Source organism: Haliotis rufescens, unplaced genomic scaffold (genome assembly GCF_023055435.1).
Source record: "Haliotis rufescens isolate VD_foot unplaced genomic scaffold, xgHalRufe1.0.p SCAF_13, whole genome shotgun sequence".
NCBI classification, from domain to species: Eukaryota; Metazoa; Mollusca; class Gastropoda; order Lepetellida; family Haliotidae; genus Haliotis; species Haliotis rufescens.
In genome coordinates, this window is record NW_025963813.1 from 20,271,644 (window position 1) to 20,343,732 (window position 72,089).

The following is a 72,089-nucleotide window of genomic DNA, read 5'->3' on the forward strand; positions in this document are numbered from 1 at the left end:
CTGTCCCAGCCCTTCACACCACTCACTACATCAATGTGATTGCGGTACACGCCCTTCACACCACTCACTACATCAAGGTGATTGCTGTCCCAGCCCTTCACACCAATCACAACATCAAGGTGATTGCTGTACACGCCCTACACACCACTCACAACATCAAGGTGATTGCTGTCCCACCAGCCCTTCACACTACTCACAACATCAAGGTGATTGCTGTCCCAGCCCTTCACACCACTCATAACATCAAGGTGATTGCTGTCCCAGCCCTTCACACCACTCACAACATCAAGGTGATTGCTGTACCCGCCCTACACACCACTCACTACATCAAGGTGATTGCTGTCCCAGCCCTTGACACCACTCACAACATCAAGGTGATGGATGTACCCTCCCTACACACCACTCACAACACCAAGGTGATTGCTGTACCCTCCCTACACACCACTCATTACATCAAGGTGATTGCAGTACCCGCCCTACACACCACTCATTACATGAAGGTGATTGTTGTACACGCCCTACACACCACTCACAACATCAAGGTGATTGCTGTCCCAGCCCTTCACACCACTCACAACATCAAGGTGATTCCTGTACACGCCCTACACACCACTCACAACATCAAGGTGATAGCTGTACCCTCCCTACACATCACTCACTACATCAAGATGATTGCTGTCCCAGCCCTTCACACCACTCACAACATCAAGGTGATTGCTGTACCCTCCCTACACACCACACACTACACCAAGGTGATTAATGTACCCTCCCTACACACCACTCACAACATCTAGGTGATTGCTGTCCCAGCCCTTCACACCACTCACAACACCAAGGTGATTGCTGTACCCTCCCTACACAGCACTCACTACATCAAGATGATTGCTCTCCCAGCCCTGCACACCACTCACAACATCAAGGTGATTGCTGTACCCTCCCTACACACCACTCACTACACCAAGGTGATTGCAGTACCCGCCCTACACACCACTCATTACATCAAGGTGATTGTTGTACACGCCCTACACACCACTCACAACATCAAGGTGATTGCTGTCCCAGCCCTACACACCACTCACAACATCAAGGTGATTCCTGTACATTCCCTACACACCACTCACAACATCAAGGTGATAGCTGTACCCTCCCTACACATCACTCACTACATCAAGATGATTGCTGTCCCAGCCCTTCACACCACTCACAACATGAAGGTGATTGCTGTACCCTCCCTACACACCACTCACTACACCAAGGTGATTGCTGTACCCTCCCTACACACCACTCACTACATCTAGGTGATTGCAGTACCCTCCCTACACACCACTCACTACATCAAGGTGATTGCTGTACCCTCCCTACACACCACTCACTACATCTAGGTGATTGCAGTACCCTCCCTACACACCACTCACAACACCAAGGTGATGGATGTACCCTCCCTACACACCACTCACAACACCAAGGTGATTGCTGTACCCTCCCTACACACCACTCACTACTTCAAGGTGATTGCAGTACCCGCCCTACACACCACTCATTACATGAAGGTGATTGTTGTACACGCCCTACACACCACTCACAACATCAAGGTGATTGCTGTCCCAGCCCTTCACACCACTCACAACATCAAGGTGATTCCTGTACACGCCCTACACACCACTCACAACATCAAGGTGATAGCTGTACCCTCCCTACACATCACTCACTACATCAAGATGATTGCTGTCCCAGCCCTTCACACCACTCACAACATCAAGGTGATTGCTGTACCCTCCCTACACACCACTCACTACACCAAGGTGATTAATGTACCCTCCCTACACACCACTCACAACATCTAGGTGATTGCTGTCCCAGCCCTTCACACCACTCACAACACCAAGGTGATTGCTGTACCCTCCCTACACAGCACTCACTACATCAAGATGATTGCTCTCCCAGCCCTGCACACCACTCACAACATCAAGGTGATTGCTGTACCCTCCCTACACACCACTCACTACACCAAGGTGATTGCAGTACCCGCCCTACACACCACTCATTACATCAAGGTGATTGCTGTACCCGCCCTACACACCACTCACTACATCAAGGTGATACCTGTACCCGCCCTACACACCACTCACTACATCAAGGTGATTGCTGTACACGCCCTACACACCACTCACTACATCAAGGTGATTGCTGTACACGCCCTACACACCACTCATTACATCAAGGTGATTGCTGTACACGCCCTACACACCACTCACAACACCAAGGTGATTGCTGCACCCTCCCTACACACCACTCACTACATCAAGGTGATTGCTGTACACGCGCTACACACCACTCACTTCATCAAGGTGATTGCTGTACCCGCCCTGCACACCACTCACTACATCAAGGTGATTGCTGTACCAGCCCTACACACCACTCACAACACCAAGATGATTGCAGTACCCGCCCTACACACCACTCAGTGCATCAAGGTAATTGCTGTACCCTCCCTACACACCACTGACTAAATCAAGGTGATTAATGTACCCTCCCTACACACCACTCACAACATCAAGGTGATTGCTGTACACGCCCTTCACAGCACTCACAACACCAAGGTGATGGCTGTACACGCGCTACACACCACTCACTACATCTAGGTGATTGCAGTACCCTCCCTACACACCACTCACAACATCTAGGTGATTGCTGTACCCTCCCTACACACCACTCACAACATCTAGGTGATTGCAGTACCCTCCCTACACACCACTCACTACATCAAGGTGATTGCTGTACCCTCCCTACACACCACTCACTACATCTAGGTGATTGCAGTACCCTCCCTACACACCACTCACAACATCTAGGTGATTGCTGTACCCTCCCTACACACCACTCACTACATCTAGGTGATTGCTGTACCCTCCCTACACACCACTCACTACATCTAGGTGATTGCTGTACCCGCCCTACACACCACTCACAACACCAAGGTGATTGCTGTACCCTCCCTACACACCACTCACAACACCAAGGTGATTGATGTACCCTCCCTACACACCACTCACAACACCAAGGTGATAGCTGTACCCTCCCTACACATCACTCACTACATCAAGATGATTGCTGTCCCAGCCCTGCACACCACTCACAACATCAAGGTGATTGCTGTACCCTCCCTACACACCACTCACTACATCAAGGTGATTGCAGTACCCGCCCTACACACCACTCATTACATCAAGGTGATTGTTGCACACGCCCTACACACCACTCACTACATCAAGGTGATTGCAGTGCCCGCCCTACACACCACTCACTACATCAAGGTGATTGCTGGACGCGCCCTACACACCACTCATAACATCAAGGTGATTGCTGTAACATCCCCACACCACTCACTACATCAAGGTGATTGCTAGACCCGCCCTACACACCACTCACAACAACAAGGTGATTGCTGTAACATCCCTACACACCACTCACTACATCAAGGTGATTGTTGTACCAGCCCTACACACCACTCACAACATCAAGGTGATTCTTGTACCCGCCCTACACACCACTCACTACACCAAGGTGATTGCACTACCCGCCCTACACACTACTCACTACATCAAGGTGAATGCTGTACCCGCCCTACACACCACTCACTACACCAAGGTGATTCCTGTACCCGCCGAACACACCACTCACTACATCTAGGTGATTGCTGTACACGCCCTACACACCACTCATTACATCAAGGTGATTGCTGTACCCGCCCTACACACCACTCACAACATCAAGGTGATTGCACTACCCGCCCTACACACCACTCAGTGCATCAAGGTAATTGCTGTACCCTCCCTACACACCACTCACTCCATCAAGGTGATTGCTGTACCCGCCCTACACACCACTCACTACAACAAGGTAATTGCTGTACCCTCCCTACACACCACTCACTGCATCAAAAGAATGGTGGACCCGCCCTTCACACCACTCTCTACATCAAGGTGATTGCTGTACCCGCCCTACACACCACTCACTACAACAAGGTAATTGCTGTACCCTCCCTACACACCACTCACTGCATCAAGGTGATTGCTGTACACGCGCTACACACCACTCACTTCATCAAGGTGATTGCTGTACCCGCCCTGCACACAACTCACTACATCAAGATGATTGCACTACCCGCCCTACACACTACTCAGTGCATCAAGGTAATTGCTGTACCCTCCCTACACACCACTCACTCCATCAAGGTGATTAATGTACCCTCCCTACACACCACTCACAACATCAAGGTGATTGCTGTACACGCCCTTCACACCACTCACAACACCAAGGTGATTGCTGTACCAGCGCTACACACCACTCACTACATCTAGGTGATTGCACTACCCTCCCTACACACCACTCACAACATCTAGGTGATTGCTGTACCCTCCCTACACACCACTCACAACATCTAGGTGATTGCAGTACCCTCCCTACACACCACTCACTACATCAAGGTGATTGCTGTACCCTCCCTACACACCACTCACTACATCTAGGTGATTGCAGTACCCTCCCTACACACCACTCACAACATCTAGGTTGATTGCTGTACCCTCCCTACACACGACTCACTACATCTAGGTGATTGCTGTACCCGCCCTACACACCACTCACAACACCAAGGTGATTGCTGTACCCTCCCTACACACCACTCACTACATCAAGGTGATTGCTGTCCCAGCCTTGCACACCACTCACAACATCAAGATGATTGCTGTACCCTCCCTACACACCACTCACTACATCAAGGTGATTGCAGTACCCTCCCTACACACCACTCACTACATCAAGGTGATTGCTGTACCCTCCCTACACACCACTCAATACATCAAGGTGATTGCAGTACCCTCCCTACACACCACTCACTACATCAAGGTGATTGCAGTACCCTCCCTATACACCACTCACTACATCAAGGTGATTGCTGTACCCTCCCTACACACCACTCACTACATCAAGGTAATTGCTGGACGCGCCCTACACACCACTCATAACATCACGGTGATTGCTGTAACATCCCCACACACCACTCACTACATCAAGGTGATTGCTGGACCCGCCCTACACACCACTCACAACAACAAGGTGATTGCTGTAACATCCCTACACACCACTCACTACATGAAGGTGATTGTTGTACCAGCCCTACACACCACTCACAACATCAAGGTGATTGCTTTACCCGCCCTACACACCACTCACTGCATCAAGGTGATTGCTGTACCCGCCCTACATACCACTCAGTACTCGTCGTATAAAGTAATAACATACATAGTTATAGTCTCTTACCAGGGAAATAACTCTCATCTACCCAATACACACTATAGTTGACAACTTGCGGCGACAGGGGATAACTTACACAAATGGTGTGTCATTAATTATATTCATGCAGACATGTTGCTCTTCTTGAGTTGGAATCCCTGTCTAGATTCCATAAAAGAGTAATATACTATACTTCTATATACTGCCTGAAGCTGACATACCACAAGTCAACGCTGGCTTAGTGAAGGTAAACCAAACAAAATCCGAAAATGCCCAAGCAAGTCCACAATATTTTTGCAAGTCTAGATTCCTTCAGTTCTGCAAAATGATAACATTCTCTTGGCTCCTTTTCGTAAACTAGTGAAATGTTGGTCCAATGAAATACCGCCCGTGTCTGTATGATGCAGACATCCTTCACTGTGTCAGACAGGAGATTGTAGGAGCGCTTCACAATACCCGTCTTTCTCAGTGCAGTTGTTCAACGTGAGTCAAAACATCTACTGACCTGTCACCAATTACAGCGAGTGGCTCTGATGGTTTATCAACGAATGGACACTTAAACTGAACTCCCCGCAAACGTCACTGTATAGGGCGTCCTGCACCCACGTTCTTTGTGTTTTCATTATCTCTCCACCAGTGTTGCTGAACTAAACCACATTAGAAGTTCCGTGTTTCTACATGAGCGTACTTATGTACATCACAGTTTATTTTCAAGTCGTGTCCAGGCGATGACACCAGCATTGTTTGTGTTGACAAGGAAGGCATATCGAAGTTCTTGTGAATTGCATTTTTACATAATTTTGAGTACATGATAATACTTTTCAAAAGACCCATAAAAGCGGATACTATCAATGTTATCAGCGGAAGTTGATTATTTGTTTCAAACACTGGGACAAATTTGGGACAACACCAACCAATTCAAACAGCGTAATGGTATCTTTCACATGACAATAGACCTTACTGAACGTCTGCGTGCTGATACCTGTGTGAGATCGAAATGGCCGCACATTTCTTCCTGTTGGGTTATATTTCAATATGACCAGAAACTTTTTGAATATATTGAATACTGTCTGCCCGTTATTATCAAACGATTTGCACTTGTGGGAGGAGAACTGATAGAACCCCAAAAGAAAGTTAATGTATTACAAAGTGAAAGTAAACAAAAACGCATTTTTAATTACATAAACTAATGCTAATACTACTAACACTAAATTAATACTAAACTAATACTTATGCAACTATTACACTACAACTAAAATACTACACTTTTAATACTACTATTAAATCTCCACTGCTAATACTAAGACTAACCACTATTACTATCCACTAAACTACACACTAACCTCTACTCCAATACTACTGATTATATATATATTACATATCTACACATACAAATTCCAGTACAATACAGGATACAGTTCAGGTATCACACATTAATCTGTCCACATAGACACATACAAAGTATTTTGCGTGAAAACAAAATGTAAGGGGGTCCATAATAGCGACATTAGCAGGTTCAGGACAATATGTACTCATTCACCTGTCTTTTCTGCCCAGCCATGGTTAACACAATTGTCCTCCGTGACAAAAGAGTTCACTGACGTAGGTGGTTAACGTCTATTACAGTTCATGTTGAGGAGATATAGTATTCCCCACAACACTTTTATACTCCACGTCGATTGGAGTTTCGCATTTGTCTCCCCCCAGACATATATATATATATATATATATATATATATATATACTGAACCGCAAAAGAAAGAAACGTCACCCAAAGTAACATTGCATGAAAAGTTAACATTTAAATACCTGGGTAATTTTTGTCAAAGTTTCTAAAATGTAACATTACCTTGTCCGGAAAACTGAAATTTGATGATAAAAAACAAAGCAGATGACAATAAAACCGATCGCCCAAACGCTACACGGCAACGGCCATGATAACCGTGCAAAATGAAATGCACATGCGTTCCCCCATTTCTTTCCCTATAAAAATCCAAACAGGTCGGATAACATTCATTCGTTATTGAATTGCTACCACATGCCAAGACTGACAAGAAATCAGCGACACCAAGCCCTTGGACGATTGCAAGCTGAAGAAACCGCCTGGCAAGTAGCCAATGCATTTCAAGTCCACGTGAGGACCATATACAGGCGCCTGATGACCGACCACGTAATGGAAGACCAAGGGTCACCACCCGACGTCAGAATCGTCAGATTGTGCGACAGCATCTTCAAGATCGCTTTGTTATTGCTGCGGAAACTGCTCGACAGACCATGGGGACACACCATCGACACATTTGTGCGGACACCGTACGTCGACGATTGACGAGCAGACACCTCTACTGTCACAGGCCACACCGAGGACCCATTCCGACACCACGTCATCGCCGGGACCGTCTCCAGTGGGCTACACAGCACCAGCATTGGCGCCACCAGCAGTGGTGAAGAATCCTCTTCTCAGACGAGAGCCGTTACTGTATCTCAACATCATATGGCAGAGAGAGCGTCTGGCGACGCCGTGGGGAACGTTATTTGGATGCTTGTGTTGTTGGGAGAGACTCGTGGGGTGGTCCGAGCATCACGGTGTAGGGTGGAATTGGTCTTGCACAGAGGGTCGGCCCTGTGGTCTTGAAGAACATCGGTCCAGGGAGAGACAATGGTGTCACAGCAGCTCGGTACATTGATCAAGTCTTGAGACCACACGCCATACCTCATTTGGCACATCGCCGCAACCACGAGTTTCAGCATGATGACGCCCATGCCCACACTGCGAGAGCAGCAAGAGACTTCCTCCAGTAGAATGGCATCAGAACCATGCAGTGGCCTGTCCTTAGTCCCGATTTAAATCCCACTGAGCACCTGTGGGACGAGATTCAAAGACGGCTGAATGACGTCCGACCAAGGCCGACAACTGCAGCTGAACTGCGTCAGGCGTTCCTCAGAGTGTGGACTCAAGTGCCTATGGCCTGCATCAACCGCCTCATCCATTCCATGTATCGACGTTGTACGGCAGTCATCAATGCACATGGCGGACACACGAGATACTGACTTGTGATGTCATTTTCTCAGAGACACTTTAATTTCAACCTTGATGATCCGTTTTGCCAAGTTTCATCTTTTTAATATGTCTCAAACTATGTTTACAGTGTTTGGACAAATAAGGTTTCTCATATATCTATCCATGGTGACGTTTCTTTTGCGGTTCAGTATACTATGTATATGTATATTATATATACAATACATTAATAGTAGTTTGTTTGTTTGTTGGTAAACGGTGCACCCAGCAATATCACAGCTATATGAAGGCGGTCTGTAAATAATCGAGTCTGGACTAGATAATATAAGTATTGTAATAGTACCAGTTGTGCTTTAGACGACGCATTAGGAATCCAGAAGGTATCCAAATGTATGGAAGTATTAGTGCCACGGTCTTATATTTTTATCATCTACGTATATAATATTTTCATCTACGTAGATGATAGTTAAATCTACGTAGATGCACTGTCTCCGTGTGTGATATTATAACCGTGCGTCTCGTTACTCAGACAGATATTGCCTTGTGAAGTTGCGACATTAGGTGGATACTAGTTTATACAAGCATTTATATTTTAAATAAATATGATTACTTAACTACTTTTAATTTAATTCAGTGTTTTGGCAATGTTGGTTGTTTATTTTCATTTGGCCTTTTTTGCATTTGACAACACACTGAGATCATTTCAAATTTTCAAACTATCACCGCTAAAATATAACCACAAACTGAGAATTGTAAGTTCAGTGTTTCATAGGTTGGACGAGTGTTGGTTTGATGATTTTTTTTATAGTTTTATACTCTTTTTATAGAGTGATTCTCACCTTTTCATATTCACATTTTTATGGAAGCTTATTAGAAGTATCATCTTGAAACTATAACCTACGAAGATGATACTACTCACGACTCACTTCTACATAGAAGATACTTTCATACTTTCATCTACGTACATACTATAATAATCTACGTTGAAAAAAGTATAATATACTTTCCAATGAGGTAACACTATTTTCTCAACACTGGTTCCGGGTCAGTGATGTATAACCGCTGGTTTAATTAATAATGACCGATGTGTTTGACGTTCTACCTTGTCATGACTTCATTGAGGTACCACCTGAACACTGCACGAAGTAAATCGTCATTTTAATTTGTTACTGGAGAATGTCGATGGTCGATACCTATTTGTGGCTAAAACTTTGAATAATGACCTAAAGTTGTTCATTTGTCTGTATACTGAACAACAAAAGTTCCTGTGACATTGAATAAGATTTAATGCAAAGTTATGTTTTTTACCAAACTGAAACAATTTCGGTTTGCAACAGATAAAAGACTCCTGTTAGTGTTCAAATGGTTTAATTTGCCATACTGACTTCAGAAAATGCGTGATTTCATAAAACACATTAACATGCCTAAATGTCAATTTACAAATCAATAGCGCGTGTGTCCACCTCTGGTTGCGATGCAAGCAACACATCTTCGTCTCATGGAATGGACCAGGCGTCGCACAAAGTCCTGTGGGATATCTGTCCATATCTGCTGGAGCATGTTTCGAAGTTCCTGGGGTGTCTGTGGAACACGTGGTTGACGTCGAAGGCGCCGATCCATCTCATCCCACATGTGCTCGATTGGTGAGAGATCAGAGGAGCGAGCCGGGCAGGGGATGACATTCACGTTGTTTCGTTGAAGAGAATCCTGAACACGTCGAGCAATATGAGTGAGTGAGTGAGTTAAAGCTCAACGTCACATCGGCAATATTTCAGCCATATCGTGACGATCGAGCAACATGAGGGCAAGCGTTCTCATGTTGAAAGGTAATGTCTGGGCCATGACGACGCAAAAACAACAGGGCCGTTGATCTCGTCGCGGTAGCGCTGTCCATTGAGATTTCCCTCTACCACTATCACATGGGTTCTCTGTCTTGCTGTAATCCCACCCCATACCATAACGCTGCCGACCCCGAATCGATCTTCATCCATGACACAATGATTGACGTAACGTTCACCTCGACGTCGGAACACTCGAATCCGTCCATCGCTGTGGCTGAGGTGAAAACGAGACTCGTCAGTGAATAGAACTTGTCCCCACTGCATGACCTTTCAGCGTAGACGCTGTCTGCACCACTGCAGACGTGCTTGACGGTGGTTTCCTCTCAAAATGGGACGTCTGACGAGTCTTCTGGCGACAATCCCTGCACATCTGAGGCGACGACGTACGGTTTGTGAAGATATTCGTCGAAGGCAAGGGATGCTTCTTGCAGTCACTGTTGCTGGCTGGAATCGATTTCGTAGGTGTGTTGCTCGAATCCAGTTGTCCTGTCGACTATTGATTATGTGTGGCCTGCCACTCCGAGGATGGTCTCTGACTGCATTCGTCTGTTGCCAACGTTGCCATAAACACCAAATGGTGTTTCTGTGGACGTTAAATTGTCTTGCAACATCACGTTGACTCGATCCTGCTTCGTCCCTGCCAATGCCTCGGAGACACTCATTTTCGGACAGGAGTGGCATTTCGTAATGTTGAATAATTGCGTCATTTTGTTGTTTTTGTGAGTGGTTGTTGTCAGCTCGATGCTAAACAATGCACATGGAATCCCGTTAACCCACATGTTTTTATACCCATTCTTGGGTAGTGAAATGCATGGGGCTTGCATAAAAGTCAGCTTTTGCATGGAATGCATGCTTTTCTGTAGCAGTTGCTTTTTTGTGACTTGATTCCATACGTGTCTACAATATTGAAAACCAAACTTTACTTGTTTGAAAAATACACTAAAATATTGGTGTCACAGGAACTTTTGTTGTTGAGTATAGTTTAGAATATAGTATAGAACATTTTGTGCTCCACTCTCTTTAATACGGTTGTGACGAACTCAAAGGGACCACTAATTTTTGTTCGTAATAACCGTAGTTCGTTATAAGGTGAGAGGGGTATCTATGTAGATGATACTTTCACCTACGTAGATGGTACTTTCTGTGGCATTAATAGGCTTCCAAATCAAAGGATACCGCACTGGGACTTAGTGCCAAAACGTCAACAAAACTTATTCCACTAGTGGCAACACTTAAAATTACTCCCCCGTTGCGTTTATTGAAGCCAGTACAATGACATACAATATAAATAATTTGTGGAGTCATTCTGAACAGAAATGATCACCTTTTTATGAAATTTGTTAAATCTACAAATATAGTTACTGGGGACTGAAAGGCATTTGAGCATACATACGTCCATGTTATCTCTCACTTAGGTCACTCGCACTTTATGTAACAGTGTTATAACGAAACATTCCTTGGGGTGTGAACCTTCCTACGTACGGACCTCGCTCTGTGAAGGTTAGCAGTGTAATGAGCTCACCCGTTGGAGTCAGTTTTTACATAAAGGCTGAATATGTTACGTCTATTATCTGAAATGAAAGAAGTATTGTTATTGCTATTTAACATAATCTGGCCAAAGTATTGTAGACTTGCTTGGGCATTTTACGAAACGTTTGTTGCAGGTTCTGGATAAGAGACTTGTAGAAGTCTTATTGAAACGAGTGTTTCACAAGTGTATTTCACGAGCGGATCGTGCACACAATTAGTCCGACTACTATGCGAATACTCCTCCCCTAGATACATAGTCCGCTGAACTATGATTGAGCACATTCTGTTTTTAGAGAAAGATAAGAAACGTCACCGGTACTGATAGGTTATCAGCAGAGAGCGGTACCATTCAGGTGTGTGTCGTACAAGTATCTCGGGAATGACACAGTGTATTCTATATCTTCTCCTCTTACTATGTTATGCAGAGGCTGCTCCTCTTATTTCAAGCCCCTGGGGTAAGATTCAAGGAGTCACCCAAACCTCACCGACCGGTAAGACGTACAACGCCTATTATGCCATACCATATGCTCTCCCTCCAACTGGAAAACTTCGGTTCCGACCGCCGAGTCCACATCCAGGTGTTACAGAAGTCTGGCAGGCCACACAGTATGGCCCGGTTTGTAGTCAGCAAGGTTTTGGCCTCGGCATTTTGACTATTCCTTCGAGCGAGGACTGTCTGACGTTAGGCGTCCATGTACCAACACCCGGAGGTTCTGGAAAGTCTGTTATGGTTTGGATCCATGGTGGATCGTTTAAGACAGGCGGTGCTCCACTGTATGAACCGTGGAAGCTGGTGACAGAGGAGGACGTCATCGTTGTGGTTGTCCAGTACAGACTGGGTGTGTTTGGATTCCTCTCCACAGGCAACGCTGAAGCTCCGGGTAACTTTGGGTTACTGGACCAGGTTCTGGCATTGGAATGGGTTCAGAAAAATATTGGATCATTTGGAGGAGATCCTGACAGTGTCACCATTGTCGGGGAATCTGCGGGGTCAGCTAGCGTGTCTCTCCATACCCTGTCTCCTGTGTCCAAGGGACTGTTCAAAAGAGCTATAATGCAGAGTGGAGCTGCCACAGCATATTGGGCGAATGACAAAAAATATAGAGAGAAGCTTGACCAAATTTCCTCAGCCGTGAATTGTTCTGGGATGGCGACAGACAAGCAGACCGTTGCCTGTCTAAGAGGCCTACCTGCTGGTGTTCTTCTCAAAGCGACGGATCCCATGGACTCGGGGCCTGTTGTTGATGGAAATTTCATGCGAGGAGATCCTGCTACCTTGATCCAGAACGTAACGTACCTCACAGATCTTGGGTTTTATGACATGGACGCATTGGTTGGTGTCAATAACAACGAGGGCGGGCTACTGCTTGAGAACGCTAGATCTTCTGATGCTCGTGATAACACGTCCACTGCTGAAACACTGAATTCCACATACGTCTATGACAAAACACTCATTCCCAACATCTTAAAGTCAACTTATGGACAGTATGACGCCATTTTGGCTGCCGTCATATCATACGAGTACACGTCACCGCGAACAGAGAACCAGAAAACCCTCGATATCAATGATGTTCTCCACACTTACGGTGATGTCTCATTCGTCGCCCCTGCAGTCGCGTATGCCCGGCGACACTCCGACAACAGAAAACATGGCGGGAGGGGCAAAACCTATTTCTACTATTTCAATCATTACCCATCATTCTCTGCAGGAAGTGGCACACAGGGAATGTACCATGCATTCGACCTTCCATATATGTTTGGCCTCAGTTCAACATCAGTATCCCTCTTCGGACTTTTCGGACCCATCACAAAGGATGAACAGACCCTGTCAAACACATTTGTAAACTTCCTGACGGCGTTTGCTAAAACCGGGTAGGTACATGAAGAATTACACACAGTTATGCACTAGTTACACATTGATTGATCCTTTAATTATTTGTTCACATTTATTTCCTAAAATATATTTCAAACTGATAATATACAAACTCTCTTCCCGTTTCACACGCAGTGACAATTTAGTAGCCAGTCAATACTGACAAGGGCTAAACATTTTACATCGATTTCTGAAATAGGGAGTCCAGCAAGATGTTTCGGAATGACTTTTTCGTGGAGTTAAGTGTTGACAGAAATGTGTCAGGAATACTGAACTCCTCTGTTTAGGAATCCCTAGAGTATTTAAATATAGGACGGACATGGCGAACAAAATATTTGCGAAGCTTGAGGTTAATATTTCAGACAAAACCCACACAAGGCATGTAAGCCATGATGTGATTCTGCAGAAGGGACATCACTCACAGCTGTCATCAATAATATCTTATCACTGGTATTTTAGACATGTTTGTATTACCGGGTTCTTTCAGAAAATGTCAAGCTTTCTCAATATTCGGCAAAAGATAATGGTATCAATCGAAAATGTAATTCATTGACTCCGGTAATAAATTCGGCGATAAATAATCAACTTAACAAGAATCTTACCAGTGATATATTATGACAGCGGATATATCCTGGTATACAGGGGGTGGTTTGGTTGTAGAAATCCCAGTTCAGCCGTGCAGCTTCCCCTGGGTGGTACATGGAAACAGTTTGACGTCCAGGATGAAGCCTACATCTCCTTCACCACCAACATGACCCTGGAGCATCACCTGCAGGCTAAACGTGTCTCCTTCTGGCTCCATCTGATGCCGGAGCTCTTCCAGCTCGAGCGGGCTAAACTCACGGCTCCAGGCATCGGACACCAAGGCACAGACATGCTGGTGGGGTGACTGTAACCATTCAATAATGAAACCGCTGAATGACTTCATGCCGTGTAGGTTTGTTAATGATCAATTTATATCCAAATCAGCATCTTGTAGTTCACGAGGAACTGTATTAAAATTATAACGAAGGGCACGGTGTTTGGTCCATCTTGTGTGTGGTCATACATAGTAATAACATGCATAGTTAATACCTCTTAAAAGGTATGATTGTTAACACAAGGGACTTCTCTCATCTACCCAATACACACTATAGTCGACAACTTGTGACGACAGGGGATAACTTACACAAATGATGTCATTAATTATATTCATGCAGACATGTTGCTCTTCGTGAGTTGGAATCCCTGTCTAGATTCCATAAAAGAGTAATATACTATACTTCTATATACTGCCTGAAGCTGACATACCACAAGTCAACGCTGGGTTAGTGGAGGTCTCTCATTTATAAATACATTCCGACGATATCCCCGCTGAGCATTAGACATGTTTCGGTTTCCTAAACTATCAGCAGAATTTACATAATGTCTTTTTGGTATGTTATCCTTACCGTTGATTGCCAAGAACGTCCATGTTAATTGAACTACCCTATACTGAAAAAAAAAACAATAAAAAATCTCGAAAGTTTAAACGGCTTCAAACGAAGAGCAATGTCACCTTTCAGTTAGAATCAAATCGGAATTATGACGGTTATCCAGTCAAAGCGAATAAAACGAGGTCAGCCTTGACGCCACCTTTCTGACCTACCGATTGTGTATATCAACACCTGTCTTCACTCAGTGGGTAAGACAACAGCACAGACACATGCCCGCTCACAGTGACAAAGAGGTTATGGATATGTAAACATTATCTAACTCTCTCTAAAACTCTGATCCAGTATTAGTTCATCAAATAAGCCAAACAAGATCCCAAAATCAGAAATTCCGAAAATACCCAAGCAAGTCCACAATATTCGTGCAAGTCCAGATTTCATCAGTTCTGGAAAAGATGGGATTCTTTGGGCTCCTTTTAGTAAACTATTGAAATGTTAATCTTACGAAATACCGCCCGTGTCTGTATGATGCAGACATCCTTCACAGTGTCATACGGGAGATTGTAGGAGCGCTTCACAATACCCGTCTTTCTCAGTGCAGTTGTTCAACATGAGTTAAACCGTCTACTGGCCTGTCACTGAGCGAGTGGCTGTGATGTTAAACAACGTGTGTACACTTAAATTGACCCCCCTTAAATGTCAGTGTTTTGGGTGTCCTAGCTATACCCATGTACGTCTTCGCTTGCTCATGATCTTTCAACCCATGTTGCGAAACGAAACTGATAGAAGTTGCGTGTGACTGTCAGAAGACATATCAGAGGAACTAAAGCTGTATCCATTCCTGTGTCCACAGACATTCTGCACCTGTATAAGATATGATAAAATAAATGCGAGTGTACATATACATACACCCACTAGGGGTACAGAAGCAAATTAAACACATTATACATTATAACAGTCAGAAATATATGATACAGTAGTCAAAATTAGTAAAGCAATGTCAGAGTGTGTAGTAATGACACTGTGCTGGAACCCACAAAGTTAGGGATCTTACCGCATTTCAAACATACTGTGTTTTGAATGGGCTATGAGGGATGAACAAGATGGGCTTAGTGGGGATTCTAAAACAGTGATTCCTTTTGGAGTTATGAGCTGGAAATGATAACTTAAGCTTAAAGTAGTGTTGAGAGAGCAGTTAGGCAGAAGTGGTGTTCATCTCCAGCCTCTCCTGGGTGGCACAGTTTCCGCTTGCTGGGCACTGAGAGGCCATATGATCCAAGCCTACCCATGGTTCTTGTTTCTGACTGAACTAACATCAGATATTATTTCATAAATGTGCTACTATTTGTTCCCACAATTCTCAGCAAGTGTGTTTTGTCGTGTGCTGTAGATTGCGATGTACCATTATAGTAGATGTCAATATATGTGTTGTGCAATAATTCATTTATCTTGAGTTTTAACATGCCATTCTTGTCAGACTGAAAATGAATAATCGTTGTCATTTTATGCTGACACGAACGTTTTGAGTTGGTCCCCTGAAACGACACTTCCTCCGTCATAGCAGCATATACATGTTTGCTATTATCAAATTGTTTCATCAGGATATAATATTTTAAACATTGTGGTGAAGATATTTATCGAAAGGGGGAAATAGTCCTTGTTCACTCAAAGTTGCTTGTTCATCTTGACACTTTATGACGAGTCTTTGTAATCTTCATAAGGGTATTATTACATAGCAACTTGTTCCGTATGCCTGTATTAGTGGAGATCTGCTCTCCCCGTACTTCACATTCATATGTGGCAGGTGGCATCACATAGGCCCTGTACATTAATAGTAAAGACTCTGCTTGTAATTAAGTATCTGTTGTCAAGCTATTTCGGCCAGTCAACAAACCATGCCTGACGTCTCCTCTCACGTTAGCTTGTTTGAGGGATCCATTCCGGTGAAGTGATACCCCTAAAATGTGTAAGACTAAAACAAGTCAATACAACAATTTAGGTTTGCTGAGGTTAATATTCAACTTCCTGTCATCACCGAAGATTAAAGGATTGTCAACACTAGTTTATTGACATTTTGTAGAATGTGATAACAATACAAGATCACCAGCATATAGTAGGTAGGCAACATCTTTACCATTTAATTGAAGATTTGAAAAGGCACAGAAGGATAGATAATCTTTGAGGTGATTCATATAAAGATGTGTGGGACTACACACACATTGCTATCCTCTTGTGTATGATGGGATGGATTCAATCACACCCTTCTTTTTTTGACAGAATAGCTAATTTCAGAGTGCATACTAAGACATTGAAGATATTTCCATTTAAACCATAATTAATTGATTTATGTCTAAACCATCTTTTCAATTTGAGCCAATAGCTTTGGAAAAGTCCACAAGAAGGGATTAAATTTCTTCGTAGTTTCTTTGCGTCGACATCAGTGTATTGAGATTGAAGGGTTCATTCGTAGGACGGTGACAAGTGATCTTTTTCTAATCCCTCACTGCGACTTCTTGCGAATTTTTCTGAAAATCATGCAAAATTATTTACTATTTCCTTTCCCGGATTAAACAAATAAGTGCATTTAATTGTCAATACATATGCTTTTCTTTACGCTCTCAGTGGTCGGGTATTTCGATGTGCGTTGTTTCTGTTGTTGGATTATAAGCATACAATCAAACTGAGGGGTAGTCCACATTGAACGAACAATTTCAAGGGAACTTGCAAAGACATCACTGTCAGATATAAATCGTATTTCGATCATTCAAACGCCTCATTTTAAAACGCAGAACATATTCCGAGTTGATTTGGTTTTTTTCAGTTAATTCGTGTTCGGCAATTACACCAGCATTGTTTGTGTTGACAAAGGAGAGCGTAAAGTTTGAAAAAGGAGCACGTTAACATCTTTTGCACATGCTAATATCATTCAAAAGATTAATAATAGTGGATATTAAAAAATATTAAGAGTTTTTAGTGAATCCGAAACAGAATTATTCAGAGACTTAAAGTGATCTTCCCATTCACCTACTGGAATATCTTGTATATCTGTCACACCGGTGCTGGCTGCTGTACTTCACAACACAAATTCTACATGTTAGAAGAAAACTTTAAGATAATGGAATTCTTTGATCACGAGTAACACGATACGTTTATATACAGAACAAAACTACATTGAAATAGGGCAATTCCGCAACACTGTCATATTGCATTGCAGGGTAATTATGAACACATGGGAAAACACATTTGTGGGCCGCCGGGGGGGCAGACAGACTAGCAACAGACAACCACGTGGGGAAGGTGGAATCAGACATATGTTCCAGATTCCAGAAATGTCTGACATATCGCACGTATGCTGTGCTTTGCTTGTAAATACGAAACAGCAATGTTGCATCGCCGCGTAAGTAATGTAAAGCACTGAAACAGTATAAGTATCTGAGATCATCAGTTCGAATATTATGTCTGCCTTGTGCCACTTTATAAGAGAACATTAGTAGAGTAGGGGACCAACAACGCATTTCCCCCGTACTTTATGTCACAGGAACAGGTTTTAATCGGTTTGGACTACTGCTCACTCTGTGTAACGTGTTTCAAATTCATGTGTGGTATAATAACGGTCTTTTTGCAAGATGGCATCGTGTCTTTAGACTCTCTGAAATGATAATCCTTACAAAAAAAACAGCTGCTAAATGTTGTCAGTGAAATGTGAAAACAAGGAGCTCAGAGACTCTCTTCATTTTCAGAAGACTGCAGTGAGGGGAGGGGTGGGCGGGTTGGGAGAGAGAGAGAAGAGAGTAGCCAGCAACCTAAATGCCTTCAATCGTCTTCATTCCTCAAAACAGATATTATAAGATATTGTATGCAACTTCTAACACGGTCTTTATCTGCCTAGATTTAAGTTTAGCAACATTCGGTGACAAGATAATGGAAACATAAATACGAATATGGGTATAAGGCACCCAAAACACTGACATTCCTCTTTGGTGGAGGGCCGCCCTACTAGAACCAACTGGGGTCTTTCATTCATGACAACCAAGTACATCATTATGTACAGCAACATCTGAGCGGCGTTAGCGGACAATCTTGATAAATGGGAACCATCCAAATATGTCGGATAGATAAAATAGTTCAAAGATAAGCACCGCGGCTACTGTGACGAGTCTTGTTTGAGAACATAACACCTCCCTCATTAACGCCCGACCAACCTACAGAGGAACATTTTCACACACCGGGGTGCAATACATACCAGCCTTCTCTTGTGTACTGAGGTGTACCCAATGGCTGGCGCACGCGCTCACGTGCGAGGCAATCGCAGACTCTCCTTCCGGTTGCTGGTATGTTCTGAACTGGGCCAAAGTAATTGAGACGATTTTAGTGTGCGTGAAGCTTCGAAACTGTGGCAGTATCAAGTACTTCACCTAATTTACCCTCTACCACAACGCTAGCCTTATGAGAGGGTTCTGACCAGTAACTAACCGCAGACAAAAGGTTCTAAAGCAGGACGCTTAAAGGAATTGTACATCAAAAGTTGGATCCGTAATTTGAGGAATTTATACAAGAAATGAGTGGTAAGACAAATATTCTTCTCACTAGTGGTTCAGTGCGTGCCCCCTGCCGACAGCGGACGTGTATTTCTATGCGGTGATGGGGCAGGATGTACACACGCACCGTTCTCAGTGATTCTACCACAGGGAGAGGGGCCAACATTTCGCACCCATGTGTGTTTCGCCTCGTTCATATGATGTGTGTTTTGACATTAACACAAATATGGTATGGTATATTGGACAGCTGTGTGTGTGCTGGCACTGCCTCGGGCCTGTCGTCGCCTGCACTTAGCGGCACCACAGAACGGCCTGATTTGGGGTTAAGAAGAAAGAATGTTGAGTTGGCAAGCCGTCCATATTCAGAAAGATAATACGACAATCGGTTGTATCAGTTTAATACTTTAATGAAGATGTTATTAAGATGTGTGTTTATTAGAGATGACGAAACGTGTCAACAACAAAAGAAATACACGAATGCTCTGTCAGTAAAACCAGTACTATTTACATACTGGTAAGATAAGATAAGATTCGATTTATTGCAGAAACATTCCATTACGGGACAGGTGCATTTTTTTAAAATGACAAAACATTATGATTCATATATACATATATACAGACATACATACATGTTTGATGATATTATACATAAATGTCATCGGTTCATTACGATCAAGGGGTATTTATTGCTTGAAGTGATATACATGAAAACAAATGCAACTGATATTGATGGCTTCAATATTTTAGAGGATGTAGTGAAATAATTTGTTTTCATGACTGTGGACATTTACATTTTGTGTGGATACTTTTCCAAAGAGTATATGTCTTGAGTGTGTTTGGTGCAGTGAAGTATGTGGTGTGTTTCATCATCAATGGTTGAACATGTAGAGCATAGCCTCTGATGTAGTGGGGTTGGTGGCTTTGTATGTCTTCCACGTTCAATATTTAATTTACGGTTACTTAATCCTAGCCTAGAAAACTGCTCTCGATATTTTCTTATTTCACAGTAACTGAGATAGGGTTCTTATTTTATTTCATTTTTAACTATCCTGTATGCCCTGTATGATATTATCTTTTCATCATGCTCTCTTATAAAGTATCTGGAATGAAGTTGAGTCTTCTTCTTTGCAAATGTGTTCGTTTGTGTATAATTATGTATCTGCATTGCCACTGAAGAAAATGCACATTTCATGATATAACTGATCCAAATGCGGGAATACTTTTATTTGTTTAATAGTTTACATTCAATTATATAATGATAGATATTTTCACATGGATTAACACATGCACAATATGTTTCTTTCTTCAAACAAACTTTAATCATAGTATAATGAAACCCAATTGTGTCGTAAACTTAAATTTTATGGACTTATGTCCATCATCTTGTTTGATTCCTGACATGAAGAAGGCAGAGTGTGCAAGTTTATATACTATATACTATATTTATGACAATGTAAATAGTAAAATAGGGTTTTTATGTTTGGTCGAATAATAATGCTTTAAAGTTTATTGAACGGGTGAATAAGTATGTAATAAGAATGTCAAATTACCTCAACACCAGGCGTCATTCACTGATCCCTGACGCTACTGTAGTGGACAGTGACGTCATTGCATCTCTTAGCACCACTCAGAACAGCGTACGCTATCAGTTTAACGCCCATCACCATGACCTCATGCAGAATATATACTAAATTACACTGTACACTATATCAATGCTGGTTTTGGAGCTGCTTCACGGGGATATGTGTCACTTTATGGATAGCGGTATGTGTTGGGATCAAACCACATCCTGCATGTCGTACAACTGGACAGAATCCCGACTGTTTTAGGGGCGTCATAACACACATGATAAATGTCGGATTGTGTCCAATGTGAAGCTGATTCGGTCTGCCATGTGATCTTTCATAAAATGTCATGCATCCCTTCTTAAAGTTCAAAAATGGATTTAATCATCAAATGATAGCCCATGACCTATGGTATAATAGTAGTTTCAGCAACGGTGAATATATTTGTTTCGTTTTGTCCGGTTCGACACTTCTCATTTAACAAAGTGATGTGTGTGCTTCTGGGTCATCGTCCCGAGCAACTGGAGTACTGTCGCCAGGGCAACCGGAATCGGTCAGTATTAAGCTAAGGGGGTCTTGGGGTATGTTATGGGGTTCATGTACACTTTTTGTAAATAGATAATGAATTACATGTGAGCAAACGTACGAACACGCGTGTGTTATTGATTGTTTTCTGTCACACAAAAGCTTAATCAATTCATTTCTGTTAATGGCAGTGTTATATTGTTACATACTGCGGTATGTTTATGTGTCCATTACTAGTACAAGAAATTGGAACAGTACCTTGTCACATTTATACCTCCGCGTTCCTGAAACAGATTCTACTACGCATGATCTGTGTGTGTGATGCCTTTACCACGCGCGTTGGCGAGAAGGTGCACGGTGACTTAGCTCTCAGTACGGAATGTCAGACAAAATACCATGTTGAAAGTGTGTGCACACTCGGGAAAATAAGTTCTATTTCTTTGCTAGAGGCAGTTTCGCGTTGATGACGCAGAACAACAGTGAATAGCTTCGTCTTAAGATCTTATCTATGTAGTTGCCATAGAAACAGGTGTTTTTTATTTGCACTCGCTTCCATTCGTCCATTGCTCATTTCCAATCAGTACTAATTTACCTCCTAGCCTCTAGCATCTCTGTATCCTAGCATTCATTCACCCAGTGAAGGAGTAAGTATACTCCGAAACGTTGTGTTCCTCATAATAGAGAAGTTGACATCCATACAATTTCTCTTTTGTGTGTATCACTTCTAAATGCCATTTAAAGACTTGAAACAACATACATAAACACTGAATCATAATGACTTTAACATCCTTGGTCGCCCCAGATCTGTATACTGAAAGATATTCAGCAACAATGTATTTCCGCATTATTTATCGAAATTTAACATTTCTCTGCGAAATATTCGGAAGATGAGATTTTTTTTATTTCGTCCCAATTTTTAAAAGCGTTGGGGTTTGACTCCCAGCATGGCGTGAGACGGCGATAAGCTTGCATCCGCCGCGCTCTCATGTAATATTGGGCAACAAGCACACTGAATGCTTTGAGGCAAGGATCAAAGGCCAAGTTGATTTTCAGATGACTTACAGAGTATTGCCGGTGTCAGATGACTGTTAGCACCGTGGGTATTTATGGGTGATGAAGGCCGGTGCTTGTCGTTGTGGGAAGTTCAGTGAGAAGGAGGGGGCCATTTGTTGAATACAGCTGACAGGGAAGCGACATGCCAGGTGACGGTTGCACAGAAGTAGTTACGTCTCTGTTAAATACAGTAACTCACAAAAATATGTTACCTGCCATGACAACATGTTTATTTGGTCGTGAAAGTAAACGTTATGATAGTTTACATATCGTGTTTCAATTTTGGGGGTGGACTCTTCCACCCATCCCACAACCCCACCCCACTGAAGGTACAAGTGCCCACCCCCTCCTTTTTTAAATCATGAATCCGCCCCTGGAATAGCAACACCTGTCTGTCCATTTGTCTGTTATTAAGATTTTATAAACAAAATCATGACACTGAAATGAAAATATTTAAACTTTCCTTAGTTCCAGTGCCTTTTCGTACAAGACGCTCAAGGAATGTTAGTAGCGTGCTGTTTTCAAGAGGGTGGCTTTGAGTGTTTTTCGCAAACAAGTGACAGCTTTAACTCCTCTGGTGTGGGTTGGTAGCACATCCCGTAGGACGCCATATGCTAAAGGTTTAGTGCTGTCCAAAATTAATACAGTAATAATCTCTTTTGAGCTGAGCATGCAGATTCATTGTTATCCATTAGTCGGAACTGTCCAGTAGCGTTATCTGCATCCCTGGTCGCGTCTTGGAGCACAAGTCTTCACTCCTCCTCACCTGCCTTGGGATTAGTCAACGTCCGCCGCACCCGGTATGCAGGTCGTGGATCATTTGCCTTCCAATGCATGCAGTATGAAAGTGCCTCATTGTTATATGTTATATGTGTCTTCACACAATACGTATATTGCATACACATCATATTGTTAGGGTAATATTCATTTTAGGTGATATTCCTGAACTCCATACACTGGCTGGAACCTAGTCCTGCACCATGACTGTGAAATATATTTAATTTTTGAGAAAAAAACACAGTTTGAAAACGTATACAAAAGTCTAGCCAGCTCTAGCTAGCTCTATTCTACAATCAGCATAGGGAATTTTTTTTTATGTTTAGAGTCAAGAAGGGTTTTGTGTAATATAAGATTTCATAGACTAAATGTTAGTCCAGCTGGAACCATGAAAGCTCGATATCTGTCTGTCCCTGCTACCACCCAGAGAGCCATGAAAAACACATATCTTACATTCTGATGGAAGATATCAGACATACTCATCTTGATGTCAAATAAACAGTTGTGAAGTGTGTGACCGCGACCTCTGGACTTCTGTCACTTTATCTCGTATCATGTGAACGTTTACCCAGCTGCGGCCTCATTCCTTTACAACAACTATTTTTATCGAGTTTTTACTAAATGTTTAATTTTCTATTTTTGGTGTTATTGTGTGCAGTGGATGGTCGAACTTCCCCAGAGGCCTGGAACCAGAGTCGAACCCCGACTGAAGTCGACAATGATCTGGACGAGAGGTCTACCGCTACTCCAACCACCCCCGACCAAACTTCCATTGTGACGTCACAACCCCGACCAACGCCGAAGAAACTGACCCGTGTCCAGTTGTTGATGCCCGCGGACGATTCCTGCAGTGAACGGGAATGGACGTCAGGGCTGTGCCAGTGCAGCAAAGGCAGACGGAACTGTACGCAGCCTTTCCACTTGTCTGTCTCTCAGTGCCTGAACCATATTATTTTCCCTTCCGCCCACCCCGTTCTGTAATGCAAAAGCCCTAAGTGAAGCATGTCGAGATTTTCTTCAGGTTCTGTATCACCCTGGGGCTCCTTTTCAGTTTAAATGGGGTTATTTGTTTCTATCAAAATTATGTTTTCAGAGACCAAGCGTTTGTGTACCTTTCCACGTATCAGCAGTAGCTGTCAGAACTGCATCAAACAGTTGATCAAACAGAACTGCGTCAAACACTTTTCTGGATTTGGAACTTTTCTGGCCCGTGAAAAATGGCGAAGCACCAAATAAATGTGGAATAATTAAAATGCTGTTCCTCATATCATAACAATGCATCTAAATATCACATTTAAGGGCGGAGGGCTACCCGAGTGGTTGGCCCGACATGCCGAAGACCTGGGTTGGATTCCCCAAATGTAATAGTGATATTCCTTGGATATAGCTAAATGCGACGTAAACACATTACTGACTAACAAGACTGTACGAGCCTATGATCTGTTGCAGGCTGCATGATGAGCTGCTGCTGGGTGTATCACCGGTACATCATCGCCACCAGGGTCGGGGAGACCCCCTTCATGTCACTCATCCCTTGCGCAGCCTTCGCCCTTAGAGTCAAAGTCAGAACGCTCTTCAGCATCAAAGTAAGCACTAGTGCATATTGCTTTCCGTAGTATTCTATTCAGTAGCTGCTACTTGACTTACGCCACGTGCTTCTGTATTTAGCGTCGACCCCGGCGCGCGCTGTGGGATTGTCTGAGTCCTCAGCAAACTGTCTTGGTCGCACCAAGATTATGTCGCCAACAACGGTAGTCTAATGAGTGAGTGAGTGAGTGAGTTTGGTTTTACGCCGCTTTTAGCAATATTCCAGCAATATCACGGCGGGGGACACCAGAAATGGGCTTCACACATTGTACCCATGTCGGGATTCGAACCCGGGTCTTCGGCGTGACGAGCGAACGCTTTAACCACTAGGCTACCCGACCGCCCCTAGTCTAATGAAACAATCTTAGTTATGCAAACAGTAAATATAAAAACAGATACACATCGGAACCGGAAGCAGAATAAATTACACACTGTCTGAAATCAACAATAATGACCAGGGCCCTTTCACAAAGCGATCTTAGCGCTACGATGATTAAAACCAATGTTGAAGTATGGGAGTGTCGATCACCTTACGGCTTAGCTCGCTTTGTAGAATGGGATCAAGCTTTGGATTTGTTTGTCGCCTTACGCCGCACTCAGCAACATTCCAGCTATTTGACGTCGGTCTGTAAATAATCAAGTCCAGTGGTTGACATAATGCGCATCGATCTAGGCAGTTGGGATACGATGACATGCGAGTCAGTGAACCTGACCACCCGATCTCGTTAGTCAACTCTTATGATAAGTTATGTCATAGTAGCCTTTTCAAGTGAGCATTGGTTGCTGAAGGCCCATTCAACCCCGGATCTTCAAGGGTTCAAGCTTTAGAAGAGTGATTGAAATGTGTTTAGGTTCTCCACGTCACAGTTTTGTTTTGTCGGAAAGTTTTGTTTTATGGTATTGAAGTGAGTTAAAGAGAAAAAGGGTGATGTCAGTAACTGCCTCACTCACTCCTCATGTTCATTAATTCATGCTCACATTGTCTCTCTATTCTCAGGGCTCAATTCTTCAGGATTTTTGGACAGCTTTATGTTGTGAACCGTGTGCAGTATGCCAGATGACGAGGGAGCTTGATGAAGTCGGACTATGACGTCATCAACTAAGCATCCAATGAAAGTGTTTTTTTAAGATCACCCAATCACTTGTTAAGTATGCAATGCCAGCATGGAGCTTTCTGACAGAAGTGTGTACAGGGACTAACGTCAAGGGCACATATATGCCTGTTGCTGGCTTGGTACTTACACTGAGGCTATGCGACAGACTAACACCAGCGAGCGTCAAAATGTCGACAAGAAGACGACAGTACTCGAGAAATCCGTAATTCAACAGTGTCCGTCAATATCACCGCATAGTTGGAGAGTAGTTATGTAAGCTCTCTCTCTCCCAAGAACATGTGACATTTTACTTCCATTTGCATTGTACATTCATTGTTAAAGATATACAAATGTGACGTTTGAAACATACTTCACCTTATAGACAATTTAGAACCGTCACGTCATGACTTCCAGTTTTTCAATGGGATCAACGGTGCATCGGACTTCTTAAATAGATCAAGTAGAAACAGAACTTGCTTAATTACCTTCGAATGAGATAACTGAAAAAGACCTGTGTGAGTGTCAGTAAGTTCGGCTAATGCTATGAAAGCAGCTCAGAGTTTTGCTTATCTTGTATGAGTGGTCAAACTTCGCTTGGTCTTTTACGGTTTCGAATAATTCGGGGACAGTTGATAACGCGTTAAGACATAATCAGCGTCCGTGTCACCGATACCGCACATTACCGCTGTCATGTGACGAATGTAGCTATGGAACAGTTGTACGAGGAACAGTTTTCCACGCTACATTTACACTGTCAGTATTTGTTCCGGGTGGAACTACTTCCACATGGAACTGATGATCGTTGACAGCTGCACCATGGAAGCTGTACGCATCGTCAGACTCGCCTCCTCTTGCATCTCCCTGTCATACGTCACACACGACAGATGTCACATGGCCAGTGGTGTATTTAATTTGTCATTGCTTCAAGTAGACATTATAAATATTATATGATTATAATCAATTACTCTATGCAAATTTCAAACAATTAGCTCAATTTAAAACGTCATTCCCCATATTGTTCGATGTTATTATTTATTGTACAAGATCTCTTCAGTGTCTGTAGACAAACTTGTGAATGAAACGATTCATGTCCATTTAGATAATAAATATACACTTTTCAAATAAAGTGTGAAACAAATCAAGTATTGTCTGTTTTGTTAAACATATTCCATGCTGGGATCGTGAGTAACTTCCTGTACATTGTGTTCGCTGTGATGTCAGCAACGCAATCTGCGTACATAAGTATCCATCAGCTTTACGCCTAACCATGAGATTAAACTAGTCACATTCGATTGCTGTACAGTTATGTTTGTGTCAGTTATATTAAGAAGATGGCTTTCAGCTTCGAAAATGATAGGGAAGGGAAGTAACTCCTTTGAGTCTGAGGCAGTTGAAGTCAGCAGCCATATAATGAGATATGTTGAGAAATGAAAAGTCGTCGGACCGCGTTCTGGTTTGTAAACATCATAGGGGACCACGTACGGGGTTGGCTGAATGTACCTGAGCCGAAGGATGGCTGGTACACCTTTAACAGCTCATATGTATTATAAGTACAGTTTTCTCCATGTTAACGTGCTGCATTTCAATCAAATACACAACTTGGCAGTATATTTCAGCAGGCTTCACAATTACTATGTATTTTCTATTGATGATAGGGACACAGTTTTCAGCAGAAGTACCAGAATTAGTAAGTCATTACTGTTATTTCCATCGCTGTTTGGTATGAGTTCGTTTATTGTTATTTCTTCACGATCAGTTTTCTCCTCACTGCATAGCCTTCTATAACTGTTTCCTAATTTGCAATTTGAGATAATTCGTTAATATCCCCACTTCTCGTTAAATTGTTCACTTGCCTCGTCACACCATACAGCTTGGTCATCCCGTGTAGCATTGCAATGATTAACATGTAGGCCACATGTCTCGTCACACCATACAGCTTGGTCATCCCGTGTAGCATTGCAATGATTAACTTGTATACCACTTGCCTCGTCACACCATACAGCTTGGTCATCCCGTGTAGCATTGCAATGATTAACTTGTATACAACTTGCCTCGTCACACCATACAGCTTGGTCATAACGTGTAGCATTGCAATGCTTAACTTGTAGGTCACTTGCCTAGTCACACCATACAGCCACATGCCGAAGCGCAGGTTTGTAATGTCTCGGTAATTGACAGCGAGATCGACGTTCGCTGTTAACAACTGAGAACACTGATCAAGGCTAAAGGCAGACAGCAAATCAAACATCTCAGCATTGAAAATAACACTAATGTGATTTTTCCATCTAAATCTTGGTATGTTCATAAACGTCTCTTCTTGACGGTCTTCAGTAACATTTCTGTCAACACTGTTGAACACTTTTTGGAAATTGTATCATTCGCAACGAGTATGGACGTTCAAAACCATGCACATTATTAACACAAAATAAAGTCAACCCCACTAGTACCATTTTCCTTAACACGTGTAATGTACCTTCCATATTTCCAGGGAATCTACCATATAGCATTTGAATTTCAAATATACAGCATAAGACTATGCGGTCCTTCACGTAGTCATTCCATACATCACCTCAAGAAATGTATCAGTGTTATAGTTCATATCTTCCAAACCTCAAATAAATCTATTGTTATCGTTCAAACTATAATCATAAGCGCCAATGATGAGCGCACTCCGACTGCCACGCCTCCTCTGCAGTTAAAATCTCGGGGACTCGAATAAATAGAGATACCCGGGAATGCAGACTCAATGTTCCCCTTTCGAACAGCTGCTTAGGATTTCGGGAAGTCCACAAAATGTCAAAACAATGGCAAATAATAAATCCATTATCAGGTGTCAATGCTTGGCTTGCATCGAAACCGGGTCACCTTTCGGATTTTTGGGGTCTGTACTTGTCAGCTGTAGCTGTTGCTCTTCACCTCCAGCCCAGCTCGCAACAACAAGAATACGATAAATACCGAGATACGTGTAGCCATGCTCGCCATGTGAGACATGGCAGCCCTCCGACTTATTTTATTTGTTTGTTTGATGTTCAACGTCACACTCCAACTATATGACAGCGGTCTGTAAATAATCCAATCTGGACCAGAAAATCCAGTGATTGATATTATGAGCATGATCTACGCAAACTGGGATACCATGGTGTGCATCAACCATGTCAGCTAGCCTGACCACTCGATCCCGTTAGTCTCCTATAATGACAAGCATAGTCGCCTATTACGGCAAGCATGGGTTGCCGAAGACCTATTGCAACCCGGATCTTCACGGGTCCCGACTTATTTGACACAATATCCACCACTAGTGCTGTGATGCTTCAAAACACCCAATCTTTGCACGAAACTGTTCCGTGCAATTCCCACTGCACATTCGTTTGAAAGATAATACTTTAAACGTGTGAGGTGGGAAATCCACGGAGTAATTACATACCATGTCACCTCATCAAGGGAAGATATGATAATGGACGATCGATGACTTACCACACGTCACATAGCCAACAAAGCATGTATCTCACGAAGAGCGGCTGGATATGACACGAGGCATATGACGTCGGTAGAACCACTGGGTATGACGCTAGGTATATGACGTCAGTAGAACTGCTGGGTATGACGCTCAGTATATAACGTCAGTAGAACTGCTGGGTATGACGCGAGGTATATAACGTCAGTAGAACTGCTGGGTATGACGCTCAGTATATAACGTCAGTAGAACTGCTGGGTATGACGCTCAGTATATAACGTCAGTGGAACTGCTGGGTATGACGCGAGGTATATAACGTCAGTAGAACTGCTGGGTATGACGCTCAGTATATAACGTCAGTAGAACTGCTGGGTATGACGCTCAGTATATAACGTCAGTAGAACTACTGGGTATGACGCTCAGTATATAACGTCAGTAGAACTACTGGGTATGACGCTCAGTATATAACGTCAGTAGAACTGCTGGGTATGACGTAAGGCATGTGACGTCCGTAGAACGACTGGGTGAGGCGTCACATATAAAACACCGGGAGGGCAGCCAACCCCAACCGGTATCAATCGACAGGCTGTGTTTATGATAAAGATAACGATAAAAAGGTCAATATTTACAAATACTTTGGACTTCAGGCTGGAAAGGACGCTCCGCCCACCGTGTGTCCAGAGACGATATGTCACGTACACTTTCTGCCAGATAACAAGTCACCTGACTCTCCCGTATACCCGCAAGGTACACACCACCCACGCACGCATGATACAGGGCCGTGAGAGTAGATTGTGCGGACTGTGTACATTGCGAGCATAGGTCGTTATATGAATACAAGTTTCACATCTAAATCCCTGCAACACCTTACTCTCGTATACGTTACATTGTAAATTTTCCGAACAGTGATTACAGAAAACGACATTTCGCAATAGTCAAGATCAGGGTCAAGAAGCACAGGCGAGGAGCGACGGGATAGTAACTGAAACTGATGAAAGTCAGTTTGTTGTTCGATCTACCAAACTTTTCAAATGGATCAGCTGATTATTGTGGCCTTGTTGATCCTCCCTGTGATGGGGAGGGAGGCACCAGTGATAAATGCAACCTGGGGACGTATACAAGGCGTCACGAGAACCAGTAGAGACGGACTACCTTACTTTGGCTACTACGGAATCCCGTACGCGACACCTCCAGTGGGAGATCTCAGATTCAGAAAACCCAAAGCACATCCAGGAGTTTCCATATCCATATTTAATGCTTCCAGCTATGGACTGCCATGTCTTCAGCAATCACCAATGCTCCCTCTAAACATCTCCTTTCCAGCCATGAGTGAAGACTGTCTCACCCTGAATGTGTTTCTGCCCAACACAACTGAGGTATCGTCCAGCGTGTCTGTGATGGTCTGGATCCACGGGGGAGGGTTTGTGTATGGAGCCGCTTCTTTGTACGAGCCTTGGCAATTGGTGACAAAAGGTGACGTCATCGTCGTCACCATCCAGTACAGGCTGGGGATATTCGGATTTTTCAGTACCGAAAATGACGTCGCACCTGGTAACTACGGATTATGGGATCAGCACCTGGCACTGCAGTGGGTCAAGAACAATATTGAAGCTTTTGGTGGTGACAGTAGCAACATCACCATCATTGGAGAATCTGCAGGGGCGGCGAGTGTCGCGTATCACGTGCTGTACCCAGAGTCAAAGGGGTTGTTCCAGAGAGCAGTTCTACAGAGCGGAGCTGCCACGTCTCTCTGGGCGATCAACAGACATGTCACGTTTTTGTCAATGTTTGTTGGAAGCAGTTTAGGTTGCCTCGGTGATGGCCCTGATATAATGAGTAGACAACAGGCAATGGTAGACTGTATGAGGAAGAACGATAGTATGAGAGTGTTAGCCTTTTCGTATGTTGGAGGGACACCAGCCTACGAGCTAATGCAGTACACTTGGGTCCCGACCATTGATGGAACCTTTGTCAAAGACGATCCACAGGTATTAATGAGTGACATCACTTTCTTAAATACCACGTGTATCAAGGACATCGACGTAATGGTAGGGGCTAACAACAACGAAGGGGGACTTCTGCTGACGACAGCTCTAGCATTCGACAAGGCGTATGGCTACACATACGCAACCGATATCTTCAAGCAGAAGGAGTTTGATACAGATATTCTTCCAACAGTTACATCATTGGCATTAGCAGCTATCCCTCCATCCATCAATGATATCGTCAGTGTGGAGTACACATACCCGCGACCACCATCTGACGAGCCCCTACCTCAACAACAGGTGCTTTCAACCTACGGTGACCCCAGCTTTTTGATACCGGGACTGCTCTTTGCCAGGACGCACGCATTGTTAAACACCAGCAGGAGGTGTTATTTCTACCTGTTTAATCACTACCCATCTTTCGCCAGAGAGAGCCCTGTGAAAGGTATGAGCCATGGAACGGACACCTTGTATCTGTTTGACCTGGACCCGGCCACAGTCAAGATACTTGGCTACACAGGGAACCTGACGTCAGAGGAGTATGAGCTGGCAGATACATTTGTCTCTTTCATTGCTGACTTTGCCAAGACAGGGTAAATAACTCGCCTTATGATGACGTCATCGTTTCATTTCCATAATCGTCATGTAGGATATGTCATCAGCCGACACTTATTAAGTAAAACATGAACTGTTTTTTCCATCACAATGGAATAACAAATGACCTTGTATTTATAAATACCGCAATATTTTTACATTCCCTCAATTGCGAGGAATAAACAGGCCTTTATTCATCTGTATTTCAAAGTATTGACTTTATTTTCACAGTGACCCCAGTCCTACTGTTGAAGAAAAGCTTGGTCAGGCATGGCCCGAGTACAAGATGTACGACCAGCGTTACCTGTCCTTCACAACAAACATGTCAGTAGGTGACCACGTGTACCCCAGGCGAGTGACCCTGTGGCTGGACATCATCCCGAACCTCGTGAACATCCCGACTACATCTACAGCTTCCACGTCATCTACATCCACTTCAAAAGCAACTACATCTGCCCCTACATGGTTCGGGCTAGACCCTCACACGGCCGAAGTGACTATCCTGGCCCTCATCGTAACTCTGTGTGTCGTCGGCATGTTGCTGGTTACATTATCAGTGTGCTGCTGTTTGAAGCGGAGGAAACACGGACTGGAAGGATATACAGTAAAATGAGACCAACAGATCTCAGGGGTATTTACAACTGAGCTTCAAGTTTTTATCACAGCCAAATAATCAGTTGACGATCATGCTTATGGTGATAATAATGCACTCCATCACCTATATATCCCACTGAACTATGCTACCCCAGATGAAAGTACACGATTTTTGTGTACATCAAATTGATTTCTTTAATCACATACCAACACAATAAAAACTCATATTAGTGAAAAACTTAATATATTTGTCGAAAACGTCAAGCACCACTGGGTCTAAAGATGTATGGATCGACAACAGAATGATAGGCATTGCTTCCATGCATCAGTAGCTGTGACATCCCAGATACAGTCGTCGGTCGCAGCATCGGGTGAGACATCGGATGGACCATGTGGGAGCCTATTGAATGACTCGAAGTTCGTTGTATTGTTCTTTGGGGTTGGGTGTGTGTGTGTGTGTGTGTGGGGGGGGGGGGGGGGGGGGGGGGGAGTATTTGAAGAGAATGCGCAGTTAATTTCCATCTCTACGTAAGCTATAGCTCAGGGCCTGTTTTCGGAAGGTTCGAGATAATCAGCAAGAATAATACCGGCATGTCATCGGTAGACAACTTGGTAAAATCATACAGTAATCAGAAGATTAACGAATAAACTTAATCGTCCCCTTGATGTGGATTTACCGTTATCTGGAGAGCGTGACATCCGTTCTGGGTACAACGTTTGCCAGGGCGCTGTGTCCATTGATGATGCGACCGTGGTGATCACGGAATGTTTCCAACGGTGCAAGTCAACCTCACCGGCGAACTTCTTCAAAGACATGGGGATCATAGTCGTCACTCATGTTGACAAATACTTGAATATATCGACCTGTTTGTGTATCTCAATGCTTGTCTTTATCGGGAACGTGTTGTGGTTGAATTTCTGAAGCTCTATACGCACTCTTTATGTCCCACTGAAGCGCATCTACATTTTCTTATAATAAATACCCTTGACACATTTGTATTTTTCACTGTGGAATGTCGTGAAACAGGCATCTCTCTGTTTATGAGTTCGGAATAGTGTTGGAACCTGGAAGGAATTCGGGTTTTAGGTAAGTATCCCATCCGCAAGTCAGGATGTAAAATGCATCGAATCGCCGTCGTGGTGCTTTTGTATAGGTACAGGCAGCCTTCTAGAAACTGCCCCATCCCGAAACTTCTAGAACGTCAAGAAGTCAGGCATGTTAAGTTTACACAAAGGCGGTATAATATTCATTAAATATTCCTTCGCTGACAAAGTTATCTATCACGAGGTACATTGTTGTCACGCAGTCCTTCAGCTACATATACTGCACAGTAAACAAGACAGTGAGGTGCATACACAAAAAAGATTCAAGGACTGAAAACTACCTCACATAATTGACAATTTGAAATGATCCATCTACACTCATCAATCGATCATTAATAAAATCTACTGCATACCCTCTTTTCACAAATGCGTATATCGATGCTCACGAGGTCAGTCACTGGAGTGTCTGGTCTAGACTCGATTATTAACTGACCTCCGTCATGAAGCTGGAATATTGCTAAGTGTGACTTAAACAACAAACAAACATCATGGTTCGACCTTTATAGTCTTTTCAGAACACCAGTGCAAAAATATAGAGAGTACCAATCACTTTCAAGCTACTCACTGTAACCATTTCACACAAAAGATTTAGCATGTACATACCATACTTGTTGTCGCCATTGGAATCTGTTGAAAATGATCCACAGATGATGCTGGAGTAGCTGGTAGTTTGGAGAAAACATTGAACATATCTATATCTATTTCACGTGTTATCTTGATGAACAATATGCATTCGAATGAAGTCAGTGGAGCATAGGGGTTGTTGACTCCGTAGATTTGTTCATGTACATTATGATCAAATGTATAATAAAGTGCAAAGACCATGTTATCATATCACTTGATTACATGCATCTGCCTTTATTCTTGGCTGTTTCCGAGCATTTTCCACATGTTTATTTTTGTGCCAGGAACTGCTGCCATTTCATACGATTTACTTTCCTTAAACTACAGCTATCATATGCAACTGGGGCTTATAATAAATATTGTTTACTATTTATGCAAGCCTTGTCTTATTTGTGGTAAATATAATCATTCAGCTTCATGCCTTTTACTTCTGCCATGCAGGAGCTCCGTGTGTCAGGTACATTTTCTCCCGTTAACTTTGCCATGCATTAAATAGTAACGTCATAATTATGCATTTCTGTGTCATCACATATGGATGGGGAATATTGACGATCTGCGTCAATGTTTTCTTGTAATCCTAAAGGTTAATCTATCTGCATATTGTTATGAGGACGCCATGTTCATGCGTCTGTATGTCTGGGAATGACTTGGGACGTTGCTCGTTATATCCAGCACTGGTGTGTCCTGTCCAGACTCGATTACAGTCAAACACCGTTGTGTCTAAATTACGGTTGTCTCGAAATAAAAGTTTGGTCCCTACGAATTCCTTCTTTATTCATCATTTTCGGTTGTGCCGAACCTCGGATAACTCGAAGTATTTACGTCGGTGTTTAGCTGTATGTGCAGGCCTCAGTATAGAACAACAAACATAATAAATAAAACTTTCATAATCTTGTTGACACACGTTAACCTCTCGTTGTACATGATGTTACCTCTTGAATGTCTCTTACAGGGGAGGGAGAACCAACCCGTCGTTCTTACAAGCCTGACTTAATAGTCGCCCTGGCCCAGATCATTGGTGACCTGAGGATGAAGGGAGGGTCATGATTGTTATTTCATACAAATAACAAGAAGTGCCTCATTGTCAGTCCTAGAGAAGTTTAAAAGAATAAAACACTGAGGGAGAGCAGCATCTCAGGGTTTATTCTCCCTGCAGTGTTTTATTGTACGATAAACAACTCGTCGTTTATTTCTTAAATGAGATATTAACATTAGGTACAGGCTGTTTAAGGATCTTAGTAAAACGTACACGGTTGAAACATATTTACCCGTATTTAAATAATGATGACTCCCTGAATAGAGTCCAATAGACAAGTCCAATTTATAAACAGGGGGAGTAAATTTGGTTTTCCCCGCATATTCTTACATGTTTCACGTCGATTATCTGCACCTTTTCTCCCAATACCGATTATCATATCTTTCCTACTTTTGGATGCAATCGTTCGGTCACTGCGTTCATCTGCACTGTCCAGCTACCCCTATGGGAAGCAACATTTCCCTCTCAACAATAGCGTCGTCTATTTTACGACGTGATCAAGTTGCGAGCGCATGTTCGAATCTCCAGAAATGACGGCAAGATTGAACAATGTTTTATCGTGAAATAAACCACGCTTCGTTCTTCATTGTTCTTTGCGATTTGCCGCTAAGCTATCATATATGATACAATAAAAAATATTTAACATCAACTCAGCCCAATAATATAATTCATATTTTAATGCATATTAACACATGTTCTACATTGTATGTGCCGTTATCCAGGCACTCACAGACTCGTCATATCTGAAAATCCTCTTGGTTTTTACTGCGATGTAAGTTACAACGGTATGATGAACAGCCAACTTATTCAATATACAAGCCACTGTATTGAGGCGACACCTCACCTATGCAGACATTCTCCAGGCGCCCAGGAGTTCGGTCTCTTGAAACAATTACTGTTCCCTGGTCGGCCAGGTGGATCCCCGTGTAGACATGGGCTAAATCAAGACCTGCTGGGGATGCTCGTTAACTCTGTGACATCACTGACACAGACACCTGAGCTGGATATACTGCTAGAAGAGTTGCCCAGCGCAGGAATGTTCGCTCACTCTTGTACGACATGTTTTGTGATATGCATGTATCCATTTTACCAAAATCCTACAGCTACTCCCCACTCTCTTATCGACTCTTACATTCCACCTACGGTCAAAATCATTTGACATACATAAAACTTTTAGTGGTTTTAATTACCTTCATAAATATTCAGTGCATTTGCCTATGCTTGAATACTTTACTGTACTTCAATTTACCGTTAGAGCACAATATCCACGTTAATTATATCAGAGATTGTATCATGCATGGGCCATTAAAGAAAGTTTTACAAGGATAGTCTCTAAGGTTTCAAAGGGAAATGCTAGTTTTAGTTCCACAATATCCACGGCTGCTGGCGATATGTTCATTCAGTAGAGAGAGAAGCTCTGTTGGTCGTGAGAGGAACGACTCTTGATGCAAAAGCACGTTACAGTTACAACCAGTACAACGGTCAACGCGCCGAGTGAGGAGCCCATCGCTATGACTGCAACTCTTGAGTTGTCAGGGCACCCTGGTGACGGTGGTGACGATGTTGGGGCGGATGAATGCGTTGTTGGTTGCAAAACTGGCGATGGCCCTTCATTCAGCCTTGGGACAAGATCAAGCCAAAGCGAGGCTCTTTTGGAGTAAAGGTGACGTCCGATTGACATATTGACGTTGAAAGACAGATAGTATTCATTTGAGACGTCAAACTCAGGCCATGGCATAGCTAACTGTGTCTCCAGCACTGAATTAGGATCACTGAAACAAAAACAACTTTCAAAGTAAGAGAGTAATTATTCACTGCACAAATATACAAACATGTCACAAATAATGATTAAAGAGGTTTGTTTCATTATCAGCCACCACAAAACATGGTGTATTCTTTTATTGCCCGGGAGGTTAGATAGATAGATACGTTCTATAATTCCCGGATTCTGTATCTTACATGCCTATCTGAATTATTTAGGAAGTGTATACAAACAAATACACATCTCAAGCAATAATCATTTCAGGACATTAGCAAAGCGGCACACACTCACCCCGATTTTGCAAAGGCCCCGATGAATGCTGTGAACTTGTCCGCCAGCTGATACTCCTCACTTGTGATGTTTGTATTGTTGGAGTCCAGCTGACCAAACAGATACCGGATGTCCATACCGTGCATCATCCCTTTCACTGGAGAGTCTCTTGTGAACGACGGGTAATGGTCAAATAAATACAAGTAGGTTTTCTTGTCTGTCTTGAACATGTCATGAACTCTGGAAAACAATATGGCTGGCACGTAAAATGCCGGATCTCCGTAGGTCTCGAAGACCTGGTACTGTGGTAGACTCATAGTAGCATTAGGGCGTAGATAGGTGTATGTAAATCCAATGACATCATCGACGTGTGGGTCGTGATGTCCTAACGTCAGATTAGTTACCATTGGCAGGACGTCTGTGTCGTATGGCGCTGGTTGGAATAGCTGTTTGACATATGTTGTGTTCAGTAACCTGTCAAACATAACAGCAAGATCATACAGGATCCCCCCTTCGTTGTTATTGACGCCTACTAGGACGTCAACGTCTTTCAGGACGGTACTGGACAGAAACGTGTGGTTCAACATGAGTTTCGCTGGTTCATCGTGTATAAACTTTCCATCCTTTGTTGGCAGCCATGACAGGACCAACAGGTTATGTGCCATTGAACTGTTTATCACAGAAGAACGAAGAAGTTTGTCCACGGATTGTGTTCGCAGACATGTCATTATGTCGCTCGGCTTAGCAAAGGAATCGGTCATACAATCAGCAGCCTTGGCGACAAGCATCAGCGTCGCCATTGGGTTTCTTTTGTACGCCCAGACAGGCGTGGCAGCTCCACTCTGTAGAACTGCTCTCTGGAACAGTCCCCTTGACTCCGGGTGCAGCACGTGATACGCAACACTCGCCGCCCCTGCAGATTCTCCAATGATGGTGATGTTGCTACTGTCACCACCAAAAGCTTCAATATTGGTTTTGACTCACTGGAGTGCCAGATGCTGATCCCATAATCCGTAGTTACCAGGTGCGACGTCATTTCCGGTACTGATGAACCCGAATATTCCCAGCCTGTACTGGATGGTGACGACGATGACTCCGGTCTCAGTCACCAGTTTCCATGGCTCATACTCTACAGCAGCGCCAGACATAAACCCCCCTCCGTGTATCCACACCATCACGGGCGTTTGAGTCGACCACACAGTGGAATCGGGCAGGAATACATTCAACGTGAGACAGTCCTCATCTGAGAGGTTTAAGTTCATATATTTGAATGATGGACACGCATAACCATACGCTGTTGCATTGAACACATCGTTTACTCCAGTGTGACGTTCCGGTTTGTTGAACCTCAGATTGCCTGTTGGGGTTTCGCGTATGGTATTCCATAGTAACCAAAGTACGGAAGTCCATCTTTGCTAACTTTATCCACACCTTGTATCTGTCCCCACGTAGCGTTGACCTCTGGCGCGGACAGCACAGACCACGGGACGCAGCCTAGAACCTGAAGCCAGAGAACTGAGAGTCTCATGGTGGAACCTGGACAACTGTTGACTAAAACTTGTACGCTGTCCTCACACACGTCTATCTAATTTGTGAAACATTTTGCGTTAAACATTACAAAAGACCTGAATGTAGAATCCGTAAGCGGTAGGTGTGGATAACAGCGGTCTATACCTTTCACGTATCGCTAGTGCAATGTAACGTGGCGCACCTACAACCATGTGACGGTTATCAGAAATGTGATACAGCCTCCTCGGAGGTATCGTCTTACTGAAATGATTGTGGCTGAGGTCACCTTATTAACTGCTATAGTATCTATACCCAACACTTATAAAGAGAACCGAAGGCGTTTGTGAAGAAAAAATACAAAATATTACTGCAATGTGAGTGTCTAAAGAATATCATATTAGGCATCAGTTTAGTTCTCAGTACATACGGCGATATCGTTTATCAGTAGATAATATAAGGCCAAGACAAAGTGATTGCTTGATCGTTGAAACTGTTACTTTTCTTTAAAGACAAATATCATAGTATTGTTCTGTATGATATTCGTTGATCTACAAAACTACCTCAGAAGGAAGGAGTTTACTGAACCAAGGGGGAAGGAATCCATTGAACCAAGGTGGAAGGAACCCACTGAACCAAGGTGGAACGAACCCACTGAACCAAGGAGGAAGGAATCCACCGAACCAAGGTGGAAGGAACCAACTGAACCAAGGGGGAAGGAATCCACAGAACCAAGGGGGAAGGAACCCACAGAACCAAGGGGTAAGGAACCCACTGAACAAAGGTGGAAGGAATACACCGAACCAAGGTGGAAGGAATACACTGAACCAAGGTGGAAGGAACCCACTGAACCAAGGTGGAAGGAACCCACTGAACCAAGGTGGAAGGAATCCACCGAACCAAGGTGGAAGGAACCCACTGAACCAAGGTGGAAGGAATCCACCGAACCAAGGTGGAAGGAACCCACTGAACCAAGGGGGAAGGAATCCAAAGAACCAATGGGGAAGAAACCCACATAGCCAAGGGGGAAGGAATACACTGAACCAAAGGGGAAGGAACCCACTGAACCAAGGTGGAAGGAACCCACTGAACCATGGTGGAAGCAACCCACTGAACCAAAGTGGAAGGAATCCACTGAACCAAAGTGAAAGGAATCCACTGAACCAAGGTGAAAGGAACCAACTGAACCAAGGTGGAAGGAATCCACTGAACCAAGATGGAAGGAATCCACTGAACCAAGGTGGAAGGAATCCACTGACCCAAGGTGGAAGGAATACACAGAACCAAGGTGGAAGGAATACACTGAAACAAGGTGGAAGGAATACACTGAAACAAGGTGGAAGGAATACACTGAACCAAGGTGGAAGGAATACACTGAAACAAGGTGGAAGGAACCCACTGTAACAAGGGGGAAGGAATCCATTGAACCAAGGTGGAAGGAATACACTGAAACAAGGGGAAAGGAATCCACTGAACCAAGGGGGAAGGAATACACTGAACCAAGGGGGAAGGAATACACTGATCCAAAAGGAAAGGAATCCACTGAACCAAGGTGGAAGGAATCCACTCAAATCAAAAGGGGAAGGAATACACTGAACCATGGTGGAAGGAACCCACTGAAACAAGGGGAAAGGAATCCACTGAACCAAGGTGGAAGGAATACACTGAACCAAGGGGGGAAGGAATACACTGAACCAAGGGGGAAGGAATACACTGAACCAAGGTGGAAGGAATACACTGAACCAAGTTGGAAGGAATCCACTGAACCAAGGGGGAAGGTACCCACTGAACCAAGGTGGAAGGAATCCACAGAAACAAGGTGGAAGGAATACACTGAAACAAGGTGGAAGGAATACACTGAACCAAGGTGGAAGGAATGCACTGATCCAAAGGGGAAGGAATCCACTGAACCAGTGGGGAAGGAATCCACTGAACCAAGGTGGAAGGAATCCACTGAACCAATGGGGAGGGAATCCACTGAACCAAGGGGGAAGGAATCCACTGAACCAATGGAGTGGGAATCCACTGAACCAAGGTGGAAGGAATCCACTCAACCAAGGGGGAAAGAATCCACTCAACCAAGGTGGAAGGAATACACTCAACCAAGTGGGAAGAAATCCATAGAACCAAGGTGGAAGGAATCCACTGAACCAAAGTGGAAGGAATCCACTGAACCAAGATGGAAGGAATCCACTGAACCAAGGTGAAAGGAACCAACTGAACCAAGGTGGAAGGAATCCACTGAACCAAGATGAAAGGAATCCACTGAACCAAGGTGGAAGGAACCCACTGATCCAAAGTGGAAGGAATACACAGAACCAAGGTGGAAGGAATACACTGAACCAAGGTGGAAGGAATCCACTGAACCAAGGGGGAAGGAACCCACTGAACCAAGGTGGAAGGAATACACTGAAACAAGGTGGAAGGAATCCACTGAACCAAGGTGGAAGGAATCCACTGAACCAAGATGGAAGGAATCCACTGAACCAAGGTGAAAGGAACCAACTGAACCAAGGTGGAAGGAATCCACTTCACCAAGATGGAAGCAATCCACTCAACCAAGGTGGAAGGAACCCACTGAACCAAGGTGGAAAGAATACACAGAACCAAGGTGGAAGGAATACACTGAACCAAGATGGAAGGAATCCACTGAACCAAGGTGGAAGGAACCCACTGAACCAAGGTGGAAAGAATACACAGAACCAAGGTGGAAGGATAACACTGAACCAAGGTGGAAGGAATACACTGAACCAAGGTGGAAGGAACCCACCGAAACAAGGTGGAAGGAATACACTGAACCAAGGTGGAAGGAACACACTAAAACAAGGTGGAAGGAACCCACTGAAACAAGGTGGAAGGAATCCACTGAACCAAGGTGGAAGGAATACACTGAAACAAGGTGGAAGGAATCCACTGAACCAAGGTGGAAGGAATGCACTGAACCAAGGGGGAAGGAATACACTGATCCAAAGGGGAAGGAATCCACAGAACCAAGGTGGAAGGAATACACTCAAACCAAAAAGGGAAGGAATACACAGAACCAAGGTGGAAGGAACCCACTGAACTAAGGTGGAAGGAATCCACTGAACCAAGGTGGAAGGAACCCACTGAACCAAGGGGGAAGGAATCCACTGAACCAAGGTGGAAGGAACCAACTGAACCAAGGTGGAAGGAATACACTGAACCAAGGGGGGAGGAATCCACTGAACCAAGGTGGAAGGAATACACTGAACCAAGGTGGAAGGAATCCACTGAACCAAGGTGGAAGGAATCCACTGCACCAAGGGGGAAGGAATCCACTGAACCAAGGTGGAAGGAACCCACTGAACCAAGGGGGAAGGAATACACTGAACCAAGGTGGAAGGAATACACTGAAACAAGGTGGAAGGAATCCACTGAACCAAGGTGGAAGGAATCAACTGAACCAAGGTGGAAGGAACCCACTGAACCAAGGGGGAAGGAATACACTGAACCAAGGTGGAAGGAATACACAGAACCAAGGTGGAAGGAATACACTGAACCAAGATGGAAGGAATCCACTGAACCAAGGTGGAAGGAACCCACTGAACCAAGGTGGAAAGAATACACAGAACCAAGGTGGAAGGAATACACTGAACCAAGGTGGAAGGAATCCACTGAACCAAGGTGGAAGGAACCCACCGAAACAAGATGGAAGGAATACACTGAACCAAGGTGGAAGGAACACACTGAAACAAGGTAGAAGGAATCCACTGAACCAAGGGGGAAGGAATACACTGAACCAAGGAGGGAGGAATCCACTGAACCAAGGGGGAAGGAATACACTGATCCAAAGGGGAAGGAATCCATTGAACCAAGGTGGAAGGAATCCACTGAACCAATGGGGAAGGAATCCACTGAACCAAGATGGAAGGAATCCACTGAACCAATGGGGAAGGAATACACTGAACCAAGGTGGAAGGAACCCACTGAACCAAGGTGGAAGGAATACACCGAACCAAGGGGGAAGGAATACACTGATCCAAAGGGGAAGGAATCCACTGAACCAAGGTGGAAGGAATCCACTGAACCAAGGGGGAAGGAACCCACTGAACCAAGTTGGAAGGAATACACTGAAACAAGGTAGACTGAACCCACTGAAACAAGGTGGAAGGAATACACTGAACCAAGGTGGAAGGAACACACTGAAACAAGGGGGAAGGAACCCACTGAAACAAGGGGGAAGGAATCCACTGAACCAAGGTGGAAGGAATACACTGAACCAAGGTGGAAGGAATCCACTGAACCAAGGGGGAAGGAATACACTGAACCAAGGGGGAAGGAATACACTGATCCAAAGGGTAAGGAATCCACTGAACCAAGGTGGAAGGAATCCACTGAACCAATGGGGAGGGAACCCACTGAACCAAGGTGGAAGGAATCCACTGAACCAATGGGGAAGGAATACACTGAACCAAGGTGGAAGGAATACACTGATCCAAAGGGGAAGGAACCCACTGAACCAAGGTGGAAGGAATACACTGAAACAAGGTGGAAGGAACCCACTGAAACAAGGTGGAAGGAATACACTGAAACAAGGTGGAAGGAACACACTGAACCAAGGTGGAAGGAACACACTGAAACAAGGGGGAAGGAATCCACTGAACCAAGGTGGAAGGAATACACTGAAACAAGGTGGAAGGAATCCACTGAACCAAGGGGGAAGCAATACACTGAACCAAGGGGGAAGGAAGACACTGATCCAAAGGGGAAGGAATCCACTGAACCAAGGTGGAAGGAATCCACTCAAACCAAAAAGGGAAGGAATACACTGAACCAAGGTGGAAGGAACCCACTGAACCAAGGTGGAAGGAATCCACTGAACCAAGGTGGAAGGAACCCACTGAACCAAGGGGGAAGGAATCCACTGAACCAAGGTGGAAGGAACCCACTGAACCAAGGTGGAAGGAATACACTGAACCAAGGGGGGAGGAATACACTGAACCAAGGTGGAAGGAATACACTGAACCAAGGTGGAAGGAATCCACTGAACCAAGGTGGAAGGAATCCACTGCACCAAGGGGGAAGGAATCCACTGAACCAAGGTGGAAGGAACCCACTGAACCAAGGGGGAACGAATACACTGAACCAAGGTTGAAGGAATACACTGAAACAAGGTGGAAGGAATCCACTGAACCAAGGGGGAAGGAATACACTGATGCAAAGGGGAAGGAATCCACTGAACCAGTGGGGAAGGAATCCACTGAACCAAGGTGGAAGGAATCCACTGAACAAATGGGGAGGGAATCCACTGAACCAAGGGGGAAGGAATCCACTGAACCAATGGGGAGGGAATCCACTGAACCAAGGTGGAAGGAATCCACTCAACCAAGGGGGAAGGAATCCACTCAACCAAGGTGGAAGGAATACACTCAACCAAGTGGGAAGAAATCCACAGAACCAAGGTGGAAGGAATCCACTGAACCAAGATGGAAGGAATCCACTGAACCAAGGTGAAAGGAACCAACTGAACCAAGGTGGAAGGAATCCACTTCACCAAGATGGAAGGAATCCACTCAACCAAGGTGGAAGGAACCCACTGAACCAAGGTGGAAGGAATACACTGAAACAAGGTGGAAGGAACCCACCGAAACAAGGTGGAAGGAATACACAGAACCAAGGTGGAAGGAATACACTGAACCAAGGTGGAAGGAATCCACTGAACCAAGGGGGAAGGAACCCACTGAACCAAGGTGGAAGGAATACACTGAAACAAGGTGGAAGGAACCCACCGAAACAAGGTGGAAGGAATACACTGAACCAAGGGGGAAGGAATCCACTGATCCAATGGGGAAGGAATCCACTGAATCAGTGGGGAAGGAATCCACTGAACCAAGGTGGAAGGAATCCACTGAACCAATGGGGAGGGAATCCACTGAACCAATGGGGAGGGAATCCACTGAACCAAGGGGGAAGGAATCCACTGAACCAATGGGGAGGGAATCCACTGAACCAAGGTGGAAGGAATCCACTCAACCAAGGTGGAAGGAATACACTCAACCAAGTGGGAAGAAATCCACAGAACCAAGGTGGAAGGAATCCACTGAACCAAAGTGGAAGGAATCCACTGAACCAAGATGGAAGGAATACACTGAACAAAGGTGAAAGGAACCAACTGAACCAAGGCGGAAGGAATCCACTTCACCAAGATGGAAGGAATCCACTTCACCAAGGTGGAAGGAACCCACTGAACCAAGGTGGAAAGAATACACAGAACCAAGGTGGAAGGAATACACTGAACCAAGATGGAAGGAATCCACTGAACCAAGGTGGAAGGAACCCACTGATCCAAGGTGGAAAGAATACACAGAACCAAGGTGGAAGGAATACACTGAACCAAGGTGGAAGGAATCCACTGAACCAAGGTGGAAGGAACCCACCGAAATAAGGTGGAAGGAATACACTGAACCAAGGTGGAAGGAACACACTGAAACAAGGTGGAAGGAATACACTGAACCAAGGTGGAAGGAACACACTGAAACAAGGTGGAAGGAACCCACTGAAACAAGGTGGAAGGAATCCACTGAACCAAGGTGGAAGGAATACACTGAAACAAGGTAGAAGGAATCCACTGAACCAAGGGGGAAGGAATACACTGAACCAAGGGGGGAGGAATCCACTGAACCAAGGGGGAAGGAATACACTGATCCAAAGGGGAAGGAATCCACTGAACCAAGGTAGAAGGAATCCACTGAACCAATGGGGAGGGAATCCACTGAACCAAGATGGAAGGAATCCACTGAACCAATGGGGAAGGAATACACTGAACCAAGGTGGAAGGAACCCACTGAACCAAGGTGGAAGGAATACACCGAACCAAGGGGGAAGGAATACACTGATCCAAAGGGGAAGGAATCCACTGAACCAAGGTGGAAGGAATCCACTGAACCAAGGGGGAAGGAACCCACTGAACCAAGGTGGAAGGAATACACTGAAACAAGGTAGACGGAACCCACTGAAACAAGGTGGAAGGAATACACTTGAACCAAGGTGGAAGGAACACACTGAAACAAGGGGGAAGGAACCCACTGAAACAAGGGGGAAGGAATCCACTGAACCAAGGTGGAAGGAATACACTGAACCAAGGTGGAAGGAATCCAAAGAACCAATGGGGAAGGAATACACTGAACCAAGGGGGAAGAAATACACTGATCCAAAGGGGAGGGAACCCACTGAAACAAGGTGGAAGGAACCCACTGAACCAAGATGGAAGGAATCCACTGAACCAATGGGGAAGGAATACACTGAACCAAGGTGGAAGGAACCCACTGAACCAAGGTGGAAGGAATACACCGAACCAAGGGGGAAGGAATACACTGATCCAAAGGGGAAGGAATCCACTGAACCAAGGGGGAAGGAATCCACTGAACCAAGGGGGAAGGAACCCACTGAACCAAGGTGGAAGGAATACACTGAAACAAGGTAGACGGAACCCACTGAAACAAGGTGGAAGGAATACACTGAACCAAGGTGGAAGGAACACACTGAAACAAGGTGGAAGGAATCCACTTCACCAAGATGGAAGGAATTCACTGAACCAAGGTGGAAGGAATCCACTGACCCAAGGTGGAAGGAATACACTGAAACAAGGTGGAAGGAATACACTGAACCAAGGTGGAAGGAATCCACTGAACCAAGGGGGAAGGAACCCACTGAACCAAGGTGGAAGGAATACACTGAAACAAGGTAGACGGAACCCACTGAAACAAGGTGGAAGGAATACACTGAACCAAGGTGGAAGGAACACACTGAAACAAGGGGGAAGGAACCCACTGAACCAAGGGGGAAGGAATCCACTGAACCAAGGTGGAAGGAATACACTGAACCAAGGTGGAAGGAATCCACTGAACCAAGGGGGAAGGAATACACTGAACAAAGGTGGAAGGAATACACTGATCCAAAGGGTAAGGAATCCACTGAACCAAGGTGGAAGGAATCTACTGAACCAATGGGGAGGGAACCCACTGAACCAAGGTGGAAGGAATCCACTGAACCAATGGGGAAGGAATACACTGAACCAAGGTGGAAGGAACCCACTGAACCAAGGGGGAAGGAATCCACTGAACCAAGGGGGAAGGAATACACTGATCCAAAGGGGAAAGAATCCACTGAACCAAGGGGGAAGGAATCCACTGAACCAATGGGGAGGGAATCCACTGAACCAATGGGGAAGGAATCCACTCAACCAAGGGGGAATGAATCCACTCAACCAAGGGGGAAGGAATCCACTCAACCAAGGGGGAAGGAATACACTCAACCAAGGGGGAAGGAATACACTCAACCAAGGGGGAAGGAATCCATTGAACCAAGGTGGAAGGAACCCACTGAACCAAGGTGGAAGGAATCCACTGAACCAAGGTGGAAGGAACCCACTGATCCAAGGTCTAAGGAATCCATTGAACCAAGGTGAAAGGAACCAACTGAACCAAGATGGAAGGAATCCACTGAACCAAGGGGGAAGGAATCCACTCAACCAAGGGTGAAGGAATCAACTGAACCAATGGGGAAGGAATACACTGAACCAAGGTGGAAGGTATACACTCAACCAAAGTGGGAGGAATACACTGAACCAAGGTGGAAGGAATCCACTCAACCAAGGTGGAAGGAATCCACTCAACCAAAGTGGGAGGAATCCTCGGGGAAGGAAGGGGGAAGGAATGAGGCCAGATTCGTCGCTATCCGATATGAACATTTCACTGATAGCGGGTTCCAACTAGCCCTGATTATGACGCTTGTTCTTGTCAGCACTACAAATGTGCTCAACCGTACATATTCAAGTGATTATGGTTTATTCTGGCCTAAAGTATGTCTCTGCGCCACGGTAACATGTGATCCTCTTCAAATAAGAAGTTCAAGTGAGTGAGTTGGGTTTAACGCCGCTTTTAACAGTATTCCAGTTATATCACAGCGTGTCAGCTTAATGTGGGAGGAAAGCCCGATGTGATGCAGGTCTCAGACGTTTACCACTTCGGTGAAACCCACGAGCACGGGTATGGTGCTGACAAACCTAGAAACATAATCGGGGCGAACCGGGATTCGAACCCACAATCATGGGTTTCTGGCGTGCCCAAGGGACGCAACTCTGCACAGCGCATCGTGGCGCCTTAGACGACTGGGCCACCCATGCGCCCAAGAAGTTCAAGGTTCAGATATAGTCCCTCATTGTGACACGATGATCAACACTGTATTGTACCATGTCACGCACACGTCAGGTCGACACTGAATGTGATTGTGTGTACCCCGCAGCAAAGAACGCCGTGAATCACATACCAGATACATTTATACATGCCCGGGTAACAATAAGGTAGTCTTCAGAAAACATCTGATAAAAAAACAAGTCAATTGGAAAAGATTCTAGATGGGATCTTAGACAATAACGAAATGGTCAAATGTGAAACTCTGACCACATCAATCACAGCTCGTACAGCAAACACTGAATGTAGGAGCAATGGGACTACTCAGACACCAAACTGTAGGTGTATCGGTTGTTGGGGCAATGGGACTACTCAGACACCAAACTGTAGGTGTATCGGTTGTTGGGGCAATGGGACTACTCAGACACCAAACTGTAGGTGTATCGGTTGTTGGGGCAATGGGACTACTCAGACACCAAACTGTAGGTGTATCGGTTGTTGGGGCAATGGGACTACTCAGACACCAAACTGTAGGTGTATCGGTTGTTGGGGCAATGGGACTACTCAGACACCAAACTGTAGGTGTATCGGTTGTTGGGGCAATGGGACTACGAAGTTAACCCGACTGTTGGGGAAATGAGAGTGTATGGGTATTAGCCGTGATGGTAATGAGACTGCTCAGTTAACTGTAGGGCTATTGTCTGTAGGAGCAATGATTCTGCTTATAGTCCGTTTGCTGCAATATCATACCGATGAAATGCAAAATAGACATAAATCCAAAAGCAACAATTCGTCTTAAATAACATGAAAGTTGTTTATTTGTTTAGTTTAAACATATTTTATTCTCTTGAAAAGGATTGGGCACAAGTTATCACAACTCAGAACGCCCTCTCCCATAGATTTACATGTATTCTTATTTACAATTAAAAAATTAAATGACAGAACGGAAAGAAAAGAAATAAAGAAACGTTTGTACATTCGCATTGCTCACTCAAACCTTTATGTTTTCTTTATATATGTTTGTACATTCCTAAAAATGCTTCCGTTCACATGATGAGGTAAAATTGAATTGCAAACTAGCATCAGGTCAATATATATATCACAAGTATCTTTCGCAATTAACATCAGTGAGTGCATCACTCCGTTTCTAGCTGATTTAAATAAAGGGCATTCAATGAACAAATGATATGAATTTTCACATGGGCTATCATATCGGCATTTTGGATCCTCGTTTAAACCCTTTCTAAATAAGTCAATTTTTAATTCATTGCCATCATATCTTAATTGTGTATGCATTATGTAAGACCATAGGAGAAATATGATGGAACTGTAGATTTATCTATACTTAAACTGGATTTAAAACGAGAGAAGGTTTCAATATGCCTTTGCTGTATGGGTGATGTATTCCACAATTTGATAGCGGATGGTATAAACGAGGATTCAGGTAACTTACTACTAATAAAGGCATAGTTATATTGTGAGCGGTTCTAAGGTTGTATGTTACGTTTGTCCCGAAAGAGTGAGGAACTAGATCAGGGGCAGTATGTGGGTAATGACAGTGTAGGGGTAGTGGGTGTGTTGGTAATGACAGTGTAGGGGTAGCGGGTGTGTGGGTGATGACAGTGTAGGGGTAATGAGTGTGTGGGTAATGAGGGTGTAGGGGTAGTTGGTGTGTGGGTGATGGCAGTGTAGGGGTAGTGGGTGTATGGGTTATGACAGTGTAGGGGTAGTGGGTGCGTGGGTGATGACAGTGTAGGGGTAGTGGGTGTGTGGGTAATGACAGTGTAGGGGTAATGAGTGTGTGGGTAATGACAGTGTAGGGGTAATGAATGTGTGGGTAATGAGGGTGTAGGGATAGTGGGTGTGTGGGTAATGACAGTGTAGGGGTAGTTGGTGTGTGGGTAATGACAGTGTAGGGGTAGTGGGTGTGTGGGTAATGAGGGTGTAGGGGTAGCGGGTGTGTGGTTGATGAGGGTGTAGGGGTAGTTGGTGTGTGGGTAATGACAGTGTAGGGGTAGTGGGTGTGTGGGTAATGAGGGTGTAGGGGTAGCGGGTGTGTGGTTGATGAGGGTGTAGGGGTAGCGGGTGTGTGGTTGATGAGGGTGTAGGGGTAGTTGGTGTGTGGGTGATGGCAGTGTAGGGGTAGTGGGAGTGTGGGTGATGAGGGTGTAGGGGTAGTGGGTGTGTGGGTAATGACAGTGTAGGGGTAGTGGGTGTGTGGGTAATGACAGTGTAGGGGTAGTTGGTGTGTGGGTGATGGCAGTGTAGGGGTAGTGGGTGTGTGGGTAATGACAGTGTAGGGGTAATGAGTGTGTGGGTAATGACAGTGTAGGGGTAGTTGGTGTGTGGGTGATGGCAGTGTAGGGGTAGTGGGTGTGTGGGTAATGACAGTGTAGGGGTAGTGGGTGTGTGGGTAATGACAGTGTAGGGGTAGTTGGTGTGTGGGTGATGGCAGTGTAGGGGTAGTTGGTGTGTGGGTAATGACAGTGTAGGGGTAGTGGGTGTGTGGGTAATGAGGGTGTAGGGGTAGCGGGTGTGTGGTTGATGAGGGTGTAGGGGTAGTTGGTGTGTGGGTGATGGCAGTGTAGGGGTAGTGGGCGTGTGGGTGATGAGGGTGTAGGGGTAGTGGGTGTGTGGGTAATAACAGTGTAGGGGTAGTGGGTGTGTGGGTAATGACAGTGAAGGGGTAGTTGGTGTGTGGGTGATGGCAGTGTAGGGGTAGTGGGTGTGTGGTTGATGAGGGTGTAGGGGTAGTTGGTGTGTGGGTGATGGCAGTGTAGGGGTAGTGGGTGTGTGGGTGGTGAGGGTGTAGGGGTAGTGTGTGTGTGGGTGATGAGGGTGTAGGGGTAGTGGGTGTGATGGTAATGACAGTGTAGGGGTAGTGGGTGTGTGGGTGATGAGGGTGTAGGGGTAGTGTGTGTGTGGGTGGTGAGGGTGTAGGGGTAGCGGGTGTGTGGGTGATGACAGTGTAGGGGTAGCGGGTGTGTGGGTAATGACAGTGTAGGGGTAGCGGGTGTGTGGGTGATGGCAGTGTAGGGGTAGTGGGTGTGTGGGTGATGACAGTGTAGGGGTAGTGGGTGTGTGGGTAATGACAGTGTAGGGGTAGTGGGTGTGTGGGTGATGAGGGTGTAGGGGTAGTGGGTGTGTTGGTAATGACAGTGTAGGGGTAGTGGGTGTGTGGGTGATGAGGGTGTAGGGTAGTGGGTGCGTGGGTGATGAGGGTGTAGTGGTAGTGGGGGTGTGGGTGATGAGGGTGTAGGGGTAGTAGGGGTGTGGATGTGTAGGGTGTAGGGGTAGTGGAGGTGTGGGCGATGAGGGTTTATGGGTAGTGGGGGTGGGGATGATGAGGGTGTAGGGGTAGTAGGGGTGTGGATGTGTAGGGTGTAGGGGTAGTGGAGGTGTGGGCGATGAGGGTTTATGGGTAGTGGGGGTGGGGATGATGAGGGTGTAGGGGTAGTGGGTGTATGGGTGATGAGGGTGTAGGGGTAGTTGGTGTATGGGTAATGACAGTGTAGGGGTAGGGGTAGCGGGTGTGTGGGTAATCAGAGTGTAGGGTAGTGGGGGTGTGGGTAATGAGAGTGTAGGGGTAGTTGGTGTGTTGATAGTGAGAGTGTAGGGGTAGTGGGTGTGTGGGTAATGAGAGTGTAGGGGTAGTGTGTATGTGGGTAATGAGGGTGTAGGGTAATGGGTGTGTGGGTAATGAGAGCGTAGGGGTAGTGGGTGTGTTTATAATGAGAATAAAGGGATAGTGGGAGTGTTGATAATGAGAGTGTAGGGGTAGTGGGTGTGGGGGTAATGAGGGTTAAGGGGTAGTGGGTGTTTGGGTAATGAGGGTAAAGGGGTAGTGGGTGTGGGGGTGTGGGTAATGAGAGTGTAGAGTTGTCGGGATGTGAGTAATGAGAGTGTAGGGGTAATGGGTGTACCTGCTAATGTTTACATGCTTTTAACCAAGGCTCCTTTGTCTTTTAACCTGCATTAACTGACCGAATTGTTCGTTTCACACCACTTGGCAATGTCAGAACTATATTTACCCATTATCATTTACGTTGATGATAGAACAATTTTATGAAACAAGTGGGATTCGAACTGACACTGCAACATAGAATATATAATGTGGAATAAACAATGACATATTTACTGTCAAGATTATTAGTAAATCCGCTTGTGAACGGGGCTATGTGTGATTTACTCTGAATGTTTTTACAATGAACGTACGGGAGATTTGGTAGTTCTCCGATATAATTACTATGTTCTGGGTCATGTACTTGATCTTCTTCATGTTTACTCAGAACTGGGCAATTAATAATTACGTGATTGATAAAGTGGTTGTGTTGATGCTCTGTGAATTGTATACGTTCCCCGGCACGTGCATTTCATAACCAGAGTCGCCAAAAAGCGAGGTGCACGCGCAGAGAGTTCAGGGAACGTATTTCACGTGCATCACGCAGGACTGACTCACGCAGTGTCCTGGGAAGCACAAATGTCTTGAATATCTATGTAAATGCAGTTAGGTTGGACACATTCTATCCAAGGGGAGGAGACAGGTAGGGCTTTTTGTTGAAAACGTTATGGGGGAGGATCATTAATTTGTTTCTCACCAAGAAAACAAACAAAATGTTGTTTTAGAAGTTACGGCTCTTTGAAAGTTAATAACACGCATGTAATGTGTTTTTACTGGCAATGTTCAGTGTACATGTAGATGTCATTGATTTTACAGTCGCTTCGACTACTAAATCAGGCGACAGCTTTGTCCAATACATACGAATTGTACTGGTTTCTCTGAGACTTGACGCGCTATACGTTCAGCATCATGATGCATGGAGGTGGTCATGTGGTTTGAGTTGTATTTATACTTTACAATCTACAATGTGATGTAATTTCCATTTGTATATAAACGTGAAACTGACAAACGTAAAGCGAGCACCACTGCACACATCTATCCAATGGGTGTAGGTATACTTCGTGTACATTACGGCTGATTTTACCAGGGATCCTCTACAGTTAAAGCAAACAACAAAGAAAGCCTTCTAGAAATCTATATAACTGGCAACTCGTTAATCTATGTATGTGTTGGATAGGTAGTTTTACCTGTAGGTATTGAAACCGTTTGAAAATTTAAGAACATGTATCGATTATCAAAGTATTATTCTACTCATTTGTTTAACTTGTGTAGTAGCGGGTATGGGGAAGATGTTGGTTGGGCACACACAACACGAAGCTACTTGTAGGTTCAGATGACAGCCATGTTTATTCAAAGTGCATGATAATAATTAATAAGCCCAGAAAATATAATAATAACGTAAATCTTTTGTCAAAAAAGCATAATGTAGCTTTCGTATAGATTACACACAATTACATGACTTCGTATTATTAGCTAGCACATTAGCACTAGCATGAATAAATATTTCAATATAAATAGCAGGTTGTAAACTATTTCTGAATAATTATATGAAAATTGCCATATGTGAATACTATGTGAATTCACAACATTAGTTTAGAAGGATAACTATATACTAGTTATTAGTTTGACCAAAATGTATATATATAAGCATGAAGATACATATAAATCAATTCCATGATTACACATAAGTATCTCAATACCAAGATAACGAGTAGATACAGATAGCAGCCATGATGTATGAATAATTATAATTTATGATTCACGTCAACAAGTCTTTCCGTAAAGAAATATTAATGAATATAAATAATAAAATATGTAACGATACATATAAACAAATATATTCCCCACTTTCCACCGTGTGGCAATGAGCTCACTAGGTGCGCATGCGCAGTCAAGTTCAGGGGTAAAGGTCACATGACGTCATTCTACAAAAGTTGAAATAAGACCTTGACAATACTAATAATGGTCATATAAAATAAGTAATTATAAAAACAACAGATGTCCCATACATACGTTCTTATTCCATACCGCATTCATACAGTTATAGGTTTAGGAAATGTTTAAATATTAATTTAGTTTAGTTAAGTTTATACTGGTATTACCGTATTTAACTAGATACCATACTGTATTGATGCTATACGATACAGTTTAGATTTAAATGGATCAAATACTTCCGCAAACAAACAACTGTACTGGTGTTTTAAATACGTACTTTACTTTAACCACCAGTTAAAGGGGCACTGATCTAAAACAATTCCCCTGGACTGGTTGTTGCCTTTGTTATTGTTTTTTCCCGTGAGTACCCGGATGATATAGCAGAAACCTAGACTAGTTCGCAACCTGTGCTGCGCAATTCGTAAGCGGATTTGTCACTTTTATTGATAGTATAAGGGCGTATGGTCACATGGTAACAAAATGAAATACAGTTTTGGAAATAATAAGGAAATGTAGGTATCTTTGTGGTGACGAAGTTTTGATAAGTCACTTGCTTGGTAATTGTGCGATTTTCGTTAACACTATTTTGACTTACAACACAAAGTAAATATTTCTCCTGAGCATTGCTTATTTTATCGTTTTTATATTTTTACAATCAAAATGTGCAAAATTTTCACTTATGTAATTTATTAAACGCCTGAATATTCAGTTATTTTACAATTGACTGAAAAATATGTCCATCTGTATTATTATGACAACGAATTCAAAACATTTTTATGTTTAATATCATCACCAAGAGACTGAAAATGTTACGATGAAAAGTACATTTCTATATTGTTTGGCTTCTAATCCTACATAATAATCTATTGTGATGTTTTTAGGCCCTATTGATCGTCTTAATCAATTTTGGTCAATCTGTTAAAGAAATGGACTGAAATATTTACACGTTTTATAACTGAGAGAACACATTTTACAAATTGACTGTAATATACAAAGGAAACGACTTGTGAAAACAACGTCTATCGCGCATCGAAGAATTTCCCAACCAAGATGTAGAGGAACCAGAATGAATCTGTCCAATGATACCGCAAATGAAGGAAAACAAAATGCGAATATCATAATTACAACCTACCAAATGTATGTGTATAATTTTAGGCAGCTTCCTTGTTCGAGTAATGTATCCGTGAATATCCACACACAGGAACAATATCCCAAACGACTGCAGCTGTACAAAGAAACGTATTCTATGTCACGTGTCTCTGTAACAATCAAATATTTTAAAATATATCGTTTCGGGATATTATAACCCGTGTTCGTTTCTCAACTGATCACTTAGATTGTTTCAGGTGTTTCACATAGGTGTCAAGTCTCAAAGGTCGGCTGAGAAAGCCTACGTGACAACTATTTTCATAACGTCCACGGTTCCTAAAAAAATCCATTGAGTTAGATAACAATGAGCAATTAATCAACGCATTATCGGTTAACCCTATGAACAAAGTATGTTGTTTTTACATCGGCAATTCACGCAAGGATGTGAGTGTATTCCCTTTGTTTTAGTAAACCTAGACATGTAATTAACATCTGATTAATCTATCTCTACATCTTACCGATATTGTATATATTTTCATGTTCATATATGGAACAGTTTTACTATACTCACACGCAAAAGAAACGCAAGTCGAATATGCAGTATACATGTTATTTATTTTCAACAGTAAGGACAAGAAATACTAATAGGGCAAGATTGACAAAAATTTGACTGAAGACAGTTTAATGGATTAAAAGGCAGATGACATAATTGGGTTTTTTCAAATGTCAAGGGCTTACAATGTCAGTCAATACCTGGTGTGACCACCATTAGTATTGATCACTGCCACACATCTGTACATTGAGTGGATCAGACGATTTGTGAAGGCCCTAGGGATCCTCCTGCACACATCCAGAGCAGTTGTGCGTAGTTCATCGGCAGTTGTAGGGACTGGGCGCACAATGTGCAGACGCCTTTGAACCTCATCCCACAAGTGTTCGGTGGGATTCAGATCAGGGCTGAGGGCTGGCCACGGTAGAACACGGATGTTGTGTTGTTGCAGAAAGGCCATGGTAGCTCTGGCAACTTGGGGACAAGCGTTGTCCTGCTGGAAAATATGTTGGTGATGTTGTGCAAAAAATGGAACAACGTGGGGTCTGATCACTTGGTCGATATACCGCTGAGCAGTGACGCCGTGCCCCCGACCGTGACCAACATTCAGAAAGCACATGGGTCCAAGTCTCGCATTAAGTCCATACCCATATCATGACGCTAGGTCCACCCAATGGATCCCTTTCCACAACGTTTCTGTCAGCGAAACGATCACCTCGACGCCGCCAAATTCTGACTCTTCCGTCTGCATGGGAGACACAAAAGCGACTTTCATCAGGGAAGGTGACACGCCTCCACTCACGATGACCCCAATTGCGATGACCCTGTGCCCACTGAAGTCGTGCTTGTCGATGCCGTGGTTGGAGAACAGGACGACGTGCTGGTCGGCGACATCTGAGGTTGTTGGAACGGAACTAATGTGTCGATTATGTGTTCCTAGATGGTAGTCATAATATGTGAATACATTTATGATTCATGTCAATATTTCTTTCTGTTAAGAAATATTACCAATATAAATGATAAAATATGTAGCGATCCATATATATACTAGCCACATAAAGAAACTGTGCACGGAGAAAATATAGATATAAGGGCACACCGTCCATATATGAAATATAGGTTTGAACACAGCAATTATTGGAGACATTCAAACGCTCATGCACGTGCCATGCGATGTGACGTCATTGAAGGGGGCCTATGGACGTGCAATGTGTTACTGCACGTGCATCCTGTGCAGCTGTACACAGCATGTGCAACTCAAAATTCGCTGTCACTTTGGAAAAATTCAAAAATTCAAAACTTCTCAGGCGCAGACACAAGCAAATCATGCCAAGATTGACAGCTGCACAGCGTCATGAAGCCATTGGAATGATCCGAGCGGGAATGAGGCAACAACAGGTGGCAACACATTTCCAATGCCATCGTAACACGATATCGGCATTGGTGAGGCGTTATCAGAACACAAATGACGTTGCCGACCACCCACGTTCAGGACGTCCCCGAGTAACGACGCCAAGACGGGACAGATGGATTCGAGTGACACATCTCCGACACAGGTTTCAAACGGTAGTAACGATGTCCCAGACAATTCCTGGACTGCGCCGTATCCATCCCAACACTGTCAGGAATCGTTTACGTCAGTACGGGATTCGACCACGACGCCCTGCCATACGTCCCATCCTGACACACCGTCATCGAGGCAACCGTCTAAGATGGTGTCGAAATCATGTTCGCCAACCTCGAATATGGTGGAGAAATGTTGTCTTTACAGATGAATCGAGGTTCAACATTTCCCACAGTGACGGGCGCCAACGTGTCTACCGGCGTTTTGGGAGAACGTTATTGGGAGAGTTATATGGGAGAACTATTGTGGAGAGGAATCGTTTTGGAGGTGGCTCTGTGATGATTTGGGGTGGGATAACAGCACGGCACCGAACCCCTTTTGTGGTTGTTCAGGGCAATCTCACCGGTGTTGGCTACAGAGATCAGATTCTGAGGCCTGTGGTCATTCCTTTCCTGCAACGTCATGGCCCGGGATTGACATTTCAACAGGACAACGCTCGTCCTCACACGGCTAGGGTCGCAATGGATTTCCTTCACCATAACAATGTCATGTTACTGCCATGGCCTGCAATTTCTCCAGATTTCTCCCCAATAGAGCATGTGTGGGATGAAATGGAGCGCCGTCTGCGTCGTCTTCCACATCCTCCAAATAACGTCCGTGACTTGGCACAGGATTTGAGGAGGATATGGCAGGCCATTCCCCGGGCCTTCCATGCCCATTTGGTGGACTCCATGCGTCGCCGATGCACTGCTGTGATTCACGCACAGGGTGGTCATACCCGTTATTGACTTTGTGACTTTGTCGTTTGACCCCCTACTCCATTTTGATCTTCTGACGTCATCGTAACAGATGTTGTTCAGGTCCCGTTGCATCATTTTGTTCTTGCTGTGTTGTATTTCAATCCAGAATATATTTTCTCCGTGCACAGTTTCTTTATGTGGCTAGTATACAAATATATTCCACACTTTCCACCGTGTGGCAATGAGCTCACTAGGTGCACATGCGCAGTCAAGTTCAAGGGTAAAGGTCACGTCATTCTTTCAAAGTTGAAATAATACCTTGACAATACTAATAATGACCATACAAAATAAGTTATAATAAAAACAGATGTCCCGTGCATAGGTTCCTATTCCATACCACATTCATACAGTTATACGTTTAGGAAATGTTTAAATATTGATTTAATTTAGTTTATACCGGTATTACCGTATTTAACTAGAAAACATATGATAGAGTATAGATTTAAATTAATTAAAATTCACAAACAACCAACTGCACTGATGGTTGAAATATACTGAGGCATAAATAACGCACACTCAAATTTAAGTGTCAATAATTTTTTACTGAAATGAGTGAGTGAGTGAGTTGGGTTTAACGCCGCTTTTAACAGTATTCCAGTTATATCACGGCGTGTCAGCTAAATGTGGGAGGAAAGCCCGAAGTGATGCAGGTCTCAGACGTTTACCACTTTGGTGAAACCCACGAGCACGGGTATGGTGCTGACAAACCTAGAAACATAATAGGGGCGAACCGGGATTCGAACCCACAATCATAGGTTTCTGGCGTGCCCAAGGGACGCGACTCTGCACAGCGAATCGCGGCGCCTTAGACGACTGGGCCACCCGTGCCCCCTTTTACTGAAATGAAATCTACAAATGACAATCAATACAAATGACTAATTAAAGATTACACTGATGAATTTCATGAACAGTTACTGTGTGACAATGAATTAACGTCTATGAAAATGACGTCAAAGGCGAGTGGTGTCAATAACGAGTGTCCTTGTGCAGCAATGCACGCTTGAAGCCGGCGAGGCATTGAGAGACACAGTCGACGAGTTGCAGCCTGAGGAATACGTCTCCAATGATGCAGGGGAGCTTGAGTCAGTTGTGGAACCATCTGTGGAGGATTTTGTTGACGTCTGGCACGGCGGCCAAGTTCATCCCACAAATGTTCTATAGGGTTCAGATCTGGGGACCTTGAAGGCCACTTCAACACATTAACGTTGTTCTGTTGCAAGAAGGCATTTTTTATCCTGGCAGTGTGAGGCCTTGCATTGTCATGTTGAAAGACATGGCAACGTAAACCTCGTTGAGTCAGTAATGGCAGCAGAACAGGCTGTAGAACGTTGTCGATGTAACGTCTGGCATTAAGGTTCCCCTGAATAACAACAAGATCCGAGCGGAAATTTGCATTGATTGCTCCCCAAACCATAACACCTCCAGTAACACATGGTTGTGTAAATCGTTCATGTTGGCGTCGGTATACACGTAAACGTCCATCAGCTGACTGTGAAACGTGATTCATCAGAAAAAACAACTTTTCTCCAATCTCTACTACCGAGATTACCTCCACCAGCTGCCCATCGCTGCCGTGCTAGCCTGTGTGCCTGAGTCAAGATTTGTCCACGGTAGGGTCGTCGACACCTCAAATTCCTGGCAGCAAGACGACGACGCACTGTATGGTCACTGATGTGTCTTCCACGGAGACCAGTGGTTGCATTTGCCGTTGACCTGGCAGACGTGAAGCGATTTCTGAGGTGGCTGTTGTTCTCAACCGCTCATGTAATCTCGATATTGTCGTTTGATGGCAGTGTAAATGAGCAGCAACATGTTCTTGGGTACGACCAGCATTTAACATACCCATTGCTTCATTACGCTGATCTTGCGTTAACCGTGGCATTGTGTAGGCAAGTGATGGCAAAATGTCATGGTGTGCATTTATAGGGCCTACCTTTTGAGGTTTGCACGTGCATCATGCCTTTCACAAAATGTGCATCGATAGCAGCATTCCCAGTGGTGTGTTGCGTTTTGGTGATTGGCTTCGTTTCCAGAACCAGTTTTTGTTTGCAACCCATATGACATGTTTACAGTTATAACCAACAATGGACAGTGTCAACAAGGTAAAATGTAAACGGACCTCAAATATGTTTCTTAAAAAATTATATCTTAAAATTGAGTATGCGTTTCTAATGCCTCTCAGTATACATACTTTACTTTAACCACCAGTTATAAGTTTAATTATACACCGATGCATTAATCTAACACATCTTAAGAAATATAATACATATACAAGTTCATATACAATATATGAAATACACAAATCAAATAAACTAAACTGGATAATGAAATCCTAAAAACACAATCACTGACTTCCAAGAATACACACAATATTCCAAATCCAAAATCAGCAAGGGGCTGATTTAAAAAAGAAAATGATCATTTAATGTGACCTCGTGAAACACGTGTAAGACTGCCAACGAGATATGCCTGACAGAAGTTCTTTAATACTAAATACACAATGGATAGTAAGCTGACCGGAGAAACTAAAGCAGAAAGACAGAAGACACTTGTGCAGAGTGCAAGCGCGTGGGTCAGAACCTGGCGTGACCCAGTCAGGTGGCTAGTATTAAGTGCAGGGTGCAGGGCTAAGGGCTATAGGCTTATTGTATTGGGGGCTTGTATAACTCAAAGGGTTTGTAGTGTACTGTATGTAAAGTTAAAAGCTGAAATGAAACATCTAAAATATCTAATTAATATATACTCTTCAAAAAACTTGACACTGACTTTCAAAATGTAATATAATGCGATTGTTTCAAAATAGGACACAGAAACCATAATTGAAACACTGTTTGAAGATCAATGTACACAATGTTCAAAACATTAATCGTGTCACCTAGACGGACACACGTACACGATGCAGTTAGTGTCACAGGGGTACAGAAAATGTCAGTATCGGTTGTGCCCACCACGTGCAACAATCACCGCTTGACACCGACGACCCATAGATGCAATCAAGTTGTCAATAACACGCTGTTGGATGTGCTGCCATTCATGCTGAAGTGCATCAAGAAGCGCCGGAAGTGTTTGGGGCGGTGGATTCCTTCTGCGAACGCGTCAATCCAACTCGTCCCACAGACTTGTGCTGTAAGAAGTCCTGACAAACACGTGCAATATGCGGTCGAGCGTTGTCCTGCTGGAACTGTCCGCCATGAACGTTGACGTGAGGAAGAACGTAAGGCTGTAGGATCAAGTCTCTGTAACGCACACCTGTCAATTCACCTGCCACATGCACGAGAGGCGTCCTACCACCGTGATGAATTCCGGCCCATACCATGACACTCCCGCCGAAAAATGGGACAACCTGCTGCACACAGTTGGGGGCGTAACGTTCACCCCGACGTCTATGGACACGTGCACGCCCATCAGCACGTGAGTAGAAAACGGGACTCGTCAGTAAACAGTACATTTCTGCACCTTGCACGTGCCCATCTAACCCTCTGTTGGCACCAAAGCAGACGGTCCGCCAGATGACGTGGTGTCAATACATGACGTCGAACAGGTCTTCGTGCAAAAAGTCCAGCCTCCCTCAGTCTGTTGCGTTCCGTTTGATCTGATATTCTGCGTACCCCAGGGATCTGTGTGGTTGTAGACGTGGCTGTGGTAGTGCGGTGTCGCAGCCGGATGTATCGATCTTGTGCTTGGGTTGTCACCCTGGGTCTTCCTGACCTTGGTCTGTCGTCAACTCTGTTGGTGTTGTTGTATCGGGTCCACAGTGCGGAGATTGTCTGTCTGGATAAGTGCCTGGCCACTTCTTGCTGAGTTGCTCCAGCTTGTAATCTCCCAATGGCGTTGTTCCGTTGAGCTGCATTCAGTCTTGGCATTCTGTCACCTCCTCTACTGCCGTTATAAGGAATGTATGAACAGCCGTTGATGTGGATTTTTATACCCACTCAGCAGGGGAGCCTGCATGCCTAAATGTAGGATCCTGTGCTGCACGTTTTTTACAGGCGGTTGCGTTTGGATGAAGCTGTAAAATTGATCCCCAAACGCTACGTTTATGTGCTTTGCATGTGTTTTCGCGAATTATAGACACATCATCTTTCTGTTTGACTTATTTGGTTCTCATTTAATGTAATTATTTTAGATATTTGGCAAAAAGTGGTTTTACATCTATGTCAAGTTTCTTTTTTTCAAGAGTATATATGAATACGTAAAACTTGACTTGGCCACACTTGAATAAAGAGAATGTGTGATGTGTAAGTGTAATGTGATAATTACATATCCGGAAATTCGTTTATCCGGGCGATTCTTTGAAAAGTTCAAGTGTCCGGATAAGTAGGGTTCGACTGTACAAATGAATCGCGTTCCTCTGGAGTTTGTATTGAGTTTTCACAGTTTTACATCACAACGTCACGAAGGATGTTCACCTGAGTGGCGTCGAGTGCCTCCGGTGTCTGGTGGTCGAGCGTCTGCCCGGGAAGCGGAGGGTCGGGGACACGATCACCGGCCGCGTCATACTAATGGACGTTTAACGATGGTACGTTTTGTTTCCCTGGCGCTCGACTATTAGGGGATAAAACAAGGACTGGTCGGCTCGGAGGTGGTATGCTGTGTCTGAGTGGGGTATTCATGTTAAACTGCGTATTTTCAGTGGGCTTATAGCACTGTAAACTCGGCATTAGTTGTTCAGTCCCATTTCATTCACAGCCACCTTGCTAACATAACTAGTTACTGCACTATATAACACGATATGCATGTAGTAATGCTAACAGTCCAGTTTTGAACGACAGCAGAATTTGGCATTAAATTGGAAATTTTCATCCAAGTGAAGATAAATTTGTACCGAGAAACAGATGAGGTTACGTTGAACCCTTAACACGGAACAGAGTGGGCATGAAAAAACGACACAATTCTATTTTCTTTTCAAATAAAAAAGATAAATTTGGACATTATTTAGGGATTGGTAATTTACTATAGGTGAGCGGAATCATTAAAAAATATTTCATGTAATTGGGAGGCCGTGAAAAAATGTTATATAAAATAGGGGGGTGCAAAATATGATACAGTCCTAAGACCAATCTCAACACGCCCCAACTCCCACCTACAACCCACTCCCACCTTCCATAATAAATGACCAGTCGCTAAAAGTACCGATCTCATGATGACATCCCGTGGATAGAGCGGGTAATGAGGCGATATTATACGTCATAGTGTCAGCAATATATATACATTGATGTACTTGGATTTTGAATTGTTTGCCAGTGGATGGTTTAAACGCTCACAGTTACAGGGTGAATTTAGTTAGGGCACTGCACCTTGCGAACTGTGTTAAACTGTAGTTCCACGCATATCAAATTGTATCTAATGACATATATCAAACAACAGGCAACTCTGTGGATAGTTGATGACATATTATGACATAATTGTCCGGTCAGCCCGAAACTCATAAATCTGCCACAGATGTCTCCTAGGCGGCATGGATGAAGGGGGGCTTAAACTAGTCACGTGTTAAACGGCAGTCATGATTCCAAATACAGTTATATCGCCAGGGGTAGTCTGCACATTGTATTTGATAGGGAAAGTGGGAGGGGTAGCAGTAGAGTCTGTGTGTGTGTGTGGGGGGGGGGGGGGGGGGGGGGGGGGGCTGCAGCACTAATTAAGTCAGACTGTCACCTCCCTGCCTTAGGCAAAATGGATGTAGACGTGTACACACTACGTACTACGTACACTTGCCTCCAGACATGTTCCACGAAAATATTGTCTTTTGTTTCACAATCCCTCCATTGTTATGAGTTTATTTCCATCATGGTCGGTGACGATATCAAAACTAATAACATACATTCTCCTTTGAGCAAGGATCTGTGTAGTAAAAGATGACAGTTTATTTAGACAATTAGAAACGTATCGCTGTAGTGTTGCAAGCATATCACTAAATGTGTTGTTAGTAATAATTGAACCAGAGACCATAAAATAAAGTGTCAGCCTTTGTCGGCCAATTTTCTCTCATCAGAAACTGATATTAATTCGGGTAATATCTAGGATATCCATGCAATGAAAGTCAGAAATAACTTTATGTATGTTTCTTGATAGAACATACACTTTTGAACATATCAGATACGGATTGGGTATATGCATTACTGTATAATATAATATACTGCAAACTTTTGAACACATCAAATCTGACCAGAAGAACTTAGTTTCAATACAACGCACAGTCCCAGTTTATAAATGTGTCGAAGAAGTTCATTCTCATAATAATGCACTCAATGATTTTACGCTCAAAACCATTCAAAACAATTGAATACAATGCAATGTTATTTTCCGGCGAAGATCTGAAGTTTAACTGCCACAGAATTGACTTCCTCCTGCATGTCTGCACGTGGAAAATGGGCGTGGCATGTTTTAACGGAGCGGAGGCCGAATACGTGGTACATGACTGAGATAGGTTCCTACACATGTTAATTTATACATACTGTCAAGACGACAGTGAAAATTTCACACGATTTAAGATTTTAGATTTTTTTAGTGTCATTCTCAAATGTCCAGTCGTGCTATTTTGATAAGAGTTTTGCGTCAAAGTGACCTACTACATGTATGAATGTGAACTTTGAACCCATGTCATTCATTTGTTTATGATGATAAAATAGTGCGCCGATCAGAATAAAATATGGATGATGTCATTTGGTCACGCTTCATTATCACAACACATTGCATTGTTTGTGTGTGGAACAACTGACACTATTAGATAATTCTAAATGAACAGCCTACTTCTCATGCGTGTCAGTGACGCCACTTGCTGCGCTAATATGAAAGCTTAGTTGCGATTCGTTGAAAATACCGGAAGTACAGGTGCCCGATGACAACCGACCAATCACAACAACTGTCTGATGGTGCATCAATCGGCGTATGAATACCTCCGCAGGTCACATAAGGCATAGATCCTCTCTCTACGTGGTTGGTAAGTGTGGCATCAGTCTATAAGAATTTCTCGCGAAATGGTTTTCTGAGGCTTCAAGTAATTATCTCATTTGGTAATTTCAGATTAAAACGCAGCCACATTGGAGCCAGACGAAGGTTACCCTAAACACTAGGACGGATAAACGGACGCAGTACGGTAAGAAAGCTCTAACAAATGCGACACGTCGACCCGTCTGTCAAGATGGGTGCAAAGTGTTTACGTGGACAAGGACATCGGACACATTTTGCCATATTTTCACTAATCTACCAAAATATCAAGCAGCCTGTCTCTTATTTACAATCAGATCGTATTTATGGTTGAACTACAGTGCTGTTTGATAGCAATGCGGTTCAATTATTCATGAGTTTGTTTCGTGGGCATACGTGTCAGGTACGGGGGTATATCAATATAGGCTAAGCTTTGGTTGGAAAAGCCGGTAGGTGATGGTATGCGTGTACTCAAGCTAAGGCTTTTCAGTCCAGAACTCTATATACTTAAAACAGAACTGACATTTTCATACCTTGTTACAACATATGTTGGGTTTAATTTTTTACCCGTTCTGCACCGAAACTACAGGTTGACGAATGGCTTGTAATGCATACTGATACACATCATTCTTTGGTTATCGGTCCCTGTCGTTCACTTGTTGAACTCTAGATCACGTGAATCCTACAGAATTTGTCATAGTAAATCAGATTCCTGATAGTATAGGTTACACTAATTTTACTAGAGGAATGTAAAATTTAAGGGAAAGGGGTGTTTTAGCGTTCAATATTTGTTAGTGATCTTTATGCTTGCCAGATTTTGTTTTATCGAACTGAAAAGTATGTCGTGTGATCACATACTTTTTAAGTATGGATATCAAAATCAAAGATACTCAAATGCCTCGTATTGACAGCACAAGGAATATATTGTACCAAGTCTTTTAAGGCAGTGGCATGCATATGTAACTACAACACGTACAGGGGAAATGTCAAGCCCAAAGACATCTTTCTGGTGTATCGACCAATCATTTGTATAAAATCATTCTTTAAAGTAGTTTTAACTACAATTTATCAGGGAAATATTGAAACTAATTTGTTCCAGTCAACATGGGAAATAACATGTAGTGGGCAAGTTACCCGGAGCTTGACCAGAATTATTTAATTTCTTCTCCAATCCTGTATGCTTGTGGCCTTACATATTAGCAGCCAAGACATTTACCTGAAAGTTGTTAGTCTGAATAGTGATTGAAATATATGGACACCCATGTTATTACGGCTTTGCAGGGGTGACATGCATTGCAGAACCTGACCAATGAACAAAAACAGACTTCAATAGTTTTACATGTTTGTATTAATCAAACTGATAAAATACCCATGAATTTAAGAAATTACAGGTTTTAAAGAACAAACTTTTGGATAAAATTACATTACAATTTTAAACTACAACTAGTGTTGGGTCTAGATAAATCCATGATAATTCATCTGAGTGCATCTGTAGTGAGTCCATGTTTGTCTGTTTTCCCAAAAATATTAGCATTTTCATAATATTACTATTTATCACATTTCAACATTCTTTTATTCTCATATTTTTATTATCTTATTGGTCTAATCCCAATTGTTTGCTGTCATCGAGCATCAAACAGACATATGTTTACTTTGATATGTTGTCATTTGGTTGAGCGATTGTTTTGTACTTGCAGCAAGTACTGTACGACTCGGCTCTGTCTACTGACTACTGAGTATAGAACATGGCAACGAACTCTGAGGCGGTGCCGAATGTGGAGGATGAGGCCTTTGAGCCTCCAACTTATGATGAGGCCTTCCCAGCCCTCAAGGCGGAAGTGCGTGAACCAACTCCTATCACTGATGACTTTACATGGCAGCCCAAGTTTCTGAACCGATCTAAATGTACTCAGGTGGGTGATATTTTCCAATAGCTTGTTACTCAATTAGGCACCAATCATTGACACACTGGGAAAATATCAGTCATTAGTTGGAGTGAATGTGACCATTGGTAATACACAAGTCAAACTTTTCTTCGAGAGAATGGAAACATTTACCACTATTTCTGAGGCATTCCTGTTTTTCGTAGACTTCAAACAAAAAGCTGATAAACAAGATAAGGTATTCAAAATAAGTAAACTGCTTTTGAAGGAGCAAGTCTTTTTTCTTTGATGATCAGGGATGTGCCACTTTTTGAAAAATGTCTTCAACATGTGTTTGATTACCAACTAGCAGGGAATGTGTGATGTGTTGTGCAGGTCTTCACCGTACCCCTAGAAGAGAGAAGGTTCAAGGAGATGAAGGAGACTCAGTTTGGAGAAGAGAGTGAACAAGCCAAGATCTGCAAGGAAATCATGAATAAAACTGGTAAGGACATTCTGTTGTAGATTAAAACATGCTTTAGGATGCTCATTGAAATGGATATTTTTTTAAACAATTATGGAATATAGAAGCTTTACCCTGTGTTCTAGTTGGAGACAGAATGTGACCTAATAAAGCTTTATTTCAGATGTCTCAATTGAAATCAGCTTGGCCAAGGACCAAAGTTTGACGGTAGTGATTCATGGCAAGGCACAGGATGTGATCAAGGCAAGGCGTGAAGTTCTTACAAGGCTGCAGACTCAGGTGGGATATACAATGATGCCCAAGCATACAACAACACAAGAATTAGTTTGTGCGGCCACGCACACATGCATGCACAAGGCTATATAGCTGCAATAGTTTGAAAGCAATGTTAAGTCCTACCTTGTCACACTTGATTTGTCCACTGTTGACTTGTTTGTTGAATGTCCTATCATTGTACTTCTTATTTTCAGGCCAACATTCAAATAAAGATTCCCCGTGAACACCACCGATTCCTCCTGGGCAAGAGTGGCAAGAAACTGCAAGACCTTGAACTTGCAACAGCTACTAAGATCTACCTGCCTCGTGCTGACGAGAACTCGGACATCGTTCGTATTGTTGGAACTAAGGATGGTATCGACAAGGCCCGACATGAGATTCAGATCATTTCCGACGAACAGGTGAGATTCTAACTTTGTGCTTCACTATACATTGCAGGTGATGCTAGCACTATCATTGATTATCAAACCTCGCTTCACATCAGATGTAGCCAAGTGTATGAAGTAGACTTGCCAGGTGTAGTGATGTTACAATTGTGACCTTGGCCACCCTTGAGTCTGTGGGAGTCGGGACAGGTGTCCAGACAGGTCCTTGCTCCTTGTAGTTTTCATCTTCCCGAGGCAAGAGAGTTAACTGACTATAAAAGTCCAGTTTCCACCCTTGCCAAACTAGGCTGGAATTACTGGGCTCAATCGTAGCGCCACCAGTGGCTATTACCAGTTATGTCCCTTTTAAACCTGTCCTATGGACCAATCAGATTCCATCGCTTACGTTTGCTTCACACAAAATGTTGGCGCCCAGTAAGGACGATCTGATAGATAATCAAGATCTATATTGTGATAAAACGGGTCTTACATCGCGAAATGCATCAAATCATGAAAGCACGAAAAGATTCGGAAAATATCTGCTGACAGGAAGTTGGCGGTGCAGATGCTTTGCAAATCCTGCAATCGATTGAAATCTGCATGACAGTTTACGAACCGGATTTCGATTTTGGTGCACGATTTTGATTGGACTATGCAAAGACTCGTTAGTCCAGCCTAAATGTAACTCCATAATACCAGTCTAGTTCGGCAAGGGTGGAAACTGGACTTTTATAGTCAGTTAACTCTCTGCCACGGGAAGATGTGTGGTGGTGGACCCAGTAGTTTACTACTTGCTTATGTTGGCACCAGGAAGTAGACACAGGTGATTTTATACTGATGGGGATTGTTTCTCACACTACTGATTTTCATTTCACAAATAAACTCATCCATGACAGAAGTAGTGATTTTTATTTTAAATTTTACTTTCAGGCTAAACTGGCATTCGAGCGTCTCCCAGTACCGAAGGTGTTCCATCCATTTGTTTGTGGCCCCAACAACTCGAATATCAAACAGTTGATGGAGGAGACGGGTGCAAAGATCAATGTGCCCCCACCCAGTGTGATGAAGGATGAGATCGTTGTGTCTGGTGAGAAGGAAGGGGTCATGAAGTGCAAGACTACTATCATGCAGATCTGTGAGGAAAAGGTAGGCATCTCTTCACATTGTAGTACCCTTTTGTGCCAAACTCAACAAGGAAAAAGGAAGCCAGATAACAATTATGATGAATTTAGAATTGGATAATTGTACTATTTGAGAAACAGTTTAGTTATGTTATGGCAGGCCTCGAAGTAACTTTGGACTCCCTATTTTCAGCGTAGGAAATGTCAAACGGTATCAGTGGAGGTCCGCAAGTCTCAACACAAGTACATCATCGGACCCCGTGGTGCCGGCATAGCGGAGATCCTCGCTAACTGCGGGGTCTCGGTGGAAGTCCCTGCCCTCGACAGCTCCTCAGAGACCATCACACTGCGCGGCGAGCAGGACAAGCTCGGCCCTGCCCTCACTATGGTGTACTCCAAGGTAAGCATATGGAATACCTAACAAGAATTAGTAACATGATTCAGTTTGGACTCCCTAGATAAATCCCTATGTGAACTGGGATGACAAATTATGGAGAAATAATAATTTTGTTCAATATTGGGATTCAATGCAGAAAAGTAAATCGAAACATTAAAAACTTTGTTTTTTGGTCCTGTTCTCCATGAAATGCAAGTTACCTCTCTAAAGCAATAACATTAAATTTTACTTAAATACCATGACTTTGCAATTTTTTATTTCAAATTGGAAGTGTTACTGACATTTGCTTCAGCCTTGGCTGAATACCGGCCTCTTAGCAAGTCTAGATAAATTCCAATGGCTGTTAATGATGTATCAATTTATTCATAGCAATGATCAGTTATTGTATGTCGATTAATGATTTAGTGGATAATCACCTTTTATGAGAAATTGGAGTTAATTGCATGCCATCATAGCGGCATCCATCAAGATCGGGGTTAGAATTTGTCTTTTGCAACACATGCTTGTCGTAAGAGGCCTTGAACAGGATTGGGTGTTCAGATTCGCTGACTTAGTTGATGCATGTCATATTGTCCCAATTGCGTGAATCGATGTGCATGTCGTCAATCACTGGATTTGCAGGTCCAGAGACGGTTATTTACAGACCACCACCATACAGCTGGAAAATTGCTGAGTAATAAAGTAATGTGTGAGGAAAGTTACCTCCCCTGGACTGTGTCCTAGTCCCATGCCACATGTTGGGATGGGATCTGCCACAGGCTAGGGAAAGTAATGGTGAAGTCGTGAGACCTGGTGACATCAGATCTGTCACTGGGTTCGAACTCCTTCATACAAGCATTGTAAGGGAAAATAGTGTCTGAGGGAAACATAACCTGACTTTGAATTATTTCTTCGTTCTTGATGCTTATTTTATGTCAAATTCTTGAGATAAACAATGCAGTATGAAAAGTGGAATGGATTATCTGCCTGTCATGTAGAGTGATTGTCCAGTGTTCAATGGTGTTTTGTTTTACAGGCTAACAGTGTCGTATTTGCCGATGTTGTCGCTCCATCTTGGCTCCATCGATTTATCATTGGTAAGAAGGGAGCTAACATCAGGAACATCACGGAGGAATACACAAAGGTACAAACTTTTTTTCTGCACTTTTTATACAAACTCGCGTCACTATAGAGGTGAAGTAATCTTGAACACGGTTTGATCACTTACTGTATCAAAACTATTTTATATCACTGGATGTTTTTTTATTGACTCTTTACCATAACTAATAAACCATGGTAAAAAACAGGACAATCTGAGAGCTGACAGACAGAAATGGTTGAAATAGATCACTTTTAGATTTCTTTTTGCCGTCAAAACAGCCCCAAAATCTTACCGCTGAGGTTCTGCTTTGAATCAGCAAAAGTTGACATAAATAATGTCAGTGATTCACACTATGTTTCACATGGAGACTAACAGTTTAAATTGAAGAAAGTGACGGGTAGAAAATTCAATAAACCTGGCTTCATGACTGCGCAGCATAACGCAGTTGATCAAATACTGTGATATGTCAGCTCAGTATGAATCATGGGAAATCATTTTCAATGACTTCATTCAAAATTTGAGAAAGTTTATTTTCAAGAGCCATGGTAACGACAGTGATCACAAACGACCTGTTGAGGATGAACATGTGTAATTTGATTTGTTGCTGCAAATCATCATGTCACATCTGAGAAACAAGCCATGCCAAACGTTGTCCATTACTAACATTACTTGTGGTCAGCGATTCTCCATCAGTAACCTATGTATCGGGTTTTAAGTTTTATATGATCTCCCAAAGTGTGACCCCCATATGTATTGAAAATGACCCCTTGTTTTTTATGTTGAAGGGGCCACTGGTCCAACTTGTTACATTTCCTGACAGAACAGTGTGTCAGATAACTCAAGAAGACATTTGCCAGAACACACCAGTGTGTTATTGTCTCACATTCTGAACTATCAATAAAGTCCACCCACTATCAATAAAGTCCACCCACAGACAATCTCTGCTGTGTCATTATAACCAGCATCCTGAAAATGTACACAGCATCCACTTGGTCTTTGTTTGGGTGCCTGAATTTCACACCTAATGTATTGTCATATTTTCAGGTCCATATCGAATTCACGGATGGCCAGGACAAGATCACAGTTGAAGGACCACCTGAAGAGGTTGATTTGGCTGTCAAGGCCTTGGAGAGCGTCGTTAAAGATCTGGTCAGTGTGACAACTTAGTGTTACTGTTTCTGTCTGGGTTGTAGATCCTACAAACCGAGTGTTCCATGTGTACGCTGGGTCTCCTGTCTTGTTCAAGAGCCATGTCAGATGTTGGCATGGTGTCTGTCATAGGCCAGGTATAACAAAAGAGAGAGGACGCCAGGCTTCAGTTAATGCTGTGGCCTTGATCCATCTCCCCTACACTTACTCTCAGTTCATTACAAGGGCTTGTGCACAGGTAGTGTTATGCATCTCCCTACAGAATTCTTTGATTCAAATGTCACGCTGACTGAATCAGCAAGATGAAAGTTATGAGTGGAAGAGAAATTTGTTGCTTCCTACCAAACAAACAAAAATTAGGCACAACGGTGAATGTTTTTTGAAAAGTGTTTACCATAAAA

General features: G+C 43.6%; 5 protein-coding genes and 1 long non-coding RNA gene across 7 annotated transcripts in view; 4 read left to right on the forward strand and 2 right to left on the reverse strand.

Moving 5' to 3' along the window:
• Positions 1-11,998: 11,998 nt before the first annotated feature.
• LOC124129759 (cholinesterase 2-like) lies at positions 11,999-14,567 on the forward strand. The gene is made up of 2 exons (XM_046493160.2): positions 11,999-13,554; positions 14,216-14,567. Exons 1-2 carry the CDS (start codon positions 12,062-12,064, stop codon positions 14,442-14,444), a joined length of 1,722 nt encoding a protein of 573 aa, XP_046349116.1. The 5' UTR covers positions 11,999-12,061; the 3' UTR covers positions 14,445-14,567.
• Positions 14,568-16,990: 2,423 nt separating this feature from the next.
• LOC124132275 lies at positions 16,991-21,165 on the reverse strand. Its single transcript, XR_006860778.1, has 3 exons — positions 21,056-21,165; positions 19,211-19,305; positions 16,991-17,492 (listed from the first exon to the last, which is right to left on the reverse strand). It is a non-coding gene; the product is annotated as an uncharacterized LOC124132275 (long non-coding RNA).
• On the forward strand, positions 19,253-27,244 carry LOC124132274 (cornifelin homolog). 2 transcript variants are annotated; one of them, XM_046496122.2, is made up of 4 exons: positions 19,253-19,532; positions 24,084-24,329; positions 24,875-25,011; positions 26,010-27,244. In XM_046496122.2, the coding sequence occupies exons 1-4, from the start codon at positions 19,526-19,528 to the stop codon at positions 26,100-26,102; spliced, it is 483 nt and encodes a 160-aa protein (XP_046352078.1). In that variant the 5' UTR covers positions 19,253-19,525; the 3' UTR covers positions 26,103-27,244. The 2 variants fall into 2 exon arrangements, with proteins under 2 accessions (XP_046352078.1, XP_046352077.1); XM_046496121.2 differs by lacking the exon at positions 19,253-19,532 and adding an exon at positions 21,162-21,269.
• Positions 27,245-30,318: 3,074 nt separating this feature from the next.
• LOC124132277 (cholinesterase 1-like) lies at positions 30,319-33,184 on the forward strand. Its single transcript, XM_046496125.2, has 2 exons — positions 30,319-32,138; positions 32,371-33,184. Exons 1-2 carry the CDS (start codon positions 30,592-30,594, stop codon positions 32,750-32,752), a joined length of 1,929 nt encoding a protein of 642 aa, XP_046352081.2. The 5' UTR covers positions 30,319-30,591; the 3' UTR covers positions 32,753-33,184.
• Positions 33,185-36,236: 3,052 nt separating this feature from the next.
• Positions 36,237-39,202, reverse strand: LOC124132301 (acetylcholinesterase-like). The gene is made up of 2 exons (XM_048394768.1): positions 37,551-39,202; positions 36,237-37,269 (listed from the first exon to the last, which is right to left on the reverse strand). The coding sequence occupies exons 1-2, from the start codon at positions 38,327-38,329 to the stop codon at positions 36,897-36,899; spliced, it is 1,152 nt and encodes a 383-aa protein (XP_048250725.1). The 5' UTR covers positions 38,330-39,202; the 3' UTR covers positions 36,237-36,896.
• Positions 39,203-64,851: 25,649 nt separating this feature from the next.
• The window catches only part of LOC124132278 (vigilin-like), an 18,849-nt gene continuing 11,611 nt past the window's right edge, over positions 64,852-72,089 (forward strand). The window contains exons 1-10 of the mRNA XM_046496126.2: positions 64,852-64,966; positions 65,050-65,122; positions 66,651-66,866; positions 67,212-67,320; positions 67,463-67,578; positions 67,770-67,976; positions 68,871-69,086; positions 69,255-69,461; positions 70,474-70,581; positions 71,584-71,688. Of these exons, the coding sequence (XP_046352082.1) occupies positions 66,699-66,866; positions 67,212-67,320; positions 67,463-67,578; positions 67,770-67,976; positions 68,871-69,086; positions 69,255-69,461; positions 70,474-70,581; positions 71,584-71,688 (1,236 nt within the window). The 5' untranslated portion in view covers positions 64,852-64,966; positions 65,050-65,122; positions 66,651-66,698. The remainder of the gene's footprint in view (positions 64,967-65,049; positions 65,123-66,650; positions 66,867-67,211; positions 67,321-67,462; positions 67,579-67,769; positions 67,977-68,870; positions 69,087-69,254; positions 69,462-70,473; positions 70,582-71,583; positions 71,689-72,089) is intronic.

Excerpts from the sequence above, each read along its gene's own strand:
- LOC124129759 (XM_046493160.2), top strand. The coding sequence starts at position 12,062 with ATGACACAGTGTATTCTATATCTTCTCCTCTTACTATGTTATGCAGAG. Across the intron at positions 13,555-14,215 it reads ACGGCGTTTGCTAAAACCGG|AAATCCCAGTTCAGCCGTGC; the intron begins GTAGGTACATGA and ends GTTTGGTTGTAG.
- LOC124132274 (XM_046496121.2), top strand. The coding sequence starts at position 21,218 with ATGCTGGTTTTGGAGCTGCTTCACGGGGATATGTGTCACTTTATGGAT. Across the intron at positions 21,270-24,083 it reads GTGTCACTTTATGGATAGCG|TGGATGGTCGAACTTCCCCA; the intron begins GTATGTGTTGGG and ends TATTGTGTGCAG. Across the intron at positions 24,330-24,874 it reads CAGCAAAGGCAGACGGAACT|GCTGCATGATGAGCTGCTGC; the intron begins GTACGCAGCCTT and ends GATCTGTTGCAG.
- LOC124132277 (XM_046496125.2), top strand. The coding sequence starts at position 30,592 with ATGGATCAGCTGATTATTGTGGCCTTGTTGATCCTCCCTGTGATGGGG. Across the intron at positions 32,139-32,370 it reads GCTGACTTTGCCAAGACAGG|TGACCCCAGTCCTACTGTTG; the intron begins GTAAATAACTCG and ends TTATTTTCACAG.
- LOC124132301 (XM_048394768.1), bottom strand. The coding sequence starts at position 38,329 with ATGGCGACGCTGATGCTTGTCGCCAAGGCTGCTGATTGTATGACCGAT. Across the intron at positions 37,270-37,550 it reads GGGGCCTTTGCAAAATCGGG|TGATCCTAATTCAGTGCTGG; the intron begins GTGAGTGTGTGC and ends TTTTTGTTTCAG.